Here is a 72,089-nt window from a genome sequence, read left to right on the forward strand (position 1 = left end):
TCTGGTACTCCTTCCGGTCCTTTTTAGTTCGCATATAAGATTTGACTGAAATCAAGCCTCGTAAAATTTGACCAACTTTATAGAAGAAAGTGTCAACATTTTATAATCTGAAATCAATACCACTAGATGTGTCATGACTTAAAGTTTTATATTATATAACTTTAGCATGGCAGATGTTGATATTTTTTCATATAAATACGGTCAAACTTTGTGAAGTTTGACTTCAGTGAATTCTAATATGCAAAGTAAAATGGACAGGAGGGAGTATCTACGACATGAATGCATGCATGGCTGCTGGCCACATCAAAAAGCATCCAAATACAAGGGAAATACACTTTGGTTCCTGCTTGTATATACACTTTATATGGAATTTTTTAATAACTAAACTAAAAGTCAAAATGGTTAAGAACTATTTTAAGAATAAACTTGACTTACTTGCACACCAGTATGTAATTTTTCACAACGAAAAAAACCAACGTTGACTTCATAGCGAAAAAGACAAAAATTATTTGCTATTATAGGTCACTATTCACCTATTTTGATCAAAAAATTGGCTTATCTGAAAAGAAGTCAAAGAGGAATTTTTTTTGTGGAACTTTTCTCACGAGTACAACGGAAGTTAAGTTTATTTCAAAAATATTTTCAGAAATTTTTGACTTCCTGTTGAATTTCTAAATTATTTTTTTACTATAGGGTATATATATGTACCCATAGACCAAACGTCCGCGTCCGACAAGACAAGTGCTACACTACATAGTGATCTCATGGCTGCTTCTATCCTATGTCCAGGAGAAGCTGTTCCCGCACACGGGAGGAACTTGTCGCCGGTCGATCATGTGAACGTGCGCGTGGCCTACCCCGACCGGACCCTTCCACGCAAAACAACCGTTTCTTCAGCAGTCACTGATGAACTGCTAACTGTTGTGATATATCTTGATGGTGCCTCTACCGAGGCCACCATGATGGATGATGTGTTGTCGTCAGTAGAAGCTTAAGGTTAGAGCTCTGACATCTCAAATTCTCATGATCACTACTACTGCTTTGTTTTTGTAGAGCTTTTCTCTCGCACTATTTTCTTACAACCAGCAAGTACTATTCCTCGGAAAACCCTATATGACGCATTCTGCGCCAAAGGGTCGTCGTTTCACACATGAGACATGGCTAGCGAGTAGCGGCCGAGATATTGGCAGGCCCATCTTAGCAGTTACGCTATCGGTTTTAGGAACCTTTGACAAGTTTTTGTCTGGTGTTTTTTTTCCTGTTTTGGAAACCTTATAGAAGGTTCTTGAACTGGTTATTTATTTTCGTGTTTCTTTTTATTTTTTATTATTTGGCTTAGATAAATTCAAAAATATAAAAAAATCAGAACTTCAAAATTGCAAAAAATATTGGGAATTTCAATTTTATGTTCACGTTTTTAAGAAAAATGTTCGGAATTTTGTGCACAAGTTTTCAATACATGCTTGGAATTTTAAATTTTGTTCAGATTTAAAAATTTGTGCCCACTTTCAAAAATTGTCTGTGTTTTCAAAATTATGTTTTAAAAATGTTTGGAATTTCAAAGTGTTCCATTTTTCTAGAATTTTAAAACTGTTTCCGTTAGTAAGAACTTGTTCAGAATTAAAAAAATTGTTCATAATTTTCATGATTTATATTTGTAAAAAATGCAGTTTCTTTCCACTATTTATCTTTGCACTGGACGTGCATAGTTACAGTGGTTCGTGTGTCATTTAGGAGCAGAGAGGTGATTCCAAAAGAGAGAATAGACCCACCTTCAGCCGAACATCTCATCTCTTTTGGTAAGCATTGAAAGGTCAGGCATCTCACTTCAGATCTCCGTCCCTCCGCCACCGTCGGGGGACGCCGCTAGCCTAAGCCCGAGGGCTGACGGCGGTGGTGGAGGGCATCACCTCTCTCCCGCGTCTCTGGGATCGTGCGAGGCCCCGATTCATGTGGAGGCGCGCCCGATCCGATTGGCACGGCGACGATGGCGGCGGCGTGGCGTGGGAGGCGGCCAGCCCTGTTCGGGCGGCGGTGGCATAGAGGGCCTGGTGGTCGCGTCGGCGGCATCTCCGGTCAGATCTGTTCTGGCTGGTGCAACCGGCGGTGGTGGTAATCTCTTCCGTTAGAGGTGGTCGGCCAGTGGCTAGGTGGTCGGATCTCATGATTCGTCATCTAGTCGCGGCTATGAGTCGGCGAGACATAGTTGTCGGTGAAAACCGAGTTGTTGATGGTTGATGGCGGCGTTTTTCGTCATTACTTTGATGAAGGCATCGTCGTGTAACTGTTGTCGACCCACTCATGCTGCTTCGGGGGAAAACCCTAGGATCTGGTCTTCCAGATCGGATGATGACGGTACTACAGTGCCGTTTCTCTTTTGGAAACATTGTTTGTGGAGGAGCGCTAAAAGACAGAGGCAGGAGGTGGAGCGGCTTCGTCTTGCACGGAGCTTCGTTGGAGCTGTCAAGTCATGCCTGGCCGACAGGTACTGCGCTGAGTCATGCCTGGTTGGCAGGTGCCACGCACGACAGATCTTTTAGAGTCTTCACGTGTGGACGAACGAGCGGAGGGCGCCCAATGGCTCCACCGCCCTGCGGCAGGTCTGACGGATGTCCGGACTGCCGCGACAGTGCCTCTTGATGACACTTTGGTAGTCATGGTAAAAGTGTGATGGCGTTGATGTAGTGCATATATATTTTTTTTTAAAAAAAATTAAACTTCATAAATCCTTACCGGGTTTGTTAAAAGAAACATTTACATCTAGAGTGCCAAATATATGTCATTAGGTTCAGGTTCATCAAAAGATGCAGCTTCATATTTTTATATATTTAATATTGTAGAGATAAATAATTTATTTATAAACTTGGTCGATGTTTGTAAAGTTTGACCTTTAAAAATATCATAATATATTATGAAACGTAGGGAGTTTTTATTCTGAAAAAAAAGCTGCACCTGCCCTATTTGGGGTGGGGTTGGTGAAACAAAGTGAGGGGGGAGGGGGGGGGGGGGGGGGTGGTTGAAGGCTGAGGAGAATGTAGGCACCTTGACAGCACCCAACAGTGGCGGTTTCTTTTGCTGGATTTCAGGGCTGTGCTTTTGGCATCTTTCTGTTGGCCGGGCCGAGATATCTTCTCGCTAGCTACTCCTAGCTAGCCCACGAACAAATGGATGAGGTGAACGTGTCCGTGCATGTGTTTCACCCCATGTGCCCCGCTGCACACCAAGGCTAGCAATCTGTGAGTGCCTGTGTTTTTCACTTGGTCCGTGCCTGTTTTCTTGTCGAAGTGGATGAGAAATGGACGGCCTGGATGAAGACACGACGCATAAATCTCTCGGATCAGACGGCCGAGGAGGCATGAGCAGCACGTGCATTTACTCTTGAGTGATAAGGAAGTTGCTTAACAAACTGAACAGATGAAGAAGCTTCTTCTCACGATCCGTGATCTTGAGACAACTTATTTACTGAAGGATAAGATAGTTGGTAGTAACAGACTGATGAGGCTTCATCACTGGCGTTCGTTATGAGATAAAGATATCTTCCAGGCAGTAGTTATTGCGTGGCTGGTTTGCAGATTCCATCCGTCTGCTGCTGCTCCAGAGCACTCTGCATCTCCGTTTTAATACTCATTTCACGGGATTTCTTTTTCTTGGTCGCCCAGCAATTTGACAGGGGAGGAAGGTGGTTCTGAATTCTGATTTGAGTGTGTGCAGAGCTGGAGTGACCAAGCAGATCTATCAGAGGGAGGGAAGGAAGCAAGCCAAGCGAGTGGTGCCCGGGTCCTGCTGAAAAGACCAAACAGTGGAGCCTGCCGGTGGCGACGCACGTAGACGTAGGTATGTACCCCGTTTCATAATATAATAGCGTTTTTGACACTACGCTAGTGTAAAAAACGCTTTTATATTATGAGACGGAGGAAGTATACAGTAGAAGAATTTATTTCTGCAGTGTCCATGGTGTTCAAGTCGACGTGATGGATTTATATCCATGATAAAAGAGTTTCTGGAGTAGGTGCTTGGATTTTGGATATCTATCCATCTATCTATCTCCCGGTTTGACGTGATGGGATGTGTTTCTCGTTCTGATGCCAAGGTTCTCAGTTGGACCATCATGGTGTCTCCTCTCCTATCCTCTCCTGCTTGCTTGCACCTCAAGCTCCAGGTGACAGACAATCTTTCCTCAGATTTGCATCGAACGCCCTTGCTTATGCTGATCTTTTCCTGATGATCTTTTCGTTTCTCGTTTCAAAAAAATCGTTTATGAGTCCATGCTGGTATGTATGTATGCATGCATGCATGCATGTGTGATCCTGCTGCCTTTTGCTAACAGATTGGCATGCATGCATGGGGGTCAGGATTAAGTGGAGGGTCGTAGTACCCTTCTGAATAATGTCTCTCATCGAGTGGTCATTTCTGGAGCGGTACAGTACACTGCCGTATGAATGCCATCTCTGCCGGAGCGTACAGGCGTATGGATTTTTATACACAGTCACGGAGCGAGCCTGCCGTCGTGTGTACGTGCTGCTGCGTGCGTGGACGTGGCGGCAGCAAGGTGCGGCGACAACGCCCTGCACTGTGCATGGACCGACTCAAGGAAGGAAGAAATCCTTTTCGAAAAGAACAAGAGAAAAAATCAGTCGCCATGTAAGCGAAGGGTGCAGTAGCGGGTTTGTCCTCACCGCCGTAGGGCAATGGCACCAGCCAATCTACCTATGCTACTCCTATGTGCATTAGCTAGCTAGGTACTGTACGTGCCACTGTTGCTCGTTTCTTTCGGTGTCATCCTCTGCTTGGTGCTTTGCTTTGCCTTGCATGGGATTGTCCCGGCCGGGGCGCCATGATGCAGTCAAATCATCATCAGGAGCCATGTAGCAAAGGCACTACGGCCATGTACGTAGTAGCCTTTTTCCAATGGCGACTATGCACCTGCACCATTGCATTGCACCAACCACAACAAATGCATGCTTCTTTGGGCGCCATGCATGGCAGCTGCGCTTAGCTCTGGGCGGCTTGGAAAGTGGCCAACCTCAGGGCCAGGGCAGGGTACTCTCTAGTATACCACATGAATTGGGCGAGCCTCAGTGAGCGTTGCTGCATGCATGCATGCATGGCTGCTGGCCAGCTGAGAAAGTAACCAAAGACGAGTGCTACACCACACAGTGATCTGATGGCTGTGTGTATCTCATGGTCATGGCCAGGAGAAACTGTTCCCTCACAGGGGAGGAGCTTGTCGCCGGTCGATCATGTGAACGTGCCCGTCCCCTACCCCGACCGGAGCCTAGCTGCTATACTAGTCGAAGAGCTCAAGCGTTTCCACGCAACTACTGTTTCCTCAGCTGTCACCGATGAACTCCTAAGCCCAACTCCACCGCGCGACCTCAAACGAAAGTCCGCTTTGTCCGGATTCTGTCCGTTTGAATAGGACAATGGGGTCATATCTGGACAGTTTCTGGGAGTCGGTGGCCGTGCGCCCAATGCGCGGACGCATTCCAGCCGCATCCTGTCCGCGTACATTTTTCTTTGCAAGCCCTTAATTTTTTTTTCATCATTCATTTTTGATATATGGGAATACATCACCAAATTTTGACTAGAAAAGTAAGACTAAAGAAAACAAGAACCACAAGAATATATTTTAGAAGATATCCAACTTCCATAACTGCTCATGTAAGTTAGATTAATGCCTTCTCGATGTATTTATTGTTTATCTGCGGAGGAGGTTCGATCTTGCGTGTTTCTTTCTTCTTCGAGTCTAAAGAAGTAGAGGTTGTTTTCTCGCATCTAGTCTCATGTCTAGCCTCTAATCTAGCAACAAGTGCAATAGTCTCATCTCTAGCCTCTATGCTAGCTAAAAGTGCACAAACATCTACTAAATTGCACGCTGTCAATATATCGATGTACTCTTCTTCCCAATACCAAAACTTGCATACATGCTACAAAATAAAATTTTAAGTTAGCACAATTAGTCATATCTAAGAGCACAACCGAAGCTAAAAAGAGCACATACACCACCGTTTAAGCACTTGATAAACACCCATCTGGGATGTTCCGGCGTTGTAGATACGCGGCGCACAACCTTCTCTGGGCAGCGGTCGCACTTAATGAGTGACAACGGTGCACCAACGAGCTTTTGGGCTAGCACCGAGCCCGGCCGACCGCCATTCGTGTATCTGCCGGCGGACCACCGACTGCTGGGGAACGCAGTAATTTTAAAAATTTCCTACGCACACGCAAGATCATGATGATGCATAGCAACGAGAGGGGAAGAGTGTTGTCCACGTACCCTCGTAGACCGTAAGCGGAAGCGTTATGACAACGTGGTTGATGTAGTCGTACGTCTTCACGATCCGACCGATCCTAGTACCGAAAGTACGACACCTCCGTGATCTGCACACGTTCGGCTCGGTGACATCCCAAGAACTCACGATCCAGTAGAGTGTCGAGGGAGAGCTTCGTCGGCACGACGGCATGATGACGGTGATGATGATGCTACCGCAACAGGGCTTCGCCTAAGCACCGGTACGATATGACCGAGGTGGATTATGGTGGAGGGGGCACCACACACGGCTAAGAGATCAATGATCAACCTATGTGTCCTAGGGTGCTCCCTGCCCCCGTATATAAAGGAGCAAGGGGGGAGGCCAGCCGACCCTTGCAGGGTGCGCCAGGAGGAGGAGTCCTCCTCCTAGTAGGAGTAGGACTCCCCTTTCCTACTCCTACTAGGAGGGGGAAAGGAAGGAGGAGAGGGAGAAGGAAAGGGGAGCGCCACCCCCCTTCCCTAGTACAATTCGGACCAGAGGGGGAGGGGGCGCGCGGCCTGCCCTGGCCGGCCTTCTCTCTCTCTCTCCACTAAGTACCATGTGTCCCATTACTTCTCCCCGCGCGGGGGGGGGGGGGGGTCCGGTAACCCTTTGGCACTCCGGTTTTCTCTCAAATCACCCGGAACACTTCCGGTATCCGAATATAGTCGCCCAATATATCAATCATTGTGTCTCGACCATTTCGAGACTCTTCGTCATGTCCGTGATCACATCCGGGACTCCGAACTACCTTCGGTACGTCAAATCACATAAACTCATAATACCGATCGTCACCGAATGTTAAGCGTGCGGACCCTACGGGTTCGAGAACTATGTAGACATGGCTGAGACACATCTCCGGTCAATAACCAATAGCGGAACCTGGATGCTCATATTGGCTCCTACATATTCTACGAAGATCTTTATCGGTCAAACCGCATAACAACATACGTTGTTCCCTTTGTCATCGGTATGTTACTTGCCCGAGATTCGATCGTCGGTATCTCAATACCTAGCTCAATCTCGTTATCGACAAGTCTCTTTACTCGTTCTGTAATGCATCATCCCGCAACTAACTCATTAGTTGCATTGCTTGCAAGGCTTATAGTGATGTGCATTACCGAGAGGGCCCAGAGATACCTCTCCGACAATCGGAGTGACAAATCCTAATATCGATCTATGCCAACTCAACAAGTATCATCGGAGACACCTGTAGAGCACCTTTATAATCACCCAGTTACATTGTGACATTTGGTAGCACACAAAGTGTTCCTCCGATAATCGGGAGTTGCATAGTCTCATAGTCATAGGAATATGTATAAGTCATGAAGAAAGCAATAGCAGTAAACTAAAATGATAAAGTGCTAAGCTAACGGAATAGGTCAAGTCAATCACATCATTCTTCTAATGATTTGATCCCGTTTATCAAATGACAACTCATGTCTATGGTTAGGAAACATAACCATCTTTGACCAATGAGCTAGTCAAGTAGAGGCATACTAGTGACACTCTGTTTGTCTATGTATTCACACATGTATTATATTTTCGGTTAATACAATTCTAGTATGAATAATGAACATTTATCATGATATAAGGAATTAAATATTAACTTTATTATTGCCTCGAGGGCATATTTCCTTCCCCGACGGTGTAGATCCGAGCGGCTAGAGGAGGAGCCACTGCCTGCATGCGGCCTTGCGGCCCTGCCAGGGCCTTCCGGCCTGGTGCCCAATCAGTCCATGGTGCAGCGCGGCCTCCCACAGCCGGGAGAGCTCAAGACCAACCGGATCCGCCCCAAATCCGGCCGGCGGGTGCACAAATCAGGTGGCCGTGGTTGGGTAGCTCGGGGGCACTGAGCGGAAGGGGCTAGGCGAGCGCGCGTCCGAGCTGCACAGCTGCAATGGCAGCGGGGGCGGCGAGGGGAAGAATGGGGAAGAGTGGAGAAGTGTGGAGGGGGTGCGGCCGGAGGGAGGGAGGGGGCGGATAGAAAAAGGTGTCCCTGTGCCACCGACGGGTGGGCCAGGGGAGGACACACGCAGACGGCCCGCCCGTCCGCGTGTTGTTCGTTTCACCGGACAGAAAATGCACAAAAGTCCGTTTGCGCCCGCGCGCTGGGCCGTCCGGTTCGTCCGTTTTACCCCAAACGAACGCACGTGCACAAGATGGGGTCGCACGGTGGAGTTGGTCTAAGAGCAACTCCAATAGGCCGGCCGCGGAGAGCGCCATGGCCTCCGCCATGCGCGCCTGGTATGCCTCCTCCTCCTCCTCGCCCTCCTCCTCCTTGCATCCTCCTCCTCACTTTCACGGAGGACGGCGGCCAGCGCCGCCTGGTAGGCGGGTTTCTCCTCCCGATCCTCGTCGCGCACGACGAGGGTCGGCGGCAGGGAGCCACAGCGGACGTCGCGGACGCTGCGCCTCCTGGCCTCCTCGTGCTCGAAGGCGAACCACCGCTGCCACCTGGGCGATTCGAACGCGTACGCCAGGTCTTGGTGCTGCTCCGGCGCAGCAGCTGCCTCCGCGCCGCACCTCCTCCGTGTGCGTCCGTGTCGACCGTGGCGCCGCCGGCACTGGGATCCTCTCCGTATCCAAGTGCCAGTCATGTGGCAGCGTCACATCGGGGTAGGGAAGGGGGGCGCGGTGCTCCCAATGCCATTCCCCCTGGTGCATTGGGACGACGATGCCCTGCCTCGGTCGATGGGAAGACGATGTCGGAGGCGGGGGTAGTGCGCGGGAAGGGCCGGCGGGGGCCTTGCCCTTTCCCTTGCCGTAGAAGAGGTCTGTTGTGGTGGCTAGGGTTTGCTAGGCTTTGTCGCCGACGGAGAGCACAGGGGTGGCGAGATGGGGACGGGGCGTCTGGAAGCGGATGAGGACAGCTCCCCACTACACACTCGGATTAAAAAAGGCCAACCGCCGTCGCTGACGCGTGGGCCATGATGGGCGGTCGTCAATAATAAAGCTGACCGCGGTAGTTGGGCGGCCGCCAGGAGGGGACGCAGCGGACACCGAGAGGACGCGCGGCGAGTCCCCGTCGCGTCCGCGCCGACGCATTACAACTGCATATGGATCCGCGCAAACGCGTCTTGGGAATGGGTCGGTGCACTAGACCTACACTTTTGTTCGCGGTGACCCTAACAGATGGCTTCAGATAAAATTGGTACCTGTGTTGGAGTTGCTCTAACTCATGTCATATATCTTGATGGTGTCTCTACTGAGGCCACCATGGATGATGGTGTTGTCGTCAGTAGAAGCTTAAGGTTAGAGCTCTGACATCTCAAATTCGCATGTTCACTACTATTCCTTGGGTTTTCTACAGCTTTTTCTGACACTATTTTTCTACAACCAGCAAGTACTTGCCCGCAAAAAAAAAAAACACCAGCAAGTATTCCTTGGAAAAGCCTATATGACGCACTGTGCGGCAAAGGGTCGTCGTTTCGCACAGGAGACATGGCTAGCGAATAGCGACCGAGATATTGGCAGGCCCATCTTACAAGTTACGCTGTCGATTTTAGGAACCTTCGACAAGTTTTTGTCTGGATTTTTCCCCCTGTTTTGGAAACCTTATAGAAGGTTCTTGAACTGGTTATTTATTTTCCTGTTTATTTTTTATTTTTTTGCTTAGATAAAAAATGTTCATAAAAATGTTTGGAATTTTGAATTTTGTTCACAAGTTTTCAGTAAATGTTTGGAATTTTAAATTTTGTTCAGGTTTTAAAATTTGTTCCTATTTAAAAAATTGTCTGTGTTTCCATTTTTTTTATTTTTCTAATATTCATAATTAAAAAAAAGGAATTTCAAAGTGTTTGATTTTTTCTAGAATTTTCATAAATTGTTCGCCTTTGTTATAACTAGTTTGGAATAAAAAAATTGTTCATAATTTTCATGATTTGTTCGTAAAACAAGTGCTCTTTCTTTCCACTGTTTATCTTTGCACTGAACATGCATAGTTACAGTGGTTTGTGTGTCATTTAGAAGCAGAGATGTTACTGCTTTTTACTGCCAACCAAGATAAGATCTCAGGAGACTCATGAAAACAGGAGCGCAAAGACACACCTTCAGGGAAGCATCTCATCTCTTTTGGTAAGCACCGATAGGTCAGGCAGATCACTTCAGCTCACAATTTTTTTTATTAAGTCGTTTCAGCATTTTTCAAACTCATGGAATGCATACCAAACGTGTCTGTCAGCATCAAGAGTAGTTGTATACGTACATCAAGAGTAGTTGTGCAGCGGTAAATTTTCGTGTTTTGACCCTTTTCTGAAACCTATTTGAGATTTGACCCTAGTTTAATTTTTTTTTTAGATCTGACCCTTTTGCTACCGCCAGAGTACATGGCGGCAGGGTCTAACAGCCTACCGCCAGGGACTTTGGCGGTAGTAAACATCGCTACCACCAACCGGGCTGGCGGTAGCCTGCACAACCCTACCGCCAAGATGCTTGGCGGTAGGCACGAGCACGCACTGTGTTCAATACTTAGGAGTTTTTTTGGCGGTAGGGCATGCAACCCTACCGCCAGGGACCTTGGCTGTAGGCTGTTATACCCTACCGCCATGGTTCCCGGCGGTAGCAAAAGGATTAGATCTTGAATTTTTTTTAAACTAGGATCAAATCTTAAATAGGTTTTAGAAAAATCAAAACACGAAATTTAGCCATCTGCGGCGCCACCAGTGCATGCATGTGCATCACAAGGCAGTGGCTGGAGCCCTGGAGCAAGCATTGCACTGTACTGTTCCAGCACTGGCGCCACACTGCTGCTGTGTATACAGTGGACGACCCAAACTCTTTGATGATCTTGCTTCATAAATATCCGATCTCTTCTCCAGGGCTGCGCTGCGCTGCCTCCTCCTAAAAAAAGAAGGTAGGGTTTTTTGCCTCTCGCCGGCTCCGACGCAGGTTCGCCTCGTCTCCGGTGGTCCTAGGCCATGGAGGCGCGGTGGATCCTGCCAAGGGCCGGCGGGAAGGCTTCGGTTTTAGTCGTTTCTTTTAATTTTGTTAGGGTTTGTGTTCTGCTCAGGAAGACAAAACGGCGGCGGCGTTCTGAAGATGGAATAAAGGTCTCCCCGCCTAGCCCCCGTTCTAGTGGTGCGTCTAGCATCATTGATGGGCGTGTGGAGGTGTGTCTCCGGCGGATCTATCTTTGGTGGATTTGCTCGGATCTCGTTGGTGTTCGTCTACGTTCGTGTGTCTTCGAATTGGATCCTTCCGATCTATATTATTCTTCATCTGCGGCGATTGTTGTTCTGGTGCGCTGGTCCTATGGGGCCTTAGCACGACGACTTCCCGACTGTCTACTACAACAAGTTGTGCCCGACTCTGACGATGGAGGGGCGATGACGGTGGCGCGCCTTCGGCTCGCTTCAGTGCGTGTAGACGTCGCTAGGTGGTCTACGGATTTGGATGTAATTTTATTATTTTTGGTATTCATTGTACTACCATGATTGAAGATGAATAGATCGGAAGATTTCCCGCAAAAAAAGGACCAGGTGTGGGGCCCACGGTGGCAGTGTCCTCGACGACAGTTATTTTTTTTTTGGGGGAAATTTTCAACCTATTCAGCTTCAATCATTGCAGTACAAAGAACAAGGGAGGTAACAAAAATTACAACCATGTCCGTGGACCACCTAGCGACGACTACAAGCACTGGAGCGAGCCGAAGGCAAGCCGTCGTCATCGCCCCTTCATCACCAGAGCCGGGCAAACTTTGTTGTAGTAGATTGTCGGGAAGTTGTCGTGTTAAGTGTTAGAAGGGAGAGAGGGATCGTGTTAAGTGTTATATAGGAGTACATGATCATCTTGGAGTACAAGACAAGGTAGAATAATATTCTACGCTATCCTAGCTTTCCTAATAATCACGATACTCAACATCCCCCCGCAGTCACAACGGTAGCGACGCAGACTGTGAGACTGGAGAAGAATCCGATGGTTAGCCGACGGACACCCCCCCCCCCCCCCCCCACACACAGTCGTAACGGTCGACACATCGCGAAAGTCGTGGCTGGAGTGGAACCGACGAGGTTGCTCAAGCAAGGCGGTAGCCCTTTGTGCCGTTTGTCGATGTAGCCGAGAGCGTAGGCGGTGTAGCTGTAGTCGAGGTAGCTGTGCGAAGAACGTCGTGGTTGGTGTCGAGTCGGGGTGGCCGGTGTCGAGGAAGGCGCCGTGGACCGGGAAGAAGAGCGGCGGTGGCGGCCTGAGGAGGCGGCGGCGGCTAGGTCAGAAGCGCGGCGGTGCTCGAAGTAGGCAAAGAAGAACCCGACAGCATGACGAAGACCAGCGCGGATGGTGGCGTTTCCGCACCAGGAGGCGGCGCGGTGCATACAACTTGAAGTCGACACGCGTGGACGGCGGTGGACCGCGGGCCGCAGCGTTACGACCCGAAGGGGAGGCGACGCAACGGCGGCGGGCAGGTCGGGGCGACGACGAGGGAGACATCATGGCGGTTGCAGTATCGCGTGCCACGCTCGCTACGCTTCGACGGGGTGACGCAGCGGCTGCGCGAGGGCGGTGCAGCCTCGGGGACGGCCTGGAGCGGATGGCCTCGGTGCGGCGGTTGACCGCGGGCCGCGGCACTACGGCTCAAAGAGGCGACGCAGCGGCAGCGCGCGATGTGGTGCTACCACGGAAGCAGCCTCAGGGCGACGGCGGGGACCACGTGCCGCGGCGCTACGATCCGAAGGGGCGATGCAGCGACGACGCGGATAGTGGCGCCACAGGGTGAACCACAGAGCGGTGGTGCTACGGCTCGATAGAACGACGCAGCGGCACCCCGTTGCTCGATCGAAAAAGCATGCGTACTTACAATCTTAAGACCCCATAAGACCACCACACCAGAGTAGCAATTATCGTCGATGAAGAAAGTCAAAGATCAGAAGGATCAAATGTGGTCCATGACGTTTACTTGCAATCCTATGAACCACCGTATAAGAGTAGCAATCCTATGGGGCCTTAATGTTGCTACTCTGGTAAACGTCATGGACCACTGCATCAGAGTAGCAAGTAAACGTCATGGACCACAGGATTGTTACTCTGACCTTAGTGATCAGAAGGATCATTAAGGCCCCATAGGATTGCTACTAGGTCCATGACGAAGAATTTATTTCTGGAGTTCCATTGCTGCAACCCTGTCCATGGTGTAGTCCATGACGTTTAAGGTGGTGTTTGATTCTCTAGTCCTAGGACTTTTTCTAGTCCCAACTAAAAAGTTCCTAGTTCTTAAAAAGTCCCTCTCTGTTTGTTTTCATAGACTAAAAAGTCTCTAGTCCCTTCTTAGAGGTTATTAAATGTCCATGTTGCCCTTAGTATATAGAAAAATAACAACCAACAACATCATGGGGTGGCGGGCCAATGGGTGCATGAAGGGGCATTGTTGGAAAAGTCCCAAAAAGTCCAAAAAAGACTCTCCTTGAGAGTCTTCTTCATTTAGTCCCAAATGCCTAGTTTAGTCCCTAAAAAATCCCTTCCGTTTGGTAAAAAAGTCTCTAAGAGAGACTTTTTCTAGTCCCTACACAAAAAAGTCCCTGAAAACAAACACCCCCTAAGACTTCAAGTAGATGTGATGGATTTGTAAATGAGTTTCTGGAGTACGTGCTTGGATTTTGGATATCTATCTATCTATCTAGATATCTATCTTCCGGTTTGACGCAGTGCGATGTGTTCCTCGTTCTGAAAGCCTCTGCCTGCACCTCAAGAATCAAGATCCAGTAATAATCCCACGTACAACGTCAGATTTGCTCATGTTCGTGCATGCAATGGTTGTTTCTGTTCATAATTAATGTTGAAAAAAGATTTCTTCCCACTTTGTATTATAAAGCAACCAACACCGATACAACAACGTTAGATGCTGGAACGGAAGCAACACAATCATGTTTAAAAGAATAAAAAGAGAAAATGCAAAAGGAACAAATACTGACAACGGCGGGTCAACAAAAACAAAAAAGCCTCGCGACCGCTGCGCCAACCGGAGGTCTCCCACCAAGCTCCTAGGCTCCAAAGTGCCGGTACCAATCAATACCTCCAAAAAGGGACGCAACGATGACAACGCTGCCATCAAGGGTTCCCCCCGGTACGCGGCAAGGAGAAAGGAAAGGTAGCCCTGACGCCCTTCAGAAAGGTCCGACGGCATCCTCAGACGCCACTGCGTCGGTGTCGGCCAGGCCGACATGGATTTTTCCCAATCTCAACCTTCACCTTGGACGCTCCGGAGCTCGCCACCGTACTGTTCACCATCCTGCGCTAACACGGTCTTGAAGATTCCGACGCCGTCTCACCATGACACCGCGAAGTGAGGCCTGCACAACAAAGAAGAGGAGTCGAGACTAGAGGCAGCAGCACCGTCGGACATGCTCGTATCGTATGGTGATCCTACTTTCTTGTGCTAAGAGATTGGCAGGACACAAGATTAGGAGGGTACGTACGTAGTACACCTCGTTGAGAAGTCATATCTGGAGACTGGAGCGGTACAGCCGTATGAATGTCATCTCTGGAGCGGTGTACAATGGATTTTTATACACAGTGATGGAGCGAGCATGCCGTCGTACGTGCGTGCGCAGCAAGGTGAGGCGACAATGCTCTGCACTGTGCATGCATGCATGCACAAAAGTTGTCATGGACCGGCCGAAGGAAGAAGCCTTTTCGGAAAGAACAAGAGAAAAATCTCCATAGGGATGCATCATGCATGCAGTAGCGGTTTTGTCCTCACTACCGTAGGGCAATGGCACACCCTACGTACACCCATCCAATTAGTAGCTACTAGCAAGCTAGGTGCCACTGTTGCTTGTTTCTTGCGGTGTCACCCACTGCTGGCTGCTTTGCTTTGCTTTGCATGCGATTGTCCCGGCCGGGGGCTTCATGATGCAGTCAAATCATCACCAACCATGGAGCAAGGCCACCACTGCATGCACTGCTTGCTTTTTTACAGTGGCCGACGGGCCATGCAGCACTGCATGCACAAACAGCAACAAACGCTTGCCTTTCGCGCCATGGCCGTGGCCGACCGTGAGCTAGTAATTAACTGAGCGTAGCATAGCGAGGTGGCTTAGAAAGGCGCCAACCTCAGGGCCAGGACAGGGTACTCCACCACATGCATTGGGCGAACGTGAATGAGCTTTGCTGCATGCATGCATGGCTGCTGAGAAAGGATCCAAAGACAAGTGCTGCCCCTGCGCGCACAGTGATCTGATATCTGTTTGTATCGAGCTTTGGTTTGTATCTCATGGCCAGGACCAACTGCTCCGTTGCAACAGGAGAGGAACCTGTCGCCGGTCGATCATGTGAACGTGCGCGTCGCCTACCCCGGCGGAGGCCGGAGTCTAGCGCTCAAGAATTTTCATGCATGGAATTACTATTTCCTCCTGATCATCGACTGATGATGTGCTCCTGAGTCCTGACCAGCCGCTCATGAACTGCTATCCTGAGGCAGAAGCCACATGCATGCATGGATGATGGTATTCTCGTCAGCACTAGCTTTTTTTTCTTTGAAAAGGAGCGCTTTATTACTTAAAAGGTTTAAGCGTCAGCACTAGCTTAAGGTTAGGACTCTCGCATCCCAAATTCTCATGGGCCCACCTTGATGGAGCATTACTGTTTTGTTTGGGTATTCTCCTCTTGCGGGCCTACCGAATATTGCGGGTGCCAACTTGGCAGAAGGCCCAACTCATGATGTTTCTCGGGCCTTCTACAAGATTGGAATAGATTTGACAAGGTGGGCCTCGTTTTTTGTTTAGGTCATCAGGGACCATCCAATTTCTCAAAAAAGAAGAAAAACAGGATCATCCAATTTCTCAAAAAAGAAACTGGGATCATCCATGTCCCCGGTTCCATTTCACCCAGACGAAACCATGCATGTTCAGATCCGTCTCGCTATGAATCAAATATGATCAGCCTGAGAGTGCATGGCTGCTGGAGATGTATGTATCCGAAGAGAAGTGTGACACTGTGATCTGATGGCTGCTGTCTGTACCGGCGGCAGTGGACAGGAGAAATTACTGCTGTTCCAGGACTCGCTCTCGCTCTCGCTCTCGCATGCCTCTCGCTCTCGCGACGCTGCACCTCCCACTCGCCATAGCCGCCGCCCCTGCAGATCCAACACCACAGCATGCCTCCACGCCGGCGACAGACGCCGGCCGCACCCACGCCTCCCCCACCCCAGCCGCTCCCCCCGCCATCTACGAGAGATTCCCTGAGATTTTGCGGCTAATCTCTCCGATCTCGCAAGCAGTTTTCATGGCGGGCCGAGCTGCGGGGTGGAGGCACTGGTAGAAAAAGGGCCTATAGTCCCGGTTCGTAAGGGCCTTTAGTCCCGGTTCCGGAACCGGGACTAAAGTGTCGGTACTAATACCTCCCCCCTTTAGTCCCGGTTCAATCCAGAACCGGGACTAAAGGCCCTCCACGTGGGCAGTGCGCAGAGCCCAGTCAGGAGACCCTTTGGTCCCGGTTGGTGGCATCAACCGGAACCAATAGTCATCCACGCGTCAGCACTTCTGTGGCTGGGGTTTTTTTTTTGAAGGGGGGGGGGGGGGTTGGGGGTTTTGGGGGGTTAATTTAGGTGTTTCATATATTGTGTTAGCTAGTTATAATTAATAGAGAGAAGTGTCCTCTGTTATGTCCGTGCTTGGTCGACGCTACGTACTATATATACGTATATAGAGAGGACTAGACACGCTAGCTAGCTAGTAAGCAAACGAAGAAAACAGAAGATCGTCATGAACATGTATGCATATATACAGACAGAAGTGATATCGACCACCTCTCCTTCTCCGAGAGATTGGTCGAACAACAAGTTCTCGTATATCTATCTGACACTACCGGCTACATATATACAATAATTATCTCTTACAAATATAATCATACGGACTCAGGGTCCACATAGAATTCTCCGTCTTCAGGGATCACGTGGTCAAGAAAGAATGCCGCCAATTCCTCTTGAATTGCTCGCATGCGAGCTGGTGCTAGGAGTTCATCCCGCTTCCGAAACATCTAATTTGAAGAAGAGGGTCAATACATATATATATATATATATATATATATATATATATATATATATATATATATATATATACACACACAAATGAATGAAACTCAACACAAATGATGGTAATAAAATAAAATTGTGAATGTTGTTATTTACGTACTTCATATTGTTCGTTAGAGTACCCGCCCCGCTCACAGGTCGTGTGGCGGATGGACTCGCAGATGTAGTATCCACAGAAATCATTCCCTTGTTCCTGCCACAACCACTTTACAAGAAATAGAGGTCAATCAAACTGATAAGCAAGAATGCTAAATGGTATTGATGAAACTAGCGCTTGAATCACTAGAAGATGCGCGGAACATGCTACTATAGTACTTACTTTCGGGTGTCTAAATTCCAGCTCCTTCGGCAGTCCCGGAACTGTTTTGGTGAATTTGCTCCAAACCCTGCCGGACAAAGAAAACAATTACTTGATATCAGGAAATGAACAAAGTTGCTGATATGGTGGATAATGATCGATTTAACTTACTTCTTGAGGATTTCAGTCATGTCCGCATACTCCTTGGGATCTTTTCGTTTAGAGTCCAAGACGGTTACTACTCCCTGCTCAAGCTTAATCTCCAGGAGAATAAAGTGGAAACTGCACACACATGCATAACTCATGAATTACATTACTATAACCTTGACTAATATATAAGGGAAACCGAATACGCACAAGACAGTAACACTCACCTGAAGTTGTAAGGAAAGAGTATTATATCTTTGTTTTGATTTATTACGAACGATCGTAGCAAGTTGGCCTCGGTAGCTGCGGCATGAAGTTTAACCTGAGTTGCATCTTTGAGATATGTGTTAATGAACCCAATATCACCGACTTGTCTTTTCTTCAATTCGGCGATCTTCAATCTGCATAATATAGTGAGGATGATTATAAATACATGCAATGAAAGAGCTAAGCTATATAGAGAAACTTAATGACAGAAGTAGTACTACTTACAGACAGTAGCAGGCAACCGTTGTTTTATCGAGGGCCAATTGATTGAAAAACTGATAGAACTCCTCAAATGGAACAGGCAACAGATCAATTCCAACGAGGTCATGCTCCTTTTTAACTTTCACATACAAAGTACTCCTCCCCCCAGAGTCTCTGCAGATTTTCAAGTACCAATCATGCAATCTTCACATCATCGTTGATAGAGATCTTTCATCTTTGACGAGAGGCTTCCCGTACTCGTATCTTTGTATTTGCACCTCCATGGGTTCATAATGTACTTCGTCGGGCAGGTAATCTGCAAGATTGCTATAACCGGGCACCATCCTCGGATCATTATCGACGTTGTGGCTAGGCACCTTGAGCGGGGGGCACGATTGCTTCGCTTGTTCGCCGAGCTGGGCAATTTGTTTCCCAGCTCGTCGTTCTTTCAGCCTTTGATCACTGACAGTACTTCTCGACCGTTCCGCTTCGGCAAATTCCTTTCCAATAATGCGGTCATAGTTTCCTTTCGGCGGATCAGACTTTGGTGGTTTTGTCAGGGCAGCCAGAGTGCGCTTCACTTTCACCCGATCTACCTTCTCCTCCGGAGGTGGATGTTTCTTTGCTTTCACCCCTTCAAAGAAGTTCCTCACTTCTTCTCGCGCGATCTCGGTGTTCTCCTCCAGGGTCCTCTCATATGGTAACTTCTCTGGAGTCTGCAGAGAAGGACCGAATCTGTATGTCCTCCCACCTCTGGTTGTACTGCTAGACGCCGACCAAGCAGACGGAGCGGTTGTCTTCTTTACTTGCTTAAGCGGCGGAGGAGAAGGACTACGACGCGCCGGAGCAGCTGGAGCGGCGGCAGGTCTCTTCCGCCCTTGCTGACGAGGCGGAGAAGGAGGAGGCTGGCTGCTCGGGCGCGTCGGCGCAGGCGGAGAAGGAGGCGGAGTGCCGCCACGCGCCGGAGAAGGAGCCGGCCGAGGGCCTTGATCGTCACTCGCTGGAGGAGGAGGCGGTGGAGGCGGAGTGCCCTGACTCGCCGGAGGAGGAGGAGGAGGCGGTGGCGTCCAGTTCGGAAGGTTGATGAGCTCCTTCCGCCATAGGCATGGAGTCTTCAGAGTAGACCCCAGCCGAGTCTCCCCTTCACCGGTAGGGTGGTCAAGCTGGAGGTCCTCAAATCCCTCCGTTATCTCATCCACCATCACCCTAGCATATCCTTCTGGAATCGGCCGGCAGTGAAAAGTTGCGCCGGGTTCAGTAGGATAAACAGAGCCAACAGCCGCCTTGACCTTCAAATTCATCCATTGCGTCATAAGGTGGCAATTTTGAGACTCCATTATAGCATCCACGGGATAGCTGGCAGGAGCCGTCAAGGCATGCTCCAGCTGAAGCAGCTCGGTGGAAGCCACGCTGCTTCTGCGCTGAGATAGCGGGGTAGCTTCGGGGGAGGCTTCGGCAGTACGTTTGCTGCGATTTGCTTCTCATTCCTCTATCGCGTCTACCCTTGCTTGCAGCGCCTGTATTTGGGTCTGCTGCACTTTTTTCCTCCTCTCATGGGATTTGTAACCGCTTGCGTCCGGAAACCCAACCTTCCACGGAATGGAGCCTGGCGTGCCTCGTGTCTGTCCAGGGTGCTCAGGATTCCCGAGGGCCATTGTGAGCTCGTCGTTCTCTCTGTTTGGAAAGAACGTCCCTTCCTGCGCTGCTTCGATATACTGCTTAAGCTTACTGACTGGTATGTCCATTTGATCGTTCGTCCAAATGCACTTCCCTGTTACAGGGTCCAATGTTCCGCCAGCCCCGAAGAACCAAGTCCGGCAACGGTCTGGCCAGTTAATTGTCTCTGGTTCGATCCCTTTATGAACCAGATCATTCTCAGTCTTGGACCACTTAGGCCGGGCTACGAGGTAGCCACCTGACCCCGTGCGATGGTGAAGCTTCTTCTTCGCAGCATTTTGCTTGTTTGTCGCCGACATCTTCTTACTCTTTTCTGATGTCTTGTGGGCCACAAATGCGGGCCAGTGATCTTTGATCTTCTCATATCTGCCCTTGAATTCTGGTGTCTCATTATTTTCGACAAACTTATTCAGCTCTTTCTTCCACCTCCTGAATAGTTCTGCCATCCTCTTCAGAGAAAAAGACTAGATTAATTTATCTTTAACTGGGTTCTCTGGATTATCCTCAGGCGGTAGGGTGAAATTTGACTTCAGCTCAGTCCAAAGATCATTTTTCTGCATATCATTGACATAAGACACCTTAGGGTCTTCTGTAGCCAGCTTAAACCATTGCTGGATGCTTATCGGGATCTTGTCCCTAACCAGAACCCCGCACTGAGCAACAAATGCGCTCTTTGTCCGGAGGGGTTCAATAGGTTGGCCGTCGGGCGCGATTGCTATGATCTCAAACTTTTCATCCGAGCTCAACTTTTTCTTCGGGCCTCGTCTCTTTACCGAAGTTGTGCTCGATTCGGAGGGCTAGAAAAAAAACAAAGACTTAATTAATATGTGTACATACCAAAACAATGAATGCATCAATCAGCTAGTCAGCATAGGCTTAACTAATATATATACCTGGCCGGACTCGGTTCGGTCACCGGAGCCGTCATCACGGTCTCCTTCTTGCACCGGCATTGGGTCACCGGAGCCGTCCTCATGTTCTTCTTCTTGCACCGGCATTAGGTCACCGTAGCCCGCTTGTTCACCCTCTCCTTCCAGACCATCGGTTTCGTTGAGAAACAACGAGATGGCATCACTTCCTTCTGCGATTATGTCCCTCAACAACGCTTCTTTTGTTGCTTCGTCTAGGACGGTGTCCATAGTTTCTACAAATATTTACAACATGGCAATTATTATTCAAACATGATAGATGGATATATTAGTGCCAAACGTAGAACTAGCTACCTAATCATAGTAAGCTATAGGGAGGGGGTGTATATCGACAACGACGACACTACATCTATGTCCCTCGACGACCCTCGTTCCCGATAAAAAAAAGAGGAGGAAGAAGAAAAATAAGAGGAGAAGATCTCCTCTATTCTTTCTTCTCCTCTTTTTTTTTCTTCTTCCTCTTCTTTTTTTATCCTCTTCTTCCTCTCATGTTCGATAGGATCGCCGAGGGGTCGGGAGGTTGCCTAGTGTCAAGGGATTCAACAAAACCATGTCTTCATCATTAGGCGAAAGTAACATGTGCATGATGGTACGAAGCTCTTCAAAGTTGTTCTGGAACGGAGTCCCAGATAGGATAATTCGCTTTTTGGTACAAAGTTCAGCAAGAGCCTTCCGAATATCGCTATTTGGAAGGCTTTTGCTGAATTCGTACCAAAAGGCGGATTATTCTATCCGGGACTCCATTCCAGAACAACTTTGCAGAACTTCGTACCAACATGCCCTGGTTACTTCCGGCTAATGATGAAGGCATGGATTTCTTCAATACTTTGACACTAGGAAACCTCTCTCTACTTCCGGCTAATAAGAATAAGAAGAAGAAGAAGAAGAAGAAGAAGAAGAAGAAGAAGAAGAAAAGAAGAAAAAAAAGAGGAGAAGAAGAAAGGAATAGTGGAGAAGAAGAGAAAATAGAATATATTCTATTTTCTCTTCTTCTCCACTATTCCTTTCTTCTTCTCCTCTTCTTTTTCTTCTTTTTTCTTCTTCTTATTTATTTCTCCTCTTCTTTTCGGTAGAGGAAACCCTAAATAGCTAGCAAGTATCGTGGGTGTGAGATACATGTGGCCTTCAGTGTCGGACACTACATCCACGTCCCACAAGTGACGTGGGCGTCGAAGCCCGCGCCCTTGTGGGATGTGGGTGTAGTGTCCGACACCGATGGTACATGTATCTCACACCGACGATACTTTCTATTTAGGGTTTCTCCTCTACCGCTCCTCGACCTCTCGACGACCCTCGTTCCCTATAAAATAAAGAGGAAGAAGAAGAAGAAAAAAGAAGAGAAGAAAGAATAGAGGAGAAGACTTCCTCTTCTTCCTCTCCTCTTCTTCTCCCTCTTCTTCCCCTTCTTCCTCGCCTCTCTCATGAATGTCCGGCGTTCTCGACCCCCCCCCACGTGTCGAAGAAAAAAAGAAGAAAAAGAAGAGGAGAAGAAGAAAGGAATAGAGGAGAAAAGAGAAAATAGAATATATATTCTATTTTTCTCTTCTTCTCCTCTATTCCTTTCTTCTTCTCCTCTTCTTTTTCTTCTTTTATATTCTTCTTCTTCCCCTCTATTCTTTCTTCTCCTCTTTTTATTCTTCTTCTTCCTCTTCTTTTTTTCCTCTTCTTCCTCTCCTCTTCTTCTCCCTCTTCCCCGCCTCTCTCATGAATGTTCGCCGCCCCCCCTCGACCCCTCGACGACCCTCGTTCCCGATAAAAAAATAAGAGGAAGAAGAAGAAAAAAGAAGAGAAGAAAGAATAGAGGGGATCTTTTTTATCCTCTTCTTCCTCTCCTCTTCTTCCCCTTCTTCCCCGCCTCTCTCATGAATAGAGGTTAACATCATTTGATCATCTATCATCTATGAACAAAAAATTCATCATTTGATCATCTATCATCTATGAACAAAAATATTCCTAGATACATAAAAAATTTCTACAAATGAAAATAACCTAAAAAAATCATATGATCATCTATGAACAAAAAAAACATCATTTGATCATCTATCATCTATGAACAAAAAAATCATCATTTGATCATCTATCATCTATGAACAAAAATATTCATCATTTGATCATCTATCATCTATGCAAAAATATTCCTAGATACATAAAAAATTTCTACAAATGAAAATAACCTAAAAAAATCATATGATCATCTATGAACAAAAAAAACATCATTTGATCATCTATCATCTATGAACAAAAAAATCATCATTTGATCATCTATCATCTATGAACAAAAATATTCCTAGATACATAAAAAATTTCTACAAATGAAAATAACCTAAAAAAATTTTGCAAAGGGAGGGCGCCGGCGGCCGGACCAAGCTAAGGAGAGGTCGGCGGCGAGGATTGCATCGGGGAAGGGGCGTGGGCGACGGCGAGGGCGGGTCGGGGCGGCGCGCGGGCGACGGCGACGGCGGCGGGCCGGGGCGGCGCGTCTCGGGGCAGGGGCGGGCTGGGGCAGGGGCCCGGGCGACGGCGAGGGCGTGGGCGACGGCGGGCGACGGCGAGGGTGCGGGCGACGGTGGGCGACGGTGAGGGCGCGGGCGACGACGGGCATGGGCGAGGCGACGGCGACGACGGGCATGGGCGAGGCGACGACGACGGCGGGGCAGCCTGGCGGCGTCGGCGTCGGGGCGGCAACTGGGAGACACGAGAGTGAAAATTTCCAAAGTGTGAACTTATATAGCAAAGCCTTTAGTCCCGGTTCGAGGCACAACCCGGGACTAAAGGTGGGCATTAGTCCCGGTTGGTGCCACCAACCGGGATCAAAGGCAATTTTGAGCAGCCCAAAGGGCGGGAAGCGGTGGCCTTTGGTCCCGGTTGGTGCCACCAACCGGGACTAAAGGGGGCCATTGGTCTCGGTTGGTGCCACTAACCGGGACCAATGCCCCCTTTAGTCCCGGTTGGTGCCACCAACCGGGACCAATGGCCTTTGCTGCCCCGAGCCCAAAAGTTTAGTCCCACATCGCTAGCTGAAGGGCGCCGGCACTGGTTTATAAGCGCTGGTGTTCCTACCCATTCGAGCTCCTCTCTAATGCAGGCTTTCGGGCCTAAACTTGCTACTGCTTGTGGGCCTATTGGGCCTTCTGCGGGCCTGAATCCTGGCCCATGTAGGGTTTCTAGTCGTATTCAGGCCTGAATCCTGGCCCATGTACAGTTTTTTAGTGATTTCTTTTTTGCTTTTAGGTCACAAAAATTATAAACTTTCTGTTAGTGCCATTAGTTTTAAATTTTAAATAGTTTAAATTTGAATTTTTAAAAATTTGTGTGAATCACTAGTTTATGAATAACTTTACTATAAAAATAGAATTTTTTTTCTATTTATTTTTTATTTATATTTACAACTAAATACTTACAGTTTTTTAGTGATTTCTTTTTACTTTTAGGTCACAAAAATTATAAACTTTCTGTTAGTGCCGTTAGTTTTAAATTTTAAATAGTTTAAATTTGAATTTTTAAAAATTTGTGTGAATCACTAGTTTATGAATAACTTTACTATAAAAATAGAATTTTTTTCTATTTATTTTTATTTCTACTTACAACTAAATACTTACAGTTTTTTAGTGATTTCTTTTTGCTTTTAGGTCACAAAAATTATAAACTTTCTGTTAGTGCCATTAGTTTTAAATTTTAAATAGTTTAAATTTGAATTTTTAAAAATTTGTGTGAATCACTAGTTTATGAATAACTTTACTATAAAATTAGAATTTTTTTCTTCTTTGCTATTTATTTTTTATTTATACTTACAATTAAATACTTATAGTTTGATTTTAGGTCACAAAAATTATATTCTTTTTGCTATTGAAGAATATTATAATTTTATTTTAGTTGATCATAACATAATATTTTAATTGATTGTTTTTATTTTCATAAAAGTTTTGTAGTTTATTCTGTTTGCTATTAATTCATTCTTTGAGCTAAATGACTCTGAAATTGGAAAGCATTTCAAAATGAACTCTGAAAAGGTTGAAAGTTGGCATGGTATTATTATTTCACCCACATAGCATGTTCCAAAAAGTAGAGAGGGTTACAACAAAAACTTGATGCACTTCGTGTATAAAATGGACAATCACTTTCGAAGTATCAAAGTTTCAAACCATAAGACATGAAAGCATTTCAAATGAACTCTGAAAAAGTTGAAAGTTGGGATGGTATCATAATTTCACCCACATAGCATGTGCATGTACAAAACAGACAATGGTAGCATGTTCGTCTGTTACAAATTCTCATGGTATCATCATAATAGTTGCGGGAGAAAGTCTTCACTTTTTCTTCGCTTGTGTCATTTGCTTATTGCGCCGTAACCATGGATAATCTTCATTGTTTATCAGGATGCTTGGGTCAGCCTTGACATTGAAGGGAGAAATTTCATGAAACTTTTCATATTCTTCAGACATGTCTGTCTTGCCGTCCACTCCCAGGATGTCCCTTCCTCCTGAAAGAACTATGTGGCGCTTTGGCTCATCGTATGATGTATTCGCTTCCTTATCTTTTCTTTTTCTTAGTTTGGTAGACATGTCCTTCACATAGATAACCTGTGCCACATCATTGGCTAGGACGAACGGTTCGTTAGTGTACCCAAGATTTTTCAGATCCACTGTTGTCGTTCCGTACTGTGGGTCTACCTGTACCCCGCCGCCTAACAGATTGACCCATTTGCACTTAAACAAAGGGACCTTAAAATCAGGTCCGTAGTCAAGTTCCCATATGTCCACTATGTAACCATAATATGTGTCCTTTCCGCTCTCGGTTGCTGCATCAAAGCGGACACCGCTGTTTTGGTTGGTGCTCTTTTGATCTTGGGCGATCGTGTAAAATGTATTCCCATTTATCTCGTGTCCTTTGTAAGTCAATACGGTCAAAGATGGTCCCCTGGACAACAAGTACAACTCATCACAAACAGTGTTGTCACCTCTGAGACGTGTTTCCAACCAACTGCTGAAAGTCCTGATGTGTTCACATGTAATCCAGTCGTCGCACTGCTCCGGGTGTTTGGAGCGCAGACTGTTCTTGTGTTCATCGACATACGGGGTCACCAAGGTAGAGTTCTATAGAACTGTGTAGTGTGCTTGAGACCAAGAATATCCGTCCCTGCATATTATTTAGTCTCTTCCAAGAGTGCCTTTTCCAGTCAGTCTCCCCTCATACCGTGATTTAGGGAGACCTATCTTGTTAAGGCCAGGAATGAAGTCAACACAAAACCCGATAACATCCTCTGTTTGATGGCCCATGGAGATGCTTCCTTCTGGCCTAGCGCGGTTACGGACATATTTCTTTAGGACTCCCATGAACCTCTCAAAGGGGAACACATTGTGTAGAAATATGGGCCCCAGGATGACAATCTTGTCAACTAGATGAACTAGGACGTGCGTCATGATATTGAAGAAGGATGGTGGGAACACCAGCTCGAAACTGACAAGACATTGCGCCACATCACTCCTTAGCCTTGGTATGATTTCTGGATCGATCACCTTCTGAGAGATTGCATTGAGGAATGCACATAGCTTCACAATGGCTAATCGGACATTTTCCGGTAGAAGCCCCCTCAATGCAACCGAAAGCAGTTGCGTCATAATCACGTGGCAGTCATGAGACTTTAGGTTCTGAAACTTTTTCTCTGGCATATTTATTATTCCCTTTATATTCGACGAGAAGCCAGTCGTGACCTTCATACTGAGCAGGCATTCAAAGAATATTTCTTTCTCTTCTTTCGTAAGAGCGTAGCTGGCAGGACCTTTATACTGCTTCGGAGGCATGCCGTCTTTTTCGTGCAAATGTTGCAGGTCCTCTCGTGCCTCAGGTGTATCTTTTGTCTTCCCATACACGCCCAAGAAGCCTAGCAGGTTCAAGCAAAGGTTCTTCGTCATGTGCATCACGTCGATTGAGGAGCGGACCTCTAGGTCTTTCCAGTAGGGTAGGTCCCAAAATATAGATTTCTTCTTCCACATGGGTGCGTGTCCCTCAGCGTCATTCGGAACAGCTAGTCCACCGGGACCCTTTCCAAAGATTACGTAGTGTAAATCATTAACCATAGCAAGCACGTGATCACCGGTGCGCATGGCGGGCTTCTTCCAGTGATTTGCCTCACCTTTGAAATGCTTGCCTTTCTTTCGACATTGATGGTTGGTCGGAAGAAATCGACGATGGCCCAGGTACACATTCTTCCTGCATTTGTCCAGGTATATACTTTCAGTGTCATCTAAACAGTGCGTGCATGCGTGGTATCCTTTGTTTGTCTGTCCTGAAAGGTTACTAAGAGCGGGCCAATCGTTGATGGTCACGAACAGCAACGCCTTAAGGTTAAATTCCTCCTGTCTGTGCTCATCCCACGTACGTACACCGTTTCCATTCCACAGCTGTAAAAGTTCTTCAACTAATGGCCTTAGGTACACATCAATTTCGTTGCCGGGTTGCTTAGGGCCTTGGATGAGAACTGGCATCATAATGAACTTCCGCTTCATGCACATCCAAGGAGGAAGGTTATACATACATAGAGTCACGGGCCAGGTGCTGTGATTGCTGCTCTGCTCCCCGAAAGGATTAATGCCATCCGCGCTTAAAGCAAACCATACATTCCTTGGGTCCTTTGCAAACTCATCCCAGTACTTTCTCTCGATTTTTCTCCACTGCGACCCGTCAGCGGGTGCTCTCAACTTCCCATCTTTCTTTCGATTCTCACTATGCCATCGCATCAACTTGGCATGCTCTTCGTTTCTGAACAGACGTTTCAACCGTGGTATTATAGGAGCATACCACATCACCTTCGCAGGAACCCTCTTCCTGAGGGGCTCGCCGTTAACATCACCAGGGTCATCTCGTCTGATCTTATACCGCAATGCACCGCATACCGGGCATGCGTTCAGATCCTTGTATGCACCGCGGTAGAGGATGCAGTCATTAGGGCATGCATGTATCTTCTCCACCTCCAATCCTAGAGGGCATACGACCTTCTTTGCTGCGTATGTACTGTCGGACAATTCGTTATCCTTTGGAAGCTTCTTCTTCAATATTTTCAGTAGCTTCTCAAATCCTTTGTCAGCCACAACATTCTCTGCCTTCCACTGCAGCAATTCCAGTACGGTACCGAGCTTTGTGTTGCCATCTTCGCAATTGGGGTATAACCCTTTTTTGTGATCCTCTAACATGCGATCGAACTTCAGCTTCTCCTTTTGACTAATGCATTGCGTCCTTGCATCAACAATGACCTTGCTGAGATCATCATCATCGGGCACATCATTTGGTTCCTCTTGATCTTCAGCAGCTTCACCCGTGGCAGCATCATTGGGCACATCGTCTGGTTCCTCTTGATCTTCACCAGCTCCCCCCATTGCAGCATCACCGTATTCAGGGGGCACATAGTTGTCATCGTACTCTTCTTCTTCGCCGTCTTCCATCATAACCCCTATTTCTCCGTGCCTCGTCCAAACATTATAGTGTGGCATGAAACCCTTGTAAAGCAGGTGGGAGTGAAGGATTTTACGGTTAGAGTAAGACCTCGTATTCCCACATTCAGTGCATGGACAACACATAAAACCATTCTGCTTGTTTGCCTCAGCCGCATCGAGAAACTCATGCACGCCCTTAATGTACTCGCGGGTGTGTCTGTCACCGTACATCCATTGCCGGTTCATCTGCGTGCATTATATATAATTAAGTGTCCAAATTAATAGAAGTTCATCATCACATTAAAACCAAAGTGCATACATAGTTCTCATCTAACAACATATAGCTCTCTAGAGCATCTAATTAATTAAACCATACATTGAAACTATGTAAAACATTTCAATGCGAAAACAAATGCGATCATAATCGCAACCAAGGTAACAATTGATCCAACGGCATAATGATACCAAGCCTCGGTATGAATGGCATATTTTCTAATCTTTCTAATCTTCAAGCGCATTGCATCCATCTTGATCTTGTGATCATCGACGACATCCGCAACATGCAACTCCAATAACATCTTCTCCTCCTCAATTTTTTTATTTTTTCCTTCAACAAATTGTTTTCTTCTTCAACTAAATTTAACCTCTCGACAATAGGGTCGGTTGTCATTTCCGATTCACATACATCCTAGATAAATAAAATCTATGTCACGTTGGTCGGCATAATTTTCATAAACAATAAATGAACCAATAGTTATAAAGATAATATACATACCAAATCCGAATCATAGACAGGACGAGGGCCGACGGGGGCGGATACCAAAACCATCGCACTATATAAGATGCAATAATAAATGTAAGAAAATGATACAAGTATCTATCTAAACATACAAGTAAGAATATTTTTCCTTTCAGAAAGAAGATAAGAACAAGAGGCTCACCACGGTGGTGTCGGTGATGAGATCGGCGCGGGTGATCGACGACGGTGAAGACGGGGACGGGGCGTGACGGACCGCTAAATCTAGACAAATCTCGAGGAAAATGGAGCTTGGAGGTCGAGCTTCGAGAGGAGAAAGCTTAAGTAGTGTGGCTCGGGCATTCCATCGAACACCTCATGTGCATAGGAGGTGAGCTAGAGCACCACAAAGCCCTCTCCCCCTCAGCCAGAAAAAACAGAGCACTGTGCTCTGCTCTTGCGCGAGGTTGTATATATAGGCACCTCATTGGTCCCGGTTGGTGGCATGAACCGGGACTAAAGGGGAGCCTTTGGTCCCGGTTCAAGCCACCAACCGGGACCAATGGTGGTGGGCCAGGAGCGAGGCCCATTGGTCCCGGTTCGTCCCACCAACCGGGACCAAAAGGTCCAGACGAACCGAGACCAATGGCCCACGTGGCCCGGCCGGCCCCCTGGGCTCACGAACCGGGACCAATGCCCGCATTGGTCCCGGTTCTACACTGAACCGGGACTAATGGGCTGAGCTGGCCTGGACCATAGCCCTGTTTTCTACTAGTGAGGGAGCGCGCGACCAGGATCCGGGACGCCACCTTCGAGTGGATTCGGTGCGTGCAGGAGTGGAAGACGGCGGACTAGGCGGTGGCAACGACGACCAATCCGGTGGTGAGATCCTCAGCCGCGAAGGTCGCAGAGATTTGTCAGAACAAGGCAGACTTGGAGCAGAGGAAGCTGGCGCGGTGCATCTTCGAGGAGGCCACGCTGGAGGAGAGGGCAAGGATGCCCCCATTTCCGTACTCGCCGCCATCGGAGTTCGTGATTTGGGCAAGGGCGGAGGCGAAATCGAGTGAACTACGACGGGCGCTTCGGTGGGAGTGCATCCTGGGTGTGCTGCCACCAAGCGCACGAGGGCTATGGCGAGGAGTGGGTTCCGCACTAACCCTCTGCCTTGCCGTGGCACACTTGAGCCGCCGTGGTTTGGTGACCGCGGTGAGGTTCCTTCCGGCGCTCGTTCAAGGTCACGCGAGGGGATTTGTATCCCTAAGAATAAGGTACCTACTGAGATTAGTCATTATGAGAGACAGGTGATTGTTAGGCGGAGTTTATGCTCTGAGGAACAAAGCTTCTCGCCGGCGGCGATGCACACACTGCCGGAGGTGGGGGATTTTTCCCTATGATTCAAACTAGATTGCCCACGAAGAGTGGCGTGGGCCCTATGGCCACGTCGCTCCCACCAATCAAGTGCAGAAGGGTGAAGACGCCTTTGGAGAGTACGCCTTCTACCCGGGGCGACGCAGATGAGGTTATATCTAGGGTTTTGGATAACTCTTGTCCATTCCCTCCCCTCCTCGCTGCCAACCCCATCCTCGTCCCCCGAGCCGAGCTGCTTCCACCTTGGGATGGCTCCGAAAAGATCTAGTTCGTTCTGGTTGCTTCTCCCCGTCTGATTTGTGCCCAGTCAAAAAACTCTGGCCCTTTAACCCTCCACCGATACAACTCAAAATCATCAGAGAAGGACTCGGAGGTGGATCCAAATCATTTGCTCAGGTGGTTGCCATGGCAGACAAGGGCGCACCAAGCGGGGCGTAGAAACAGCGTGCTCCAGGCCCGCAGAAGAACCTAGCTCATCGCCAAGGGGCGGGTGGGGCGCGTCCCAATCCCCCTGCCCCCCTCCCAAAGGTGATGCCCCTCCCCAACAAGCCTTGGCTGCGCCTCCGCCACCACCTCCTCCTGCTCCGCTCGTCCAGATCCTCGACGAACGCTATAAGGACATGGTATGTTTTAACTGTGGCGGCCCTAGTCATTACGTTGGGAATTGTATTCAGAAGAAGAACTATTTCATCTATGGATTGGAAGGTCACAACATCAACAACTGCGCTGCCTGGGCGCAACCCCACCCAGTGGCCACTTTCTTTGGAAGCTCGGCCCTGGGTTTGGGGTTTTATCACATTGATGCACCGGTGGGACGTGAAGCAAATTGGCTCAACTTCAGGAACTGCGGAGAAGTTTGGGTTATGAAAGGAGAGATTAACAAGGCGGATCTGATCAAGAACCTGTCAGGAATCTTCCGCAAAAACAAACACTGGGCCTGGCAGGTCAGGCAGCTGTCAAACAAAAAATTCGTGGTCAGACCCCCCCCCCCTGGAAGGACATTAAAGAGCTAATTGAATTTCCAGCCTTTGATCTGCCTATAGATGGAGTTTCAGTGTCTGTGGAGAAATGGACTGGTGCGATCGAACTCTTCAGCGAGTTGACTGAAGCCTGGGTGATCATAGAGGGCCTTTCATCCAAGTGGTGCACATGGAAAGTACTATCACAGATTGCTTCTTGCTTTGGGATTCTGGTGGACGTGGACTGGAACGGTCTGATGAAGAGTTTCTATGAGAAAGTGAGGATTAAGATTGCTTGCAGGAACCCAGCAAAAATATCCTTTGAAAGGATCATGGAAATGAGGAAAAGCTGTACATCTTGTCTTTCACAGTTGAAGGATTCGACCAAATTGGTGCTGATGATCCCAATGATGACAATGGTCCTACTGATATAGCTGTGGACGAAGATAACAAGGATTTTGAAGATGAAGAAGTTGACAAGGATATCCTAGATGATGGAGAAGAACCTATTGATGATTTGGACCTGGCCAACAGGGCTGCAAGGTGAAAACTCCAGTTGGAAAACAGAAGAACAATGATGGCAGTGTTTCCTTCCATCCTGCTATTCTGGTTGAGGCTTGTATTTCTCCTGTGAGAATGGACAATGGGACTGATGAAAAACCAGAAATGCAAGATGTATGCTCTACAATTCCTTTCTCTGATGCTGTCAAGTGCTACCTCTTGAGCACTGCGTTGGATTTCCACGAAGAGGAGATGATGATGCAGCAAAGTAGCGTAAGTATTTCCCTTAGTTTTTGAGAACCAAGGTATCAATCCAGTAGGAGGCTACGCGCGAGTCCCTCGTACCTACACAAAAACAATAGCTCAACGCAACCAACGCGCTTAGGGGTTGTCAATCCCTTCACGGTCACTTACGAAAGTGAGATCTGATAGAGATGATAGATAATATTTTTGGTATTTTTGGTATAGAGATGCAAAGTGAAAAGTAAAAGGCAAAGTAAAAAGCAAAGCAATAATAAAGTGATGGAGATTGATATGATGAGAAAGAGACCCGGGGGCCATAGGTTTCACTAGTGGCTTCTCTCAAGAGCATAAGTATTTCTACGGTGGGTGAACAAATTAATGTTGAGCAATTGACAGAATTGAGCATAGTTATGAGAATATCTAGGTATGATCATGTATATAGGCATCACGTCCAAGACAAGTAGACCGACTCCTGCCTGCATCTACTACTATTACTCCACTCATCGACCGCTATCCAGCATGCATCTAGAGTATTAAGTTAAAAACAGAGTAACGCCTTAAGCAAGATGACATGATGTAGAGGGATAGTTTCATGCAATATGATAAAAACCCCATCTTGTTATCCTCGATGGCAACAATACAATACGTGCCTTGCTGCCCCTTCTGTCACTGGGAAAGGACACCGCAAGATTGAACCCAAAGCTAAGCACTTCTCCCATGGCAAGAAAAACCAATCTAGTAGGCCAAACCAAACTGATAATTCGAAGAGACTTGCAAAGATAACCAATCATACATAAAAGAATTTAGAGAAGATTCAAATATTATTCATAGATAGACTGGATCGTAAACCAACAATTCATCGGTCTCAACAAACACACCGCAAAAACAAGATTACATCGAATAGATCTCCACAAGAGAGCGGGAGAACATTGTATTGAGATCCAAAAAGAGAGAAGAAGCCATCTAGCTACTAACTATGGACCCGTAGGTCTGAAGTAAACTACTCACACTTCATCGGAGGGGCTTGGATGATGATGTAGAAGCCCTCTGTGATCGATGCCCCCTCCGGCGGAGCTCCGGAACAGGCCCCAAGATGGGATCTCGTGGATACAGAAAGTTGCGGCGGTGGAATTAGGTTTTTGGCTCCGTATCTGATCGTTTGGGGGTACGTAGGTATATATAGTAGGAAGGAGTACGTCGGTGGAGCTTCGAGGGGCCCATGAGGCAGGGGGCGCGCCCTAGGGGGGGCGCCCTCCACCCTCGTGACCACCTCGTGGCTTTCTTGACAGAGGGTCCAAGTCTCCTGGGTCTTATCTGATGAGAAAATCGCGTTCCCGAAGGTTTCATTCCGTTTGGACTCCGTTTGATATTCTATTTCTCCGAAACAGTGAAATAGGTAAAAAAATAGCAATTCTGGGCTGGGCCTCCGGTTAATAGGTTAGTCCCAAAAATAATATAAAAGTGGAAAATAAAGCCCAATATAGTCCAAAATAGTAGGTAATATAGCATGGAGCAATCAAAAATTATAGATACGTTGGAGACGTATCAAGCATCCCCAAGCTTAATTCTTGCTCGTCCTTGAGTAGGTAAATGATAAAAAAAGAATTTTTGATGCGAAGTGCTACTTGGCATAATTTCAATGTAAATCTTCTTAATTGTGGTATGAATATTTAGATTCAAAAGATTCAAGACAAAAGTTCATGTTGACATAAAAATAATAATACTTCAAGCATACTAACAAAGCAATTATGTCTTCTCAAAATAACATGGCCAAAGAAAGCTATCCCTACAAAATCATATAGTCTGGCTATGCTCTATCTTCACCACACAAAGTATTTAAATCATGCACAACCCCGATGACAAGCCAAACAATTGTTTCATACTTTTGACTTTTTCAAAACTTTTTCGATCTTCACGCAATACATGAGCGTGAGCCATGGATATAGCACTATATGTGGAATAGAATGGTGGTTGTGGCGAAGACAAAAAGGGAGAAGATAGTCTCACATCAACTAGGCGTATCTACGGGCTATGGAGATGCCCATTAATAGATATCAATGTGAGTGAGTAGGGATTGCCATGCAACGGATGCACTAGAGCTATAAGTATATGAAAGCTCAACAAAAGAAACTAAGTGGGTGTGCATCCAACTCGCTTGCTCACGAAGACCTAGGGCATTTTGAGGAAGCCCATCATTGGAATATACAAGCCAAGTTCTATAATGAAAAATTCCAACTAGTATATGAAAGTGACAGAATGAGACTCTCTACCATGAAGATCATGGTGCTACTTTGAAGCACAAGTGTGGTAAAAGGATAGTAACATTGTCCCTTCTCTATTTTTCTCTTTTTTTGTTTGGGCCATTTTTTATGGCCTCTTTTTTTCGTCCGGAGTCTCATCCCGACTTGTGGGGGAATCATAGTCTCCATCATCCTTTCCTCACTTGGGACAATGCTCTAAAAATGATGATCATCACACTTTTTATTGTTCTTACAACTCAACAATTACAACTGAATACTTAGAACAAAATATGACTCTATATGAATGCCTCCGGCGGTGTACCGGGATATGAAATGAATCAAGAGTGACATGTATGAAAGAATTATGAACGGTGGCTTTGCCCCAAATACGATGTCAACTACATGATCATGCTAGCAATATGACAATGATGGAGCGTGTCATAATGAACGGAACGGTGGAAAGTTGCATGGCAATATATCTCGGAATGGCTATGGAAATGCCATGATAGGTAGGTATGTTGGCTGTTTTGAGGAAGGTATTTGGTGGGTGTATGATACCGGCGAGAAGTGCGTGGTATTAGAGAGGCTAGCAATGGTGGAAGGAAGGAAAGTGCGTATAATCCATGGACTCAACATTAGTCATAAAGAACTCATATACTTATTGCAAAAATCTAGAAGCTATCAAAGCAAAGTATTACGCGCATGCTCCTAGGGGGATAGATTGGTAGGAAAATACCATCGCTCGTCCCCGACTGCCACTCATAAGGAAGACAATCAATAAATAAATCATGCTCCGACTTCATCACATAACAGTTCACCATACGTGCATGCTACGGGAATCACAAACTTTAACACAATCATTTCTCAAATTCACAACTACTCAACTAGCATGACTCTAATATCACCATCCTCATATCTCAAAACAATTATCAAGCATCAATTTTTTTCTTAGTATTCAACGCACTCAAAAGAAAGTTTTACAAATCTTGAATACCAAGCATATTATTATTAAGCAAATTACCATGCTATTAAGACTCTTAAAATAATCTAAGTGAAGCATGAGAGACCAATAGTTTCTATAAAACAATTCCACCATCGTGCTCTAAAAGATATAAGTGAAGCACTAGAGCAAAATTATAAAACTCAAAAGATATAAGTGAAGCACTAGAGTAAAACTATAGAGCTCAAAAGATATAAGTGAAGCACATAGAGTATTCTATCAAATTCCAAATTATGTATGGCTCCCTCAAAAGGTGTGTACAGAAAGGATGATTGTGGTAAACTAACAAGCAAAGACTCAAATCATAAAAGACGCTCCAAGCAAAACACATATCATGTGGTGAATAAAAATATAGCTCCAAGTAAAGTTACCGATAGAAGTAGACGAAAGAGGGGATGCCTTCCGGGGCATCCCCAAGCTTTGGCTTTTAGGTGTCGTTAGATTATCATGGGGGTAACATGGGCATCCCCAAGCTTAGGCTCTTTCCACTCCTTGTTCCATAATCCATCAAATCTTTACCCAAAACTTGAAAACTTCACAACACAAAACTTAATGTAGAAAATCTCGTGAGCTCCGTTAGCGAAAGAAAACAAAAGACCACTTCAAGGTACTGTAATGAACTCATTCTTTATTTATATTGGTGTTAAAACTACTGTATTCCAACTTCTCTATGGTTTATAAACTATTTTACTAGCCATAGATTCATCAAAATAAGCAAACAACACACAAAAAAGAGAATCTGTCAAAAACAGAGCAGTCTGTAGTAATCTGTAGCTAGCGCAAGATCTGGAACCCCAAAAATTCTAAAATAAATTGCTGGACGTGAGGAATTTATCTATTCATCATCTGCAAAAATAATTAACTAAATAGAACTCTCCAAATAAAAATGACAGCAGTTCTCGTGAGCGCTAAAGTTTCTGTTTTTTTACAGCAAGTTCAACAAGACTTTCCCCAAGTCTTCCCAACGGTTCTACTTGGCACAAACACTAATTAAACACAAGAAACACAACCAAAAGAGAGGAGAAATAATTTATTTATTACTAAACAGTAGCAAAAAGCAAGGAATAAAAATAAAATTGGGTTGCCTCCCAACAAGCGCTATCGTTTAACGCCCCTAGCTAGGCATAACAAGCAAGAATAGATCTAGGTATTGCCATCTTTGGTAGGCAATCCATAAGTGGCTCTCATGATAGATTCATATGAAAAATTTATTTTCTTTCTAGGGAAGTGTTCCATGCCCTTTTTTAATGGAAATTGAAATCTAATATTCCCTTCCTTCATATCAATAATTGCACCAACCGTTCTAAGGAAAGGTCTACCGAGAATAATAGGGCAAGAAGGATTGCAATCTATATCAAGAACGATAAAATCTACAGGAACATAATTCCTATTTGCAACAATAAGAACATCTTTAATTCTTCCCATAGGTTTCTTAATAGTGGAATCCGCAAGATGCAAGTTTAGAGAGCAATCATCAAAATCACGGAAATCTAGCAAATCACACAAAGTTTTGGGAATAGTAGAGACACTAGCACCCAAATCACACAAAGCATAAAACTCATAATCTTTAATTTTAATTTTAGTAGTAGGTTCCCACTCATCATAAAGTTTTCTAGGGATAGAAACTTTCAACTCAAGTTTTTCTTCATAAGATTGCATCAAGGCATCAACGATATGTTCGGTAAAGGCTTTATTTTGACTATAAGCATGAGGAGAATTTAGCATGGATTGCAACAAGGAAATACAATCAATCAAATAGCAATTTTCATAATTAATTTCCTTGAAATCCAATATAGTGGGTTTAGCATCATCTAGGGTTTTATTTCTTTTAATCCCACTTTTATCAATTTCACCATCAAGATCTAAATACTCCAAATTTTTAGAACGCCTTCTAGGTAAAGGTGGATCATATTTAGTCCCATCATTATCAAGATTAGTATTGCAAAACAAAGATTTAATAGGGGCCACATCAATAAATTTCAGATCTTCATCTTTATTTTCATAGGAATTGGAAGAACACGCCTTAATAAAGGCATCTTTCATAGCACGCGTCCTAGCGGTTCTTTCCTTGCACTCATCAATGGAAATTATCATGGCTTTGAGAGACTCATTGATATCATGCTTAGGAGGAATAGATCTAAGCTTTAAAGAATCAACATCAAGAGAAATTCTATCAACGTTCCTAGCCAAATCATCAATCTTAAGCAATTTTTCTTCAATCATAGCATTAAAATTCTTTTGCGAAGAAAAAATTTATTTAATATTAGATTCAAAATCAGAGGGCATCTTATTATAATTTCCATAATAATTGTTGTAGGAATTACCATAATTATTAGAGGGATTACTAGGATAAGGCCTAGAGTTGAAATTTCCTCTATACGCGTTGTTACCAAAATTATTCCTACCAACAAAATTCACATCCATAGATTCATTATTATTCTCAATCAAAGTAGACAAAGGCATATCATTAGGATCGGATGAAACACTCTTAGTAGCAAATAATTTCATAAGTTCATCCATCTTTCCACTCAAAACATTAATTTCTTCTATTGCATGCACTTTTTTATGAGTGGATCTTTCAGTGTGCCATTGAGAATAATTAACCATAATATTATCTAGGAGTTTAGTAGCATCTCCTAAAGTGATTTCCATAAAAGTGCCTCCCACGGCCGAATCTAAAAGATTTGTAGAAGCAAAATTCAATCCGGCATAAATTTTTTGTATAATCATCCACAAATTCAAACCATGAGTAGGGCAATTACGTATCATTAATTTCATTCTCTCCCAAGCTTGTGCAACATGTTCATGATCAAGTTGCTTAAAATTTATAATATCGTTTCTAAGAGAGATGATCTTAGCGGGAGGAAAATACTTAGAGATAAAAACATCTTTGCACTTGTTCCATGAATCAATACTATTTTTAGGCAAAGATGAAAACCAAGCTTTAGCACGATCTCTAAGCGAAAAAGGAAATAGCTTCAATTTAACAATATCATTATCGACACTTTCTTCTTTTGCATGTCATACAAATCAACGAAGCTATTAAGATGGGTAGCAGCATATTCACTAGGAAGGCCGGAAAACGGATCTTTCATGACTAGATTCAGCAAAGCATCATTAATTTCACAAGATTCAGCATCGGTAAGAGGAGCAATCGGAGTGCTAAGGAAATCATTATTGTTGGTATTGGTGAAGTCACACAATTTGGTATTATCTTGAGCCATCGCGACAAACAAACAATCCAACACACGAGCAAACAAAAGGCAAACGGGCAAAAAGAGGCAAATAGAGAAAGAGAGGGAGGATAGAGAGAGAGAGAGAGGGCGAATAAAACGGCAAGGGTGAAGTGGGGGAGAGGAAAACGAGAGGCAAATGGCAAATAATGTAATGCGGGAGATATGGATTGTGATGGGTACTTGGTATGTTGACTTTTGCGCAAACTCCCCGGCAACAGTGCTAGAAATTCTTCTTGCTACCTGATACGTCTCCAACGTATCTATACTTTTTGATTGCTCCATGCTATATTATCTACTGTTTTAAGACATTATTGGGCTTTATTATCCACTTTTATATTATTTTTGGGACTAACCTATTAACCGGAGGCCCAGCCCGGAATTGCTGTTTTTTTGCTTGTTTTAGGGTTTCGAAGAAAAGGAATATCAAACAGAGTCCAAACGGAATGAAACCTTCGGAAACGTGATTTTCTCATTAGATAAGATCCAGGAGACTTGGACCCTCCGTCAAGAAAGCCACGAGGTGGTCACGAGGGTGGAGGGCGCCCCCTACCTCGTGGGCCCCTCGAAGCTCCACCGACGTACTTCTTCCTCCTATATATATCCACGTACCCCCAAACGATCGGGGACGGAGCCAAAAACCTAATTCCACCGCCGCAACTTTCTGTATCCACGAGATCCCATCTTGGGGCCTGTTCCGGAGCTCCGCCGGAGGGGGCATCGATCACGGAAGGTTTCTACATCATTATCCAAGCCCCTCCGATGAAGTGTGAGTAGTTTACTTCAGACCTACGGGTCCATAGTTAGTAGCTAGATGGCTTCTTCTCTCTTTTTGGATCTCAATACAATGTTCCCCCCTCTCTCGTGGAGATCTATTTGATGTGTTGTTTGCTTATTTTGATGTGTGTTGTTTGCTTATTTTGATGAATCTATGGCTAGTAAAATAGTTTATAATCCATACAGAAGTTGGAATATAGTAGGTTTAACACCAATACAAATAAATAATGAGTTCATTACAGTACCTTGAAGTGGTCTTTTGTTTTCTTTCACTAACGGAGCTCACGAGATTTTCTACTTTGAGTTTTGTGTTGTGAAGTTTTCAAGTTTTGGGTAAAGATTTGATGGAGTATGGAACAAGGAGTGGCAAGAGCCTAAGCTTGGGGATGCCCATGGCACCCCCAAGATAATCTAAGGACACCTAAAAGCAAAGCTTGGGGATGCCCCGGAAGGCATCCCCTCTTTCATCTACTTCTATCGGTAACTTTACTTGGAGCTATATTTTTATTCACCACATGATATGTGTTTTGCTTGGAGCGTCTTTTATGATTTGAGTCTTTGCTTATTAGTCTACCACAATCATCCTTGTTGTACACACCTTTTGAGAGAGCCATACATGATTTGGAATTTGATAGAATACTCTATGTGCCTCACTTATATCTTTTGAGCTTTATAATTTTGCTCTAGTGCTTCACTTATATCTTTTAGAGCACGGTGGTGGATTTGTTTTATAGAAACTATTGATCTCTCATGCTTCACTCAGATTATTTTGAGAGTCTTAATAGCATGGTAATTTTCTTAAAAACCTAATATGCTTGGTATGCAAGATTAATAATAAAACTTTCGTATGAGTGTGTTGAATACTAAGAAAAGTTTGATGCTTGATGATTGTTTTGAGATATGGAGGTAATAATATCAAAGTCATGCTAGTTGAATAGTTGTGAAATTGAGAAATACTTGTGTTGAGGTTTGCAAGTCCCGTAGCATGCACGTATGGTAAACGTTATGCAACAAATTTGAAACATGAGGTGTTATTTGATTGTCTTCCTTATGAGTGGTGGTCGGGGACGAGCAATGGTCTTTTCCTACCAATCTATCCCCCTAGGAGCATGCGCGTAGTGCCGAGGTTTTTGATGACTTGTAGATTTTTGCAATAAGTATGTGAGTGACTAATGTTGAGTCCATGGATTATACGCACTCTCACCCTTCCATCCTTGCTAGCCTCTTCGGTACCGTGCATTGCCCTTTCGCACATTGAGAGTTGGCGCAAACTTCGCCGGTACATCCAAACCCCGTGATATGATATACTCTTTCACACATAAACCTCCTTATATCTTCCTCAAAACAGCCACCATACCTACATATTATGGCATTTCCATAGCCATTCCGAGATATATTGCCAAGCAACTTTCCATCATTCTGTTCATCATGACACATTCATCATTGTCATATTGCTTAGCATGATCATGTAGTTGACATAGTATTTGTGGCAAAGCCACCGTTCATAATTCTTTCATACATGTCACTCTTGGTTCATTGCATATCCCGGTACACCGCCGGAGGCAATCATACAGAGTCATCTTTGTTCTAGTATCGAGTTGTAATTATTGAGTTGTAAATAAATAGAAGTGTGATGATCATCATTATTAGAGCATTATCCCAAGTGAGGAATAAAAAAAAGAGAAAGGCCATAAAAAAAGAGAAGGCCCCCCAAAAAAGAAAGGCCATAAAAAAAGGCCCCAAAAAAATGAGAGAAAATGAGAGAAGGGACAATGCTACTATCCTTTTCCACACTTATGCTTCAAAGTAGCACCATGATCTTCATAATAGAGAGTCTCTCTTGTTATTACTTTCATATACTAGTGGGAATTTTTCATTATAGAACTTGGCTTGTATATTCCAACAATGGGCCTCCTCAATTGCCCTAGGTCTTCATGAGCAAGCAAGTTGGATGCACACCCACTAGTTTCTTTTGTTGAGCTTTCATACATTTATAGCTCTAGTGCATCCGTTGCATGGCAATCCCTACTCCTTGCATCAACATCAATCGGTGGGCATCTCCATAGCCCATTGATTAGCCTCGTTGATGTGAGACTTTCTCCTTTTTGTCTTCTCCACATAACCCCCTCATTATATTCTATTCCACCCATAGTGCTATGTCCATGGCTCGCGCTCATATATTGCATGAAAGTTTATAGGTTTGAGATTACTAAAGTATGAAACAATTGCTTGGCTTGTCATCGGGGTTGTGCATGATGAGAGCATTCTTGTGTGATGAAAATGAAACATGACTAAACTATATGATTTTGTAGGGATGAACTTTCTTTGGCCATGTTATTTTGAGAAGACATAATTGCTTAGTTAGTATGCTTGAAGTATTATCATTTTTATGTCAATATGAACTTTTGTCTTGAATCTTTCGGATCTGAATATTCATACCACAATTAAGAAGAATTACATTAAAATTATGCCAAGTAGCACTCCGCATCAAAAATTCTGTTTTTATCATTTACCTACTCGAGGACGAGCAGGAATAAGCTTGGGGATGCTTGATACGTGTCCAATGTATCTATAATTTTTGATTGCTCCATGCTATATTATCTACTGTTTTAAGACATTATTGGGCTTTATTATCCACTTTTATATTATTTTTGGGACTAACCTATTAACTTGGAGACATATCATCAAGATCTTAAGTACTCCTAGCATTGAGATTCGTGGCATATCTACTCCTTCTGCTGTAGCTCGGGGGTATTGTGTCACTTCCCCAATGTCTAGCCAGAAAAAATACTGCTCTGAATTACTAAAAGAATTAGATGATGCTGAATCTGAAACTGCAAGTGAGGCTGCTGATTCTGAAGACGAGATGGGCACTTTGGATGCCTCTGTGGTCAGTGGCCTGCAACTAATGGGATTAGTGGAAAAGCTGCCTCCTCTCAATGAGCAACCTGCTAACAAAGGCAAGTGGGGCCCAGTGATTGCTACAAGACCAAGCACCAGAACTCAGAACAGGCAAAACATCATGGAGAAGGCTGCTGCTTACAAAATGAAAAAGAATCTGGAGGTCCCCACCACTTTCAAAAGTAAGTCTTTTACTTCTGAATCTACATCTATTTTAGAGGCTTATGCTTCTGCTGTTAACATAAGAATTGGGGATAATGACAAAGAGAAAAAACAGATCATTGATGATTTAGTTAGAGATGAAACTGAAATGCTTAGCTTTTGCTTCACAAAACCCTGAGATTTCCTTACCTGACAGTTTGGACACTGACATTTATAAGGAAAATGGAGTGTGTACTGATAGTGGCATACCAGGCACTAACAGAGCAGGGGCACTGCTGGTGCTGTATGTATCTCTGGGAATGCAGTAAGAGATGGGCTTTTTAGCCTGACACACCCTTTTAAAATCCCATGATTGGTGTCTTTTGGAACATTAGAGGTTTAGGTCAAAAAGGGAAACTTCAGTGCCTGTCTGATTTGGTTAATAAATATAAACCTATTTTTTAAGGTTTTCAGGAGATTAAGAGAGAAACTTTGTCAGATTCTTTTCTTAATACATTAGCTGGATCCACTGTCTATGAGTGGCGTATGCTCCCTGCAGTGGGATCTGCTGGTGGTGTCCTTGTGGGTACTAAAACTAGCTTTTTTGAGGTCTTGGATGTAAAAATGAACAAATACTGCATTAGTATTACTTTGAAAAATAAGAATGATGGTTTCTGTTAGCACCTGGTGGTGGTATATGGTACAGCTTATGCTGTGGACAAAGTAGATTTTATTACAGAATTACATGAGAGCATGGAAGGCCTATGCTATCCAGTTTTATTTGGGGGTGATTTTAATCTAATTAGAGAGGCTAAGGAAAAAACCTCAGGCAACATCAACAACTCTTGGGCCTTTCTGTTTAATGACTGGATCAACAAATGGGGACTGATGGAGTATAAGCTGTCAAACAGGGGTTTTACATGGTGTAACAACCATGATAACCCCATTTTTGCTACTATTGACAGAGTTTTCTCTGCTACTAACTGGGATAGCCATTTCCCACTTACATCCCTGTGTGCCCTACCAAGGGTTGGGAGTGATCATGCTCCCATCCTGCTAGACTCTGAGGTGGGTATACACAGCACAACCAGACCTTTTAAATTTGAGAAATGGTGGATTGGGTAGCCTGATTTTCAGGTCTTAGTGGAAAAAATATGGGCCACACCTTCCCCTTTCACCACTGCTATTGAGACCTGGCAGTTTAAAACTAAACTTTTTAGAAAACTGGTGAAAGGCTGGAGCATTAACATTGAAGCCGCTATGAAAGAGTTACTTCAGGAATTCGATATTCTAGACATCTTCTCTGAACAAAACAGAATTAATGATGAGGATATCCTCAGGATGAAACAAATCAAAGAAGAACTCCATGAGATTTGGAGGAAAGAAGAAACTGCCATGTGGCAGAGATCTAGAGATAGGAAAATTAAGGAGGGAGATAGAAATACAACATACTTCCATGCTGTTGCTAACCAACGGAGGAGGAAAAATCAGTTGTCTATTTTGGAAGGCCCTGATGGACCTGTATACTCTAGCAAAGATATGTTGGAGGTTGCAACTGATTTTTATAAAGACCTTTTTGGGTTTGAACCTAACCTAACATCCACTTAGATGACCAATTTTGGTCTAATGAGGAACGTATGACTGAAGCTAAAAATGACATACTAGAAAGGCCTTTTACTGAGGAGGAAATTAAAGAAGCAATCATGGGCTCTTATGCCAATGGAGCACCCATGCCTGATGGTCTGTCCTTTATGTTTTACCAGCACTTCTGGGAAATTATTAAAAGTGACTTTATGGCACTTGTGAGGGACTTTGAGAGAGGAACTCTAAACATCCAGAGGCTGAACTATTCTATAGTCACTCTCATCCCTAAAGAACTAGATGCCAAGAATATGAAAAAAATTAGACCTATTTGTTTAAGTAATTGTTCTGTGAAAATCTTTAGTAAAGCAATGACAAATAGGGTTCCCCATATAGGTCATAGGCTGCTGGCCCCATGCCAGTCTGCTTTTGTGAGAGGCAGATTTATACTAGAAAGTGTGGTGACTGCCCATGAGGCTATCCATGAAGTTCATAAATCTAGAGAATCTGGGATTGTTCTCAAATTTGATTATGAGAAAGCGTATGATCGTGTCAACTGGGATTTCCTAGTGGAGATGTTAACTTCCAGAGGCTTTAGCCCTAAGTGGATTAGGTGGAACTTATCAATCCTAAAACAAAGCTCCTTTTGTGTTAAAATCAATGATGTCATAGGTCCTTATTTTGTGGGGGAAAGGGCTAAAACAAGGAGACCCGAGTTCCCCTATTCTCTTTAATCTGGTGGTAGATGTATTCTCTCGAATGCTGATGAAAGCTGTCAATGGTAATATTATATCTGGGATTGTTCCCCATATCATCCCGCGTGGTCTTATCTGCTTACAATATGCAGATGAAATAATATTATTCCTTAACCCTAAACCTGAATATGTTAAAAACTTGAAGTGGTTGCTTGCTTGCTTTGAAAACCTTTCCGGGATGAAAATCAACTATGATAAGTGCGAAGTGGTGCCAATAAATATGAGTGAAATGATGCCAAACTGCTTTCCCAAATTTTCTGCTGTAAAATGGGGGGTTTCCCTCTCAAATACTTGGGGGTGCCACTTCACTATCTTAAACTAAGAAGGGAAGATATCCAATACATTATAGATAAAATCATTAAGAGAATCTGTGGTTGGAAGGGGAGATTGCTCAGTTATGAGGCTAAACTTATATTACTTAAAGCCTGCATCACTAGCATCCCAATGTATTTGATGTCTGTGATTAAATTCCCTAAATGGGCTATAAATGCCATTACATCACAGATGGCACACTTTTTCTGGGGTGACCAGGGAGAAGAACACAAGTATCATCTTGCAAAATGGGGTCTGATTTCTCAGAAAAAAGAATTTGGGGACCTGGGGGTCCCCAATTTAAGAGAGTTCAATATGGCTCTGTTAGCTTCTTGGGCAAAGAGATACTTCATGAACCATGAAATGATTGGGGGAGGCTTGTTGATCATAAATATAGAACTGACCAACCTAACTTGCTTTGGGCAAACAAGGGGTAGGTTCACCCTTTTGGAAAGGGGTGACCTGGGCTTTTGAGGGCATTAGACCTTTTTACAAATGGAAATTGGGCAAAGGAGACAAAATCAGTTTCTGGGACGACACTTGGGCTGGGGACTCTTCCCTGAAAACTCAATTCTGGAAGATTTATGAAATTTTTCAACAACAGAAGTGTGCAGTCGCTGAGGTGTGGGATGGTACTAATTTGAAACTCACATTTAGTAGATGTGTAGATGCTAGTTTTATGGGTAGATGGCATAACCTGATTCAGGTAATATCTACTGAAAACTTAACTAATGAGGAAGACCAGCCTATTTGGCTTTTGGAGCCATCTGGAATTTATTCTGTCAAATCTTTCTACAGCATGGTAAACTGGGGTGGAGTTTCTACCCCGATGTGGATTTTTTGGAAAATTGTTGTTCCTAACAGATACTTGGTCTTTTTGTGGTTAGCTTATAATAACAAAATTCTCACCAAGGACAACTTAAGCAAAAGAAGGGTGATTGAGGACTTGAATTGTTTGTTTTGTAATGAAAATGAAACTGTTCACCATTTATTCTTCGATTGTGTGGTAGCTAAGCAAATTTGGTTTGATGTGGCTGATACTTTTGATTTTAATATCCCCAAAAATATGACTGAACTATGTTCCTTTTGAAAGCTGAATAACAAAAGATTTGTGATTAACATTGGTTCTGCTGCCTCCATTTGGGGGATTTGGACTATGCGTAACGATATGTGTTTCCAGAGAATGCCATGGACAAGTACTCGAGCGGTGTTGGGGCGGATCAGCTCATCTCTACATCAATGGAAGATCCTGTGCAAGGGCGACCAATCGGTCTTGCTCTGACGCTGCCTCCTACTCCTGGACCGACGAAGAGGCGAGCTACTCAAGATCGCCTGGGCTGGGAGCTGAGAGCATGCTCGAAGAGGACCCGGGGTGGGAGCGTGCTGAAGGCCCATTCGGGTTGATGCTTGGGCCAGCGCATCCCCCCCCCCCCCCCCCCCCCCCCCCCCCCCCCCTTAGTGATGAACCTCTAAAGTGTCTGAATGTGGGTTTTTTGAAACTGCCCTACGTGGCGTTGGTTGAGGTCAAATTATATGTGTTTGCGATGTAGGGGCGCTTAATACTCTCTGGTTTGCCACCTTTGGTAAACCCGAACGCTCGTTAACAGTCTACAGGCTTTGTTGTGCCCCGCTTTAATAAAAAGTGGGATGGGGGTGGGGGGGGGGGGGAACCCCTTTTGATTAAAAAATAATAATTTTTACTGCTGTTCCCGCACAGCACAGGAACTTGTCGTCGGTCCATCATGTGCAGAGCACAAGTGTTTCCGTGGAACTACGTACTATTTCCTCAGCAATCACTAATGAACCGTTAGCTGATGTCTAATGAGGCCGACATGGATGGGGGATGATGCTGTTCTCGTCTGCCGAAGCTTAATTCAGGTTAGCGGACTGAGATTTTCATCTGAAATTCTCACGTTCAGTACTTTTTTCTTTTATCAACTCATGTTCAGTACCATTCCTCTGATGGAGCCGATTGGGCAGCATATTCTCCTCTTGTGGGCCTATTCGTGGCCATTACAGCTGCCAAGTTATAAGGCCCAATTGATGATTCTTTTCAGGGACGTGGCTATGTCTCGTTTGATGCGAGACAGTAGCTCGTCTCGCCTACAGAGAGCCGGTAGTGGGCCGACTGAGTAACCATGTGTTTCTGTTAACTTTTTAATATTCTGAAATAATTTAGTTGATTATTCTAAATACTTCATCACACATTTAAATAATGTTCATGTAGTGTCAAATGTTTGGATCAACATTCAAATTTTTTTTGTACCATTAAAATGTAAGTGGCATTTCAAAATGTTGACGCGTTTAAAAAAATGTATGTGAAAATTTTGAAAATATTATACAATGTAAAATATTTTTTGTGTAATTAAAAAAATGTACATTACATTTTTTAAAGTCCACACGTTCAAAAAATATGCTTGTGATATTCTACAAGTAATGTTCACACAATGTAATTTTTTTGCATAGTTTTAGAAAATGTTTCATGTGATTAAAAAAATATTTTTCAAAATGTATTTGTAAAATGTTTAACATGTATTTAAATAAAAATAAAAAATATATTTGGAAAACCTTTAATGTATATAAAATATTGTTGATATATACTATAAAATGCAAAATGTATAAAAAAGAGACATCAAAACATATATTTGAAAGAAAAACTTAATCATGTATTTAAAAAAATGTTCTTGATGTATACAAAAATATACAATGTGTATGAAAAAATTATACATGTTCAAAAACTGAATAAATAACCGACAGAAGAAACAAAGAAGAGCAAAGGAAAAAGGTAAATTGAAGAAAATCATAGTAAAACCGATGCAACCAGTAAAAACCACAGAAAAAAAACTCATGCACAACTACAGTGTTTGGCCGGCTTAGTAGCAACGCACTATGGAATACCTATTACAACTCAGAACGGGTTAGATATTGCATTTGCGGCTTTTCTAGGCTTTGCTTAGGTGGGCGCCGTTTTGTGCATGTTGTTCGGTAGGAGGTCCCATCGTAGTCACAAACCTAACCCTTCGCACGAGTATTGCTAGTCATTTTAGAGACTCAAGGAAGAAATCTTTTCGAAAAGAACAAGAGAGAGACAACCTTTTCTTTCCCCTCTCGCAAGCCGACTAAGAAAAGCCTTCTTTCCTTCGATCTCCATCGGTGAGTCTATGCTTTCGTCTCCCTTCTGCCTGCTGCTCCGGTGACCGGTGGCTTGGAGGGTATTCCTCGTGCCCCGGCTTAGATAGGTAGGGTTTTAGTTCTCTCAAGGGCGGCACTCGGACGGATGGCGACAATTCTTCTTCGAGTCCGTTTTTCGGGCTCCAATCCTCCTCAAGTTTGTTCCTAGGGGTGGATTAGACGGAGCTCCGACATAGATTCTTGCCAGCTCCTCGGAGCGGCGAGGTTAGGGTTTCTCGTCGCGTACGCAACGATGAGATTTGGTGTCAGGTTCCTCAGATCGATTCAAGGATTCAATGGTGATGACTGCAGCTCCCGAATGCTGGTCCTTAGGGGCACGTGTACGCAGACTTCCCGACTATTATCAACAAGGTCAGGCTGGGAGCGGCGACATCGATCCGTCGGCGGCTCGTTCTGGCGGCGGCAATGTTTGATGTTGTTTGTACTTCGATGAATCTTTATAATAGATTTGATATTTCTAAAAAAGAGAGAGAGAGAGAAAAACAAGAGAAAAATCAGTCGGCGTGGAATGATGCAGTAGAATTTATTTCTGCAGTCCGGTCCATGCCGTTCAAGTTTACGTGATTGGTTTATAAAAGAGTTTCGTCACTACATGCTTGTATTTTGGATACGTGCTAAACTATGAGAGCAAGGTCCTCACTTGGCGCATCATGGTGCCTCCTCTCCTGCTTTGCCCCTGGACTGGAGCTCCAGGGTGATGATCTTTCCTCAGATTTGCATCAAACGCCCTTGCTTGTGCTAAATTATGCACTGATATTTTCGTTATTGAGTCCAGGGTGGTATGCACGGTGAAAATGGACAAAACTGATCCTTCTTCAAAACTTCAATACGAAATGACCTCAATTTAAAAATATTTCACAAAACTGACCTTTTTGCATGACGCCCGGGGCTAGGGCGCCATGCTAGAAAGCATGACACCCCGGGCTAGGGCGCCATGCTATTTGGCATGACGCCCTAGCCCGGGGCACCATGCTACATGTCGCTACCATGGCGCCCTAGTCCGGGGAGTCATACTATCTAGCATGACGTTCTAACACCGGGTGTCATGCAAAAAGGGGTTAGATTGGGAATTTTTCTAGATTGGAGTCATTTTGTGTTGAAGTTTTACAAATGAGCTAGTTTTGTCCATTTTCACGTATGCATGTGCCTGCTGTCTTCTGCTAGATTGGCATGCATGCATGGGGTCAGGCTAAGGTTGTCAGAATCGTGATTCTGAATCGGATCGAAGCTTCAATGATAGAATCACAAATCGTAAAATCTTCATTATCAGGATCGTAGAAATGTAAATTTTAGAGGCCAAAATTATAGAATCAGAGGGGTTAGTTTGGATCGCAAAATCGTAGAATCGTACAACAGAATCGCGATTCTGACAACCTCGTCAGGGTACGTACACATCTGAATCATGTCTCTCATTGAGTGGTCGTTTCTGAAGCAGTACACTGCCGTATGGATTTTTATAGTCACAGAGCCCGCCGTCGTTCGTATGTGTTGCGTGCGTGGAGGTGGCGGCAGCAAGGTGAGGCGACAATGCTCTGCACTGTCTATGGATCGACTCAAGAAACCTTTTCGAAAAGAAAGAAAAATCAGTCGGCATGGAAGGGTGCAGTGGCGGGTTTGTCCTCGCCTATCTGGTACTCCCTCCGTTGTAGGTCATCTATTTTGGAATGGAGGAAGTACGTTCCTAATAGGAGTACTCCTATGTGAGTAGCTAGCTAGGTACTGTGCCACTGTTGCTTGTCTCTTTTGGTAACGAAAATTCACATGTATACTTAGAGCATCTTCAATGGGGCAAAGTTTAGACGATCCCGATATTTTTTGAGACTAGGGTTGGATCTAGCTAAAGTTTGCTAAGAGGGTTAAAACATCAAATTTGACCTCTCCAATGCGGACCCTCAAACCGTCTGCATTCGTTTAGATCGTGAAAGCCATCCAACATGGTTCTGTATCGGTCCGCGGCACGGGAACAAACATGAGAGGCTTTGCGGGAGTCCGGACCGTTGCCACGTCCGCTTCTGACCACTCTGGCCCACCCAAACCTCTTCTCCCTCCCCTGCACGCTTCCCCGTCGAAACGGTCAGCACCGCTCAAGAGCGTCAGTGCCTGTATTCATGCACGGCCAGAGCCGAGGCGACCGCTCACTGGCGTCGGCATTGAAGCGGCGCACCGGCCGAGACAGCGTCGCCCGCGTCGCTTCCTGGCGCAGGCGACTGTTGATGAGTCCAATTTATGTGACAATGCTAAGTATTTTGTGTCTGCATGGTAGGCTTTGTGAAATTTTACCGCGTTCGTGCATCTTTTTTTGTTGATAATCCCCAAGGTAACGCCTTTTGGACCATTTCTCATATAATGGAAGAAATCCCCAGAAATGGTAGTGAAATCACATATTTAAAGTGATAATTACCTACCATAGAAGAATCAAGCAAGAAGGCCAAAGAAGAAATCGCCGTTGCGCCTCCAGTGCAAATGACGTCGTTCCATACAACGGCCCCTGCTCGTATGGGCGGTCATATGGAGTGCCATCGCCGCCGCCAGATCAACTATTTCCACTCCGTGAAATAGGATCGTAGATCAGACGTGTAGAGAAACCAGAAACTTGTCCAGAAGGCAGAACCCTAGCCCCGGAGCTCATCCGGAGGAGGGGTTGGCAAGGGAAAGAAGGGCATCGTCCTCCTCGCGCACAAGGGGGCTTCAACACCATCACCACTATCATCGTCATTGTCATCCACGTCCCTATCATCATCATCATCCACATCCTTATCATTGTAACATGAAGAGCCCTAGTGGATCGTCCTGTGTTTTTTTTTTGATTCTTTCATCCATGTATGCCATCACCCTTGTCATGATGTTCGTTATCTTCATGTGTGAGTACGTAGACCCCTAGTTCTCGGGGATGTGTATGAAGCTTGGTATGTGTATGATCTCAAATGTTATTTTGGGTACGAGATTTCCTGTTGAATGCTTAGTTTAATAACTCATGAATGTTGTGAGGGGGCCCTGTTGGGGATATGATTACTTGAGGTAAACCGGCTCAGAGTGGCCGTGTTAGCTCCATGAAGATAGAAGCCCATGAAGACGTGAAGATGGTGGCGCTTTACGAAGGCCCAAGGCCCAAAGGCGGGTTAAAGCCTGTAGATGTAAACTGACTCTGTCATGTAACTTGTATTGTAAGTTAGAGGAAGAGAGACCGAGCCGGACACATCTATGATCCGGCCTTGGGACTCTGTAAACCGGCGGGCGTCAACCTATGTATATAAAGGGACGACCCGGCCGCGGTTTGAAGAGAACAGACAACGACTCGAGAGCCAGGCAAAGTGGATTCTCTCCCTGGTCAACGAAACCCTAGCAATACCAATCACAACTAGACGTATGCTTTCACCTTCATCGAAGGAGCCTAACTAGTATAAAATCCCTCGTTCCCCTTGTTCGGTTTAACCCCTTTAAGCTAACCCGTTGCGATGGCTCCACGACTAAGTCCTTTCACGAGGACATCTGCCGTGACAAACCCACGACAGTTGGCTCCCACCGTGGGGCTATCGCACGATGGTTTCGAGTTCTTGAAGGGCAGCTTTGATGGACTCAAGGGATACGCTGTGGGCCGGATGACGAAGAGTCGTCGCGGCAAGCTCTACATCGACAATGCAGGATGGGGTCCCGAGGCCGGTACAATCGAATACGGGTACCGGGTCCCCTTTGGTGGGATTCACGTCTTCATTGGCAAGATCGGCAAACTGGGCCCTGAGCTGGACACCTGCACCGACATCATCATGACGGCTCAGCGTGCAAGCCCTTCCCCGATTCAGCCCGCAGCAAGGCATGTTTTCGTAGGTGTCATCCATGGAGCGGAATATGAGGATGAACCGGCATCTGATGGAGAAACCGTTGTCTGCTCTGACGACTAGTCTTCAATTGGAGAGACTGAATCGCTGTATCAGTTGCAGGGCGGCCAGATTAGCGGAGGTTCCGATGGCAACAGTATTCCGGACCCCCTCGATCTGCCAAACCGAGTCGCTATCTTCATGGCTGGTACACAATCAGCACACCACTCATCAACCGCCGTGGCAATGCTCTCCGGTTCAGCGACAGCAACACCGGCAGGAGCAGGGGGCTCTGCGCCGCCTCCAGCTCAAGTTCTGTCTGATTTGTTCGACACTTTGGCAACATTGATGGCCGCGGAGGTGGACGCAGCGGCCCGGAACCAACACAATGCGGAGATTGCAAAGGTGAAAGATCAGATAACTCAGGCTAAAGCGGACCTAGCAGCAGAGAACGCTAGGATGGCTACGGAACGGGCCGAGTTGGAAGCACAGGCCTACCGGCTTAGGCTGGATCAGAATGCCTCAGAGGAAGTCATGAGAAGAAGATACCGATCACATCTCCCGCCGGGTTATGAGCCAAGAAATCTCTTCAATACGCCGGGAGTAGGAACTAGTAACCAGCCAGTGTTAAACCGGACGGAGGCACCGGGAAAAGGAGCGCCGGTTCAGCCGCGCACGATGGACCCGCCTCGTCAAAGCAACATTGTGCCGCAGTATGTTCCAACGCCCCCGGGGCATTACTCCAACCCGTTGGACAACATTGTGGCCGCCGCTTCACGATTGGCAGCCCTCCCAACAATCGGCGAGTCACCGGTTGCGATTGAGGCACGACGGGCTAGAGAGCTCCTTCAAACAGCTTTAAACCAGCAGCAGGCTTATTCACATAGTCGTGAGAGGATTCATTTCACCCCCCGCCCGAGCCGGAGCTACAACAGGCACGTAGAGGATGAACGGGCTGTGTCAAGCAGTGCACATCGCCGTAACTCGCCGTGAGGGTACAACCCGGCAGGTGGAGGTGCTAATGCGCAGGATGTGGTGGATCATGGTCGTGCACATCAAGAGGTCGAGTTAGCAGCTCCGCATGGAGCTCATCAACCTACTCCGGTTCCCCCTACTGCTTCAGTAGAGCTAGGTGTGGTCTTCAGTTCCTTAGGGGTGACGTGTCTCACCCCCGCTTTACGTAATGTGCGACTGCCCAAGGATTATCAAGGCCCTCATAAGGTGCCTAATTACACCACCGATTTGCAACCAGAGTCATGGGATGAAAGTTATGAGATGGCAATGGAGATGTTGGATGTGGATGAAGCGGTGTGTGCAAAATATTTCACCATGATGTTGGAGGGGACAACTCGTACTTGGTTAAAGAGCTTATCGGCTAACTCCGTCGGGTCATAGGCGGAGTTAAAACATCGGTTTATCCATAATTTTAAGGATACTTGTAAGCAGCCTATGTCGATTGTGGACCTGGCCGCTTGTGTCCAAGAGGATGGGGAGTCTACAACCCATTGGGTGAAGCGGGTCTCAGCTATTCTGCATTCGTCAGATCGCATGAATGCGGACACCGTAGTGTTAACATTGGAGGGAAATTGCTGGTTTCTACCGCTAAAACAGAAGTTAGGAAGGCTCAAACGTCACTGCAATGATATGTCAACGCTTATGGCCGCTTTGGTTAAATATGCCGATTCAGATAATACCAAAGACCTCGACTCAAAGGAGGACAAACCGGGGAAAGGGAAAAAGAACGGAAACACCAAGGGACAGCAGCATAACCCGGCAGGTCATGGGAATAATGGTAAGCGCAAGGCCGACAATAGTTTGGACTTTGCGGCTAACACCAATGCTCAGGGGAATGTTTAGCGTCATAAGGGCAAACAACCTCAGAGGGGCGGAGGTTCAGGCCCCAATCTGGAGCGCCTGTTAAATCAACCTTGTCCAAAGCATGGATCAAAGGAGAAGCCAGCGTCACATCTTTGGAAGGACTATTATATCATGTGAGAGTTCAAGAACTCCAACATGTTTCAATACGACAATGGCCCGCCCGGCGGTTCAGGAGGTGGTTTTCATGGGCCGGGTTGTGGAGGTGGTAACTCCGGTTCAGGATTTCAAGGCAATCAAACCGGCCATAACAATCAGGGGAACCAGGGAGGTTATAACCATCAGGGGAATCAGCAGCAGCACCAGTCGGGTTATCAGAGCAATCCGAAGCAGTTAAATAGTGGGCAGTATCATGTCTTCACCACTAGCTTGTGCAAGCGTGATCAGAAGCTTCACAAGAGGGCCGTGAACTCTGTTGAACCGGCTGTGCCTCAGTATTTGCGCTGGTCTGAGCAACCCATTTTATGGAGTAGAGAGGATCACCCACCCCGGGTTGACAATCCGGGTCATCTGGCCTTAGTGGTGGCACCTCAAGTTGGGGGGTATAAGTCACCAAGGTGCTCATGGATGGGGGAAGCAGTATCAATATTCTCTACTATGATACCTTCCGCCATATGGGGTTGACAAATAAGAATCTTAAACCGTTGAACACCGTTTTTCATGGTGTGGTACCCGGTAAATCTGCATATCTGGTGGGCAAGATAGCCCTAGAGGTGGCCTTTGGAGATGATCATGATTCAAGGTCAAAAACATTGACTTTTGAGGTGGTGAAAATCAAGAGTCTGTATCACGCTCTTTTTGGGCGACCGGCTTATGCCAAGTTCATGGCGAGCCCGTGTTATGTGTATCTGCAGCTTAAGATGCCAGGTCATAAGGGGACCATCACAGTACATGGGAGCATGAAGATTGCTTTGGAATGCGTGGAAGGTGATGCGGCTTATGTTGAGTCAGTTTGTGCCATGGAAGAGCTGAAGTTTTACAAAGACAAGGTTGATCCGGCAGATATGACTTCTTTGAAAAAGCCAACTACGGAACATGATCCAGCGTTGAAGTTTAAATCGGCCAGAGACAATAAGATGGTTGATTTTGTTCCTGGCGATTCATCCAAGCAGTTCAGCATCAGCGCTAACTTGGATCCCAAATAGGAAAGCGCGCTCATCGAGTTCATCCGTGAGAACAGGGACATCTTTGCATGGAAGCCTTCTGACATGCCAGGTGTACTGAGGGAACTCGGCTGAGCACACACTTAATATTGATCCTAAGTTTAAACTGGTCAGATAGTTTCTCCGCCGCTTCAACGAAGAAAGGCGCAAGGCTATTGGTGAAGAGGTAGCTCGGTTGTTGGCCGCAGGGTTTATCGTGGAGGTCTTTCACCCAGAGTGGTTGGCTAATCCGATGCTAGTTCTCAAGAAAAATGACACTTGGCGTATGTGTGTGGACTACACAGACTTGAACAAGGCTTGCCCAATAGATCCCTTTGCCCTCCCTCGTATTGATCAGATTATTGATGCTACGATGGGTTGTGACCGCTTGTGTTTTTTGGATGCTTATTCTGGTTATCATCAGATCAAAATGGCAGTTGAGGACCAGGAGAAGACAACTTTTATAACTCCCTTTGGAGCCTTCTACTATGTCTCCATGCCCTTTGGGCTCAAGAGTGCACAGGCGACTTATCAACGCTGTGTTCAAAATTGTCTTCATAAGCAGATTGGGCGCAATGTTCATGCATATGTGGATGATATTGTGATAAAGTCCAGGAAAGAGGAAACATTGATAGATGACCTGAGAGAAACCTTTGACAACCTCCGGGTTTACAAGATGATGCTCAATCCGGACAAATGTGTCTTTAGTGTCCCGGCAGGCAAACTCTTGGGCTTTCTGGTATCAAACAGGGGGATTAAGGCTATTCCGGATTTTTTATAGCAATCACGTCTTTGGCTAAACGGGCGTGTATCAATGACGTTCAACGTTTAGCCGGTCGGATTGCGGCTTTGAGCCGGTTTATCAGTCGTCTCGGGGAGAAAGCTATCCCTTTACACCAGATGTTAAAAAAATGGATGACTTTGTCTGGAGTGATGCGGCTGATAAAGCGTTTGAGGATCTGAAGAGGCAGTTAGCTGAACCGCCTGTGCTTGCAGCTCCAATCGATAAAGAGCCTTTACTATTATATGTGGCTGCTAATGCCAGGGCTATTAGTGTGTCTATTGTTGTGGAGCGCAAGAAGGCTGGAAAGGAATATCCGGTTCAACGGTCGGTTTATTATATCAGTGAGCTACTTATCGAATCAAAGCAAAGATATCCACATTGGCAGAAGCTAGTGTATGGGGTGTTTATGGCGAGCCGGAAGCTCAAACATTATTTTCAGGGTCATCCTATCACAGTGGTCAGTTCAGCCCCTCTGGGAGATATCATTCAAAACAGAGAAGCAACTAGCCGGATTGCCAAGTGGGCTATTGAGTTTGGACCTCACGGGCTCAAGTATACACCTCGCACATCAATCAAATCTCAAGCACTTGTGGACTTCATCAATGATTGGTTAGAGTTGCAGGCACCAGAGGAAAAGCCAGATAACACGTATTGGACTATTCATTTTGATGGGTCCATACAATTGGAGGGCTCGGGGGCTGGAGTTATATTAACTTCCCCGCGAGGTGACAAGTTTTGTTATGTTCTGCTTTTAATGTTCCCTTGTACTAACAATGCAGCTGAGTACGAGACCCTACTCCATGGTCTTCGGATGGCTAAGTAGATGCACTTAAGCCGGGTTAAGTGCTTCGGTGACTCGGACCTGGTGGCTCAACAGGTATTTGGCACTTGGGATTCTAAGGACCCACTGTGACGCCCGGATAATTAGGCTACAGTAATCACACGTTAACGATGCCATGTCACTTTGATTACTGTTAGTAATCTCGCGTTAGTTCGGAACGATTCAAATTCAAAATCAAAATCAAGCAAACAATAAAAGTTTTTCAAAATTTAAAACAAAAGTGTTCGGGAGATGCCATATTTTACATAGGTCAATATGGTGTAATAAACACAATTGTATAAACTGCCTAAGTATTTTAAAATAAATAAAGTCAGAAAAGAAATAAATAAATAAAAGTAACAGAAAACAAAACAAAAAAAGGAAAAAAAAGAGAATTCCCCCACTGGACTTTGGCCCACCGGGCCGCCTTGTCGGCCCAATCGGCCCAGCCCGCCCCGCTGGCCTATATGGCCTACCGCGAGCCACCAGGAACCCTAACCCTATCCACTCCCCCCCACTCTCTCTGGCTCTCCCTCCCCCCCCCCCGATCCAGAACAGATCGGGGCATCGACGACTCGCCGCCGCGCCTGTCGCCTACCCCCGCCGTCGTCGCCCATGGCCCACGCCGGGGCGACCCCCCTTCCCTCCCGCGCGCGCTCTGGATCGGGAGCGCCCCAGCGCTCACCGCCTCGATCCCGCAGCCGCCCGGGGGCCCCGTCGCCGACCACCACTGCTTGAGGACTCCGCCGACGCGCCATCGACCCCGTCGCCTCGCCGCACTCGTCCCCGGCGACCCGGACGCCGCCCCTTCGTCGTCCTCCTCCCCGAGCCCACTGACACGAACCCTACGCCTCCCTTGTGAGCTTTCTCCTCCTCTCTTCCACGCGCACACGCTCACTCGCCGTCGCCGTGAGCACCCCCCTGGCCTCTCCCTCTTTCCCCGTCCTCGCGGTCGCCGTGCTCCGCACGCGCACACGCTCACTCGCCGTCGCCCCTCGCCCGTGCGTGGCCACGCGCCCGTGCTGCCCCCTGGCCGCACCCGCCTCCGCCTGACCTTGCTGGCGGCGGCCCGCATCTGCCCCGCGGCCACCCTGCCGGCCACCACGCCACCGCCCTGGCCGGCGCCCCACCGCAGCCCCGGTGGCCTCGCCCCGCTGTAATCCCTGCGGGCGAGCACTCGCCCGTCTGGCGCCCGACGCCCGCGCCGACTCCACCCGCTAGGCCTCTGTGCCACAGACAAACGGGCCCCACCCCAAAAAAAGGAATTAAAAAAAATTAATAAAAATAAAGAAATGATTTAAATAAAATTATTAATTAATTAACTAATTAATCAAGTAATTAATTAAGTTAATTAATCCGGATTAATTAATTTAATTAACTAGTTAAGTTTAATTAAACTATAATTAGATTAACCTAAACCCTAATTAACCTAATTAGAGGTTGACAGGTGGGTCCCCCTGGACCCACATGTCAGGTTGACCAGGTCAACGGTCAACGTTGACTGCTGACATCAGCATGACTTCATGCTGACGTCATAAATCCATTTTCCGAATTAATTAAATAATTAAATAAATTCCAGAAATTAATAAAATCTTTAGAAAATCATATCTTTTAATCCGTAACTCGGATTAAAATATTTTCAACATGAAAGTTGCTCAGAACGACGAGACGAATCCGGATACGCGGTCCGTTCGTCCGCCACACACCCCTAACCTATCGAACTCGCAACTTTCCCCCTCCGGCTCCTCTGCCCGAAAACACGAAACACCGGGAATACTTCCCGGATGCTTTCCCCCTTCACCGGTATCACCTCCTACCGCGTAGAACACGTCTAGCTCTGCCTGTTATCCTGTTATGCACTTGCTTACTATGTATTTACTGTTTCTCCCCCCTCTTCTCTTCGGTAGACCCCGTGACGAGGCTGACGCCCCAGTTCGACTACGGAGTTGACGACCCCTCTCTCTTGCCAGAGCAACCAGGCAAGCCCCCCCCCTTGATCACCAGATATCGCCTACTCTTCTCTATACTGCTTGCATTAGAGTAGTGTAGCATGTTACTGCTTTCGTTAATCCTATTCTGATGCATAGCCTGACATTGTCGCTACATCTGTTGATACCTTACCTGCAATCCTAAATGCTTAGTATAGGATGCTAGTTTATCATCATTGGCCCTACATTCTGGTCAGTCTGCCTTGCTATACTATCGGGCCATGATCACTTGGGAGGTGATCATGGGTATATACTATACATACATACATACTATACAGATGGTGGCTAAAGTCGGGTCAGCTCATTGAGTACCCGCAAGTGATTTTGACGAGGGGGCTGAAAGGACAGGTGGCTCCATCCCGGTAGAGGTGGGCCTGGGTTCCCGACGGCCCTCGACTGTTACTTTGTGGCGGAGCGACAGGGCAGGTTGAGACCACCTAGGAGACAGGTGGGCCTGGCCCTGTTCGGCGTTCGCGGATACTTAACACGCTTAACGAGATCTTGGTATTTGATCTGAGTCTGGCTACGAGCCTATACGCACTAACCATCTACGTGGGAGTAGTTATGGGTATCCCGACGTCGTGGTATCAGCCGAAGCACTTCAGACGTCGGCGACGGAGCGGCGCGCGCCAAATTGGACTGGAACGCCACTAGGCTAGGTCTGCTTTCGGCCGCCCTCGCAACGTGCAGGTGTGCTATGGGCGATGGGCCCAGACCCCTGTGCGCTTAGGTTTAGACCGGCGTGCTGGCCTCTCTGTTTTGCCTAGGTGGGGCTGCGACGTGTTGATCTTCCGAGGCCGGGCATGACCCAGAAAAGTGTGTCCGGCCAAATGGGATCGAGCGTGTTGGGCTATGTGGTGCACCCCTGCAGGGAAGTTTAATCTATTCGAATAGCCGTGATCTTCGGTAACAGGACGACTTGGAGTTGTACCTTGACCTTATGACAACTAGAACCGGATACTTAATAAAACACACCCTTCCAAGTGCCAGATACAACCGGTGGTCGCTCTACCTCAGGGATATGAGGAGGGGATCGCCGGGTAGGATTATGCTATGAGATGTTACTTGGAGATGCTACTTGGAGGACGTCGACCTACCCTCTTCTGCCTGTTGCAAGTCGGAGGCTGCCAGAAGCGTAGTCTTCGATAGGACTAGCTATCCCCTCTTATTCTGGCTTTCTGCAGTTCAGTCCACCGATATGGCCTCCTTACACATATACCCATGCATATGTAGTGTAGTTCCTTGCTTGCGAGTACTTTGGATGAGTACTCACGGTTGCTTTCTCCCCCCTTTTTTCCCCTTTTCCTTCCTTTCTGGTTGTCGCAACCAGATGCTGGAGTCCAGGAGCCAGACGCCACCGTCGACGATGATTCCTACTACACTGGAGGTGCCTACTACTACGTGCAGCCCGCTGACGACGACCAGGAGTAGTTAGGAGGATCCCAGGCAGGAGGCCTGCGCCTCTTTCGATCTGTACCCCCAGTTTGTGCTAGCCATCTTATGGCAACTTGTTTAACTTATGTCTGTACTCAGATATTGTTGCTTCCGCTGACTCGTCTATGATCGAGCACTTGTATTCGAGCCCTCGAGGCCCCTGGCTTGTATTATGATGCTTATATGACTTTTTATTTGTAGAGTTGTGTTGTGATATCTTCCCGTGAGTCCCTGATCTTGATCGTACACATTTGCGTGCATGATTAGTGTACGATTAAATCGGGGGCGTCACAAGTTGGTATCAGAGCCGACTGCCTGTAGGAATCCCCCTTCCAACTCCTTGGCCGAAGTCGAGTCTAGACTTTACAAAACTTTTACTAACATGGCTGTGCGGCCCATGGGCCCACGTCGCCATTGGGTGGTACTAGGATCTTTTACTCCTCGACCTTTACTCTGGGACGCCGATCTCTCCTCTATTCGGGATAAATGAAGTTTACTAAATCTAACAATAGGATCTCGTTATCACTTTCACCCGGAGAGCCCCTTGTTACTGATGATCGTCTGCTGCACCAGAAGACCCTGAAGATACTCTCCGCTGTTAACCCGAGAACTTGTGTTCATCGCGTTTGCAATTCCCCTTCCACCGTCAACCCTTATGGGTAACTACTTACAGTTGTTATTCTTATATCATCCCCAGTTGGTCTTGTTATTACAAGATACCCTGAAAAACTCATCGTGGTTTCGATAATCCCTTGAGCTTACTGCCTTGCTGTTCTTGTCACTTGAATACCCCTACGGTTAATTCTCGCATTTATAGAATATCCCCTCATCCCCCAGTTGTTTATGTGTTACACAAAAGTCTTCGAAATACCACCCGATATTCCAAAAATCCTCAGCAACCTATTGCTCTGGAATTTCTTGTTTGCTTTCATTATGATTAATCCCATAAGTATAGAAATCTTATTGACATTCCTTGTCATTATCATTTTGAGTCTGTTGACTCAATATGTGGCGAATGCAAGTAATCATCAGTTGATCCTTTTAAATTATCTCTCCAGCTGAGACGTCTTTCAAACATGAGCTGGTTCTCGACCAAACTATCTGTCGTCGATCGTGCCTCTGGTATATTCAATTGGTCCATCCTTGATCAGAATGTCTGCTTCTGATCCTTTGTTGTGGAAATCATAATTCCTTTTTATTTAAGCTTTGAATTATTCAGATGATTCCATAACCTGTTGCATTTGCATTCCTTCCTCTTCTGGTTGAGTACCGATACTCATATCAGATCCTTTGTGGACTATCAAGTCCTTTGTTGGATTGTTATCCGACAGTGTCCTTCACATTTGAACACTTGGTGAGTTCTTCCCCTTATACATGATGCCCTTGTTAAGTTGTATCCTCTGCTTGGCCAACCATGCTCTGCTTTCGGGCTTGTGTTATTACTCTGGAAACTTGTGGTATATGTTTCTAAGAAGCCCCTATGGGTTGAACATATGCTTTTCTTTAAACTGTGTGAACCCGGAAACCGCTACGGGTCATACTATACTAGTGTTATGTCAGATAAAATTTCAACACACAATTTCGTTGAAGGCGAGAAGTGAATGAAAGGTTATGCATTAAAGAAGTGGGAGTCGACCTTGAACTTTGTGTTCATGCCCATGGACACGATGTAGATCCTGTCATAGAAGCCTCTTGTAATAATAACTATTTCCTTGATATGAAATCATCTGGTACTTATGTATTGGTCATTTGCAGTCGTGGTCCCGACCACATTTTCTCCTTGATTCAATTTCTCGGACAAGTTAAAGTGCTTGCCTTTTGCAGATCAATACGCTTGCCCAACCTCTATTTTGATCTTCCTCGATTATTAACCTTTGGTATCTCGAGAACTATGTTGCTTCCTGCGAGTCTTCATCTAGTATTGCTTCTCACCGATCTCGGATCCCCCCCCCCAGGGTCTGAGTTATTAAACACTCAAAGACACCGATAACTGAACCGAGTCCGCCCTACGGTTCAACAACTCTTCAGTAAGCTTCTATAAGTACGAGTTTGTACCCGATCACGCCATTCCTAGCCTGTTTGGCTATATCATTGTCGTGACGATTCTAACGGTGCTACCTGGTCCTTATACTCGGAGCACCAATTTTCGACGATGAACTAACCTTACGTCGATTTTTCCTCGTCATACCCTTTCACCTTAAACAACAAGCTTGAGTTCGAGTTTGTGTCGTAACTGTGGTTCCAATAACCTCTTGCTTCATCATTCCTTTGACTTGATGTCGTCGCTGATTGACTACATCTGCATGAAATCTCTCGACAATTGTGTCGTGATCATCATCCACCTTATGAGCTCTTCCAGGAATTCAATTGAATTCATGATGGGTAATACCATCCTTGCCCCTCGATGAATCCTGTTCTCATCGACCACTTTATTGCCTTCCGTTCAACACAACTTGTTCGCGTTTTGTGTAAACCTTGAGATCACTGCTACCCAGCAGTTGATCTTCCTTACCTCGGAAGTATTACCATCACTTTTTGTCAAGAATGTGGTGGGAATTTCACCACCTCTTAAGAATTCTTGCTATAATGATACTTCTCACCATCACCATTCTTTCTTGGTCCTCGTGTTGATTCCAACCGGGGTACCCACAAGTGAACGGTGTTGTTTGGATTATGCACTTCTAGCAACCCTATTGCTTTGAAGTTAATGATCGATAGTTCATTCTAAGTCCTTCGCTAATTGAATCACCATTTTGACATTGGTCGTGCAACCCAACCCATATTTCGGGTGCACTTTTCAACCAATGTTTAATTGTGTATGTTTTCCTCGAGCATATTTCCTTATATCATTTGATCTGACCAATGTTATCTCCTTGTTCACTTAATTGTGGACATCCATCTTTTGGTAATCTCGGTGGATTGCCGTTGAGTTCACCAGACACCTCCTTGTCCTCTCCTTGAGTTAATGATGGACTCCTGATAACGGAAATCACTACATAGTTCATTTCCCCGAGAATCTTACAATGTCATCTCGTCAACTTGCGTTACACCTTTTCTTCTCAGGTATCCTAAGTCTGAGGTATCCTGACACCAATCGGATCTGAATCTCGGTCAGATATGATGGTTGGGACAACTTTCCAAGAGTTATGATGATGATCCTTTGATGACCCGGTAACATGATGTCATGCCTAGCACCCCCCCCCCCGGCTGGAGGACCGATCATTATAAATTCTTTTGCAAGGATAACCATTCTTCCTGGAGGAAATTGTAAGACCTATTTTATAAGCTGTTCCTGATGGGTCCATTGAGTATCTGAAGTCCGACCTTTGCTTGAAGACCATGTCAATGCTATCTCGAAGCATGTCAATGGTACTCCGATTTTCAACAGGCACGTTTGAAGCACGATGCTATATTTTAATTATCAATTATCCTAACACCGTTGTATGAGTAATATCATGAGATTCCTCCCCCCTTACCTAAATGGTTTTCTACTTTATATCCTGTCATGGATATCTTGCTCTGCTTGTCCTGGGGAAGGATATACCCTCGAAATATGTGTTTAAACATATTTTCCTTTCCATTGTTCTGTTTAATCTGATGATCATATTTTCCTTCCATTGGTTTGTTTAAACCTTATTGTGATCTATATAATATAAGCAGTAATATCCCTGCTCAAGTAAACACCTCGGTGTACCATCTTGTCTGGTGTAACCCTGTTACTATTGTTGATGACATTCCGGTAGCCGCCGATGGACGAGAACTTTGCCTATTGGTCCGCCTCGTTCAACGAGCAGGAATTGGTTCTCTTCGTCCCTCGCCCTTGGTATCGATGTTGTTGCCGACATATCTGACAGGCTACCCTTTGACACGCCTTACTATCATGACCGTGCAAAATGTCGGCCCCCTTCCTACTTTCAACCACATGGTGGGCCCATAACCCACAGTTCCACAGGATCGAAACCTGACTCTCCTGCACCCCCCTTCCCAAGGTTGTTCCTCGCGTGCGGCCTCGTATGTAATTCACGGGCCACCGTCCCAAGTGATCTATTTTGGTAGCAGACGCAATACTCAATCTCATTGCTCTGGACCTCTTTCGCATGTTGTTTCAGACATCGAACAATGGCCTATCCATTTGAAACTTCTCATGGTACCTTCTTACTTTACTCTCGATATTTTCTTAAGTTCAATTCGAGAGTTACTTCCTACCCAATTCCCTGAGTTATGTACCAGATAATCAACCTGGTAAGGCCCGCCCTTCCCGAGTCTTTCCCCCATATCCTTTTCGTAAGTACGATGAAGATCCCGAAGAAAGGATGGCGACTTCATCATTTTGACCTGAAGCAGAAGTATGAAGGCATCAATATATTGGATCGACCTCTTCAAGAAGAGCAACCTAGACTGAGAAGATTCGTTAGCATTTCGTAACCAGACCTTTCCCCCTTAGTCCCCCTCTTAAATCTCGGGACGAGATTTCTTGTAGTGGAGGAGAATTGTGACGCCCGGATAATTAGGCTACAGTAATCCCACGTTAACGATGCCATGTCACTTTGATTACTGTTAGTAATCTCGCGTTAGTTCGAAACGATTCAAATTCAAAATCAAAATCAAGCAAACAATAAAAGTTTTTCAAAATTTAAAACAAAAGTGTTCGGGAGATGCCATATTTTACATAGGTCAATATGGTGTAATAAACACAATTTTATAAACTGCCTAAGTATTTTAAAATAAATAAAGTCAGAAAAGAAATAAATAAATAAAAGTAACAGAAAACAAAACAAAAAAAGGAAAAAAAAGAGAATTCCCCCACTGGACTTTGGCCCACCGGGCCGCCTTGTCGGCCCAATCGGCCCAGCCCGCCCCGCTGGCCTATATGGCCTACCGCGAGCCACCAGGAACCCTAACCCTATCCACTCCCCCCCCACTCTCTCTGGCTCTCCCTCCCCCCCCGATCCAGAACAGATCGGGGCATCGACGACTCGCCGCCGCGCCTGTCGCCTACCCCCGCCGTCGTCGCCCATGGCCCACGCCGGGGCGACCCCCCTTCCCTCCCGCGCGCGCTCTGGATCGGGAGCGCCCCAGCGCTCACCGCCTCGATCCCGCAGCCGCCCGGGGGCCCCGTCGCCGACCACCACTGCTTGAGGACTCCGCCGACGCGCCATCGACCCCGTCGCCTCGCCGCACTCGTCCCCGGCGACCCGGACGCCGCCCCTTCGTCGTCCTCCTCCCCGAGCCCACTGACACGAACCCTACGCCTCCCTTGTGAGCTTTCTCCTCCTCTCTTCCACGCGCACACGCTCACTCGCCGTCGCCGTGAGCACCCCCCTGGCCTCTCCCTCTTTCCCCGTCCTCGCGGTCGCCGTGCTCCGCACGCGCACACGCTCACTCGCCGTCGCCCCTCGCCCGTGCGTGGCCACGCGCCCGCGCTGCCCCCTGGCCGCACCCGCCTCCGCCTGACCTTGCTGGCGGCGGCCCGCATCTGCCCCGCGGCCACCCTGCCGGCCACCACGCCACCGCCCTGGCCGGCGCCCCACCGCAGCCCCGGTGGCCTCGCCCCGCTGTAATCCCTGCGGGCGAGCACTCGCCCGTCTGGCGCCCGACGCCCGCGCCGACTCCACCCGCTAGGCCTCTGTGCCACAGACAAACGGGCCCCACCCCAAAAAAAAGGAATTAAAAAAAAATTAATAAAAATAAAGAAATGATTTAAATAAAATTATTAATTAATTAACTAATTAATCAAGTAATTAATCCGGATTAGTTAATTTAATTAACTAGTTAAGTTTAATTAAACTATAATTAGATTAACCTAAACCCTAATTAACCTAATTAGAGGTTGACAGGTGGGTCCCCCTGGACCCACATGTCAGGTTGACCAGGTCAACGGTCAACGTTGACTGCTGACATCAGCATGACTTCATGCTGACGTCATAAATCCATTTTCCGAATTAATTAAATAATTAAATAAATTCCAGAAATTAATAAAATCTTTAGAAAATCATATCTTTTAATCCGTAACTCGGATTAAAATATTTTCAACATGAAAGTTGCTCAGAACGACGAGACGAATCCGGATACGCGGTCCGTTCGTCCGCCACACACCCCTAACCTATCGAACTCGCAACTTTCCCCCTCCGGCTCCTCTGCCCGAAAACACGAAACACCGGGAATACTTCCCGGATGCTTTCCCCCTTCACCGGTATCACCTCCTACCGCGTAGAACACGTCTAGCTCTGCCTGTTATCCTGTTATGCACTTGCTTACTATGTATTTACTGTTTCTCCCCCCTCTTCTCTTCGGTAGACCCCGTGACGAGGCTGACGCCCCAGTTTGACTACGGAGTTGACGACCCCTCTCTCTTGCCAGAGCAACCAGGCAAGCCCCCCCCCCTTGATCACCAGATATCGCCTACTCTTCTCTATACTGCTTGCATTAGAGTAGTGTAGCATGTTACTGCTTTCGTTAATCCTATTCTGATGCATAGCCTGACATTGTCGCTACATCTGTTGATACCTTACCTGCAATCCTAAATGCTTAGTATAGGATGCTAGTTTATCATCATTGGCCCTACATTCTGGTCAGTCTGCCTTGCTATACTATCGGGCCGTGATCACTTGGGAGGTGATCATGGGTATATACTATACATACATACATACTATACAGATGGTGGCTAAAGTCGGGTCAGCTCATTGAGTACCCGCAAGTGATTCTGACGAGGGGGCTGAAAGGACAGGTGGCTCCATCCCGGTAGAGGTGGGCCTGGGTTCCCGACGGCCCTCGACTGTTACTTTGTGGCGGAGCGACAGGGCAGGTTGAGACCACCTAGGAGACAGGTGGGCCTGGCCCTGTTCGGCGTTCGCGGATACTTAACACGCTTAACGAGATCTTGGTATTTGATCTGAGTCTGGCTACGAGCCTATACGCACTAACCATCTACGTGGGAGTAGTTATGGGTATCCCGACGTCGTGGTATCAGCCGAAGCACTTCAGACGTCAGCGACGGAGCGGCGCGCGCCGAATTGGACTGGAACGCCACTAGGCTAGGTCTGCTTTCGGCCGCCCTCGCAACGTGCAGGTGTGCTATGGGCGATGGGCCCAGACCCCTGTGCGCTTAGGTTTAGACCGGCGTGCTGGCCTCTCTGTTTTGCCTAGGTGGGGCTGCGACGTGTTGATCTTCCGAGGCCGGGCATGACCCAGAAAAGTGTGTCCGGCCAAATGGGATCGAGCGTGTTGGGCTATGTGGTGCACCCCTGCAGGGAAGTTTAATCTATTCGAATAGCCGTGATCTTCGGTAACAGGATGACTTGGAGTTGTACCTTGACCTTATGACAACTAGAACCGGATACTTAATAAAACACACCCTTCCAAGTGCCAGATACAACCGGTGGTCGCTCTACCTCAGGGATATGAGGAGGGGATCGCCGGGTAGGATTATGCTATGAGATGTTACTTGGAGATGCTACTTGGAGGACGTCGACCTACCCTCTTCTGCCTGTTGCAAGTCGGAGGCTGCCAGAAGCGTAGTCTTCGATAGGACTAGCTATCCCCCTCTTATTCTGGCTTTCTGCAGTTCAGTCCACCGATATGGCCTCCTTACACATATACCCATGCATATGTAGTGTAGTTCCTTGCTTGCGAGTACTTTGGATGAGTACTCACGGTTGCTTTCTCCCCCCTTTTTTCCCCTTTTCCTTCCTTTCTGGTTGTCGCAACCAGATGCTGGAGTCCAGGAGCCAGACGCCACCGTCGACGATGATTCCTACTACACTGGAGGTGCCTACTACTACGTGCAGCCCGCTGACGATGACCAGGAGTAGTTAGGAGGATCCCAGGCAGGAGGCCTGCGCCTCTTTCGATCTGTACCCCCAGTTTGTGCTAGCCATCTTATGGCAACTTGTTTAACTTATGTCTGTACTCAGATATTGTTGCTTCCGCTGACTCGTCTATGATCGAGCACTTGTATTCGAGCCCTCGAGGCCCCTGGCTTGTATTATGATGCTTATATGACTTTTTATTTGTAGAGTTGTGTTGTGATATCTTCCTGTGAGTCCCTGATCTTGATCGTACACATTTGCGTGCATGATTAGTGTACGATTAAATCGGGGGCGTCACACCCACTCATGGCTGCGTATCGATGAGAGGTGGACATAGTGGCTGGTCATTTCAAGGGTTATCAAGTTGACCATATAGACCGGCGAAAGAATGAAGCGGCGGATGCTTTAAGTCGTCTTGGCTCTCAGCGTAAACCGGTCCCACCTAATGTTTTCCTTGACGTCCTACACAATCCGTCGGTTAAGATACCAACAGAGGAGGAGTTGGCTATTCCTGAGCCGGAGGCCCAATTGGTGGCAGCTTTGCATGTTATACCGGATTGGACAGTCCCATACTTGGCTTACATGAACCGGGGCGAGTTACCGGAGGATGAAACCTTGGCTCGGCAGATAATCCAGCATTCCAAGTCAATGACCATAGTCAATGGGGAGTTACATCGTTACAGCATCACAGGAGGGATTCAGCGTTGTGTGTCTCCTCAAGAGGGTTGTGAGGTTTTGTGGGAAATCCATGAAGGAGATTGTGGTCACCATGCCGGTTCAAAATCCTCGGTAGCTAAGGCTTTTCGTCACGGTTTCTATTGGTTGACAGCTCATGCTGATGCTGAGGATTTAGTCAAAAGGTGTGACGGCTGTCAAAAATTTGCACGTCGCGCTCATGTTCCGGCTCAGGAGTTGAGAATGATTCCAATCACTTGGCCGTTTGCAACCTGGGGGCTTGATATGGTTGGACCCTTTAAGAGATCCAAGGACAAAAAGACTCACCTGTTAGTGGCAGTTGACAAGTTTACCAAATGGGTAGAAGCAGAGCCAGTCAGTAAGTATGATGCGGCCACGGCGGTTCAGTTCATCAAAAAGGTGATATTCCGGTTTGGCTTTCCACACAGTATTATAACTAATAATGGTACTAATCTATCAAAGGGTGAGATGGAGGAATTTTGCCAACGAGAGCACATCCGGCTTGATGTAGCATCAGTGGCTCACCCCCAATCTAATGGTCAAGCAGAGAGGGCAAATCAAGAAATTTTGAGAGGTATTAAACCCCGTGTCGGTGTCAAAACCGGCGGATCTCGGGTAGGGGGTCCCGAACTATGCGTCTAAGGTGGATGGTAACAGGAGGCAGGGGACACGATGTTTTACCCAGGTTCGGGCCCTCTCGATGGAGGTAATACCCTACGTCCTGCTTGATTGTTCTTGATGATATGAGTATTACAAGAGTTGATCTACCACGAGATCAGAGAGGCTAAACCCTAGAAGCTAGCCTATGGTATGATTGTATGTTGTCCTACGGACTAAAACCCTCCGGTTTATATAGACACCAGAGGGGGGCTAGGTTACACAAGGTCGGTTACAAAGGGGGAGATATCAATATTCGTATTGCCTAGCTTGCCTTCCACGCCAAGTAGAGTCCCATCCGGACACGGGACGAAGTCTTCAATTTTGTATCTTCATAGTCCAACAGTCCGGCCAAAGTATATAGTCCGGCTGTCCGGAGACCCCCTAATCCACGACTCCCTCAGTAGCCCCTGAACCAGGCTTCAATGACGATGAGTCCGGCGCGCTGTGTTGTCTTCAACATTGCAAGGCGGGTTCCTCCTCCGAATACACCACGCAAGAGTTTGAATACAAGGATAGTGTCCGACCCTGCAAAATAAGTTCCACATACCACCGTAGAGAGAATAATATTTCCACAAATCTAATCTGCTAACGCGTTTTGGCAGCATGACATCACGCCACGGCCCGGTAATTATTAGAACCGTTTTTTCTTTAACCAGCCCCGCACATAATGCGAGGTGGTTTCTTGACACATCTTGTCAAAGCAGAGATCGTGTTCCCCTTATCACGGGATTCTCATCAATACAAACGTGGGTAACCCAACCATGCCTATTGGTATGACTCCTAGATCTTAGGTAAGTCTCGAACGGCCATGAGGAGGACGCCTGATATTCATCCCCTTTATAAAGGGATAAGGCTTTTTCTTTTTCCCTCTTGTGCTCAATCGAATCCTTCCCCCGCCTCGAGTTCTAACACCCATAGCTCAGGTCAGGTGCTTCGGACCTTCAATCATGTCCGGATCCAACCTTCAAGTCCGGTGGGTGCCTTCCTCCGTCACGGAGGAGGACATCAAGAAGTTGAGGGAGGCCAGATATCTGACCGCCGAAATTTCGCATAGGCTGCCCTCCCGAGGGCAGGTCGTCCCTACTCCCGAACCCAACGAGAGCGTTGTGTTCATCTCCCACTTCCTCCGGGGACTAGGCCTCACTCTGGATCCCTTTGTTAGGGGTCTTATGTTCTATTACGGGTTGGATTTTCATGATCTGGCCCCGGATTCCCTTCTTCACATCTCGTCATTTATTGTCGTGTGTGAGGCCTTCCTCCGCATTACCCCTCACTTCGGCCTGTGGCTCAAGACCTTTGATGTGAAGCCGAAGATGGTCGAGGGGCAGTACGCAGCGTGCGGAGGTGCTTTAATAAGCAAAATTGCTGACGCTCCATGGCCAAAGGGTTACTTTCCAGAGGTGTCCGGATTGTGGCAACGGGAGTGGTTCTACATCACAGCTCCCTGAAGTGCCAAATGGGTAGCTGCCCCCGCCTTTTGCTCGGCCCCCACCACAGGTGATGTCATGGATCAGCAGGGGGCTGAGCTGGGGTCCAGCCAAGGACGTGCCCACACTGCAGAGCCGTATCTGAGATCTCTTCGAGGGAGATTTCAGTCTGGTTATGGTAATGCAAGTTATGCTGGTTTGTCGAGTCCAGCCTTGCAAACGCCAACCCCTCCGTATGTGGGAATTCAACCCGGAAGGACCGCGCGCTATTCGGCATTTCCTCGGCATGACGCATGAGGAGATGTACAAATCGTTCTTCAGACCCCAAATAGAGTGTCCGGACACCACCGAGGACCTGGGCCTAAGCTGCAACCGCCCCGCTGCCCAAGTAAGTAATCCCATGGCCGAACACACTATCCTTTTACTTATCATGACATCATTCTGAAGAATCGCTCTTTGACCAGGACTAGATAACAAAGGTGAAGCTGATCCGGTGTTCGGCTCCCCTTCCTGAGGGGTTGGACAATCCGGTGCTGGAAAAGATGCTCGAGCCAACGCCTTGTCTAGTGCCCTCAAAGGAAGATGAAGGGGGGGGGGAATAAAGAGGGTGAAAGCGGGCCTCCATCGCTATCTATTCCAATAGAGGGAATGAGCGCCTCCGCAAGGGAGGATACCCAAGGGGAAGAATCTAACATTCTCTCTCCCCGGGGAAGGAAGAGGACTACCTCTGAAGATCCGGAAGCTAAGGTTTCCAAACGGGAGAAGAAGTCTCCGCTAGAGGGTCCTGCCTCGGAGGGTATTCTGGCCGCACAATGTCCGCGCGGGGATCAGCCCTCTACCGAGTTGTAAGTAATCAAAAAGTACTTAATAGTGAAGATATCCTATCCTACTTCCGAAGAGAATAATCGATGCTTATAAATTGTAGTCCGGATCGTAGCCCTTCTTGACAGAGTTCATCTTCGGGGGATCTTCTTCCGGAGATGATGGAGAGCGAAACGCCGCCTCCCCCGGATTCCCCAACTCAAGAAGCGGGCGACCTTGAAGTGTCGTTGCGAAGGGTATCTCCTGATCCACTAGGGCCAGAGAATAACCCTTTGGCTGCCCAGAATCCCCAGTATCCGGCTCCTGAGGGGAGCGACAGCAAGGGTCCGTACAGTGTGCAGTCGGACGCGCTGAAGGATCTTCTGGGGCAAGCTGTCATCTCGGAAGCACATCGTACGCTAATGGGTATGGTAATTGAAAGGATTTCATCCGCCGAAAGCGGTTTGCACGAAGATTTTATGAGTCTGCTGAAAGGCTTTGAGGTACGTGAAATAATGTATGCCTTTAACAGTACCGCATACGTTAGGTGTGCCCATGCAGATAGTAGCCCCTGAGACTCTGGTTGTCGTCGAGAACGGCGACAAATAGAGGATCATAGTCCCAAGTAATTAACC

The sequence above is a fragment of the Triticum aestivum genome, chromosome 3A (assembly GCF_018294505.1).
Source record: "Triticum aestivum cultivar Chinese Spring chromosome 3A, IWGSC CS RefSeq v2.1, whole genome shotgun sequence".
Lineage (NCBI taxonomy): Eukaryota > Viridiplantae > Streptophyta > Magnoliopsida > Poales > Poaceae > Triticum > Triticum aestivum.